Source organism: Engystomops pustulosus, chromosome 6 (assembly GCF_040894005.1).
Source record: "Engystomops pustulosus chromosome 6, aEngPut4.maternal, whole genome shotgun sequence".
Taxonomy (NCBI): domain Eukaryota; kingdom Metazoa; phylum Chordata; class Amphibia; order Anura; family Leptodactylidae; genus Engystomops; species Engystomops pustulosus.
This window is the reverse complement of record NC_092416.1, coordinates 17758748-17830836: the sequence shown is the minus strand read 5'-3', so window position 1 is coordinate 17830836 and position 72089 is coordinate 17758748. Positions and strand designations below refer to the sequence as shown.

The window sequence follows — 72089 nt, the reverse complement described above, 5'->3', positions numbered from 1 at the left end:
CCCCTTATATCTGTGTAATGTGCCGCTCTCCTCCTTATATCTGTGTAATGTGCCGCTCTCCTCCTTATATCTGTGTAATGTGCCGCTCTCCTCCTTATATCTGTGTAATGTGCCGCTCTCCTCCTTATATCTGTGTAATGTGCCGCTCTCCTCCTTATATCTGTGTAATGTGCCGCTCTCCCCCTTATATCTGTGTAATGCGCCGCTCTCCTCCTTATATCTGTGTAATGCGCCGCTCTCCTCCTTATATCTGTGTAATGTGCCGCTCTCCTCCTTATATCTGTGTAATGCGCCGCTCTCCTCCTTATATCTGTGTAATGTGCCGCTCTCCTCCTTATATCTGTGTAATGTGCCGCTCTCCCCCTTATATCTGTGTAATGTGCCGCTCTCCTCCTTATATCTGTGTAATGTGCCGCTCTCCCCCTTATATCTGTGTAATGTGCCGCTCTCCTCCTTATATCTGTGTAATGTGCCGCTCTCCCCCTTATATCTGTGTAATGTGCCGCTCTCCTCCTTATATCTGTGTAATGTGCCGCTCTCCTCCTTATATCTGTGTAATGTGCCGCTCTCCTCCTTATATCTGTGTAATGTGCCGCTCTCCTCCTTATATCTGTGTAATGTGCCGCTCTCCTCCTTATATCTGTGTAATGTGCCGCTCTCCTCCTTATATCTGTGTAATGTGCCGCTCTCCTCCTTATATCTGTGTAATGTGCCGCTCTCCCCCTTATATCTGTGTAATGTGCCGCTCTCCCCCTTATATCTGTGTAATGTGCCGCTCTCCTCCTTATATCCGTGTAATGTGCCGCTCTCCTCCTTATATCTGTGTAATGTGCCGCTCTCCCCCTTATATCTGTGTAATGTGCCGCTCTCCTCCTTATATCTGTGTAATGTGCCGCTCTCCTCCTTCTATCTGTGTAATGTGCCGCTCTCCTCCTTATATTTGTGTAATGTGCCGCTCTCCTCCTTATATCTGTGTAATGTGCCGCTCTCCTCCTTATATCTGTGTAATGTGCCGCTCTCCCCCTTATATCTGTGTAATGTGCCGCTCTCCCCCTTATATCTGTGTAATGTGCCGCTCTCCTCCTTATATCTGTGTAATGTGCCGCTCTCCTCCTTATATCTGTGTAATGTGCCGCTCTCCTCCTTATATCTGTGTAATGTGCCGCTCTCCCCCTTATATCTGTGTAATGTGCCGCTCTCCCCCTTATATCTGTGTAATGTGCCGCTCTCCTCCTTATATCTGTGTAATGTGCCGCTCTCCTCCTTATATCTGTGTAATGTGCCGCTCTCCTCCTTCTATCTGTGTAATGTGCCGCTCTCCTCCTTATATTTGTGTAATGTGCCGCTCTCCTCCTTATATCTGTGTAATGTGCCGCTCTCCTCCTTATATCTGTGTAATGTGCCGCTCTCCCCCTTATATCTGTGTAATGTGCCGCTCTCCCCCTTATATCTGTGTAATGTGCCGCTCTCCTCCTTATATCTGTGTAATGTGCCGCTCTCCTCCTTATATCTGTGTAATGTGCCGCTCTCCTCCTTATATCTGTGTAATGTGCCGCTCTCCCCCTTATATCTGTGTAATGTGCCGCTCTCCTCCTTATATCTGTGTAATGTGCCGCTCTCCCCCTTATATCTGTGTAATGTGACGCTCTCCTCCTTATATCTGTGTAATGTGCCGCTCTCCTCCTTATATCTGTGTAATGTGCCGCTCTCCTCCTTATATCTGTGTAATGTGCCGCTCTCCTCCTTATATCTGTGTAATGTGCCGCTCTCCTCCTTATATCTGTGTAATGTGCCGCTCTCCTCCTTATATCTGTGTAATGTGCCGCTCTCCCCCTTATATCTGTGTGATGTGCCGCTCTCCTCCTTATATCTGTGTAATGTGCCGCTCTCCCCCTTATATCTGTGTAATGTGCCGCTCTCCCCCTTATATCTGTGTAATGTGCCGCTCTCCCCCTTATATCTATGTAATGTGCCGCTCTCCCCCTTATATCTGTGTAATGTGCCGCTCTCCTCCTTATATCTGTGCAATGTGCCGCTCTCCTCCTTATATCTGTGTAATGTGCCGCTCTCCTCCTTATATCTGTGTAATGTGCCGCTCTCCTCCTTATATCTGTGTAATGTGCCGCTCTCCTCCTTATATCTGTGTAATGTGCCGCTCTCCCCCTTATATCTGTGTAATGTGCCGCTCTCCTCCTTATATCTGTGTAATGTGCCGCTCTCCTCCTTATATCTGTGTAATGTGCCGCTCTCCCCCTTATATCTGTGTAATGTGCCGCTCTCCTCCTTATATCTGTGTAATGTGCCGCTCTCCCCCTTATATCTGTGTAATGTGCCGCTCTCCTCCTTATATCTGTGTAATGTGCCGCTCTCCCCCTTATATCTGTGTAATGTGCCGCTCTCCCCCTTATATCTGTGTAATGTGCCGCTCTCCCCCTTATATCTGTGTAATGTGCCGCTCTCCCCCTTATATCTGTGTAATGTGCCGCTCTCCCCCTTATATCTGTGTAATGTGCCGCTCTCCCCCTTATATCTGTGTAATGTGCCGCTCTCCTCCTTATATCTGTGCAATGTGCCGCTCTCCTCCTTATATCTGTGTAATGTGCCGCTCTCCTCCTTATATCTGTGTAATGTGCCGCTCTCCTCCTTATATCTGTGTAATGTGCCGCTCTCCTCCTTATATCTGTGTAATGTGCCGCTCTCCCCCTTATATCTGTGTAATGTGCCGCTCTCCTCCTTATATCTGTGTAATGTGCCGCTCTCCTCCTTATATCTGTGTAATGTGCCGCTCTCCTCCTTATATCTGTGTAATGTGCCGCTCTCCCCCTTATATCTGTGTAATGTGCCGCTCTCCTCCTTATATCTGTGTAATGTGCCGCTCTCCTCCTTCTATCTGTGTAATGTGCCGCTCTCCTCCTTATATCTGTGTAATGTGCCGCTCTCCTCCTTATATCTGTGTAATGTGCCGCTCTCCTCCTTATATCTGTGTAATGTGCCGCTCTCCCCCTTATATCTGTGTAATGTGCCGCTCTCCCCCTTATATCTGTGTAATGCGCCGCTCTCCTCCTTATATCTGTGTAATGTGCCGCTCTCCTCCTTATATCTGTGTAATGTGCCGCTCTCCTCCTTATATCTGTGTAATGTGCCGCTCTCCTCCTTATATCTGTGTAATGTGCCGCTCTCCCCCTTATATCTGTGTAATGTGCCGCTCTCCCCCTTATATCTGTGTAATGTGCCGCTCTCCTCCTTATATCTGTGTAATGTGCCGCTCTCCTCCTTATATCTGTGTAATGTGCCGCTCTCCTCCTTATATCTGTGTAATGTGCCGCTCTCCTCCTTATATCTGTGTAATGTGCCGCTCTCCCCCTTATATCTGTGTAATGTGCCGCTCTCCTCCTTATATCTGTGTAATGTGCCGCTCTCCTTCTTATATCTGTGTAATGTGCCGCTCTCCTCCTTATATCTGTGTAATGTGCCGCTCTCCCCCTTATATCTGTGTAATGTGCCGCTCTCCTCCTTATATCTGTGTAATGTGCCGCTCTCCCCCTTATATCTGTGTAATGTGCCGCTCTCCTCCTTATATCTGTGTAATGTGCCGCTCTCCCCCTTATATCTGTGTAATGTGCCGCTCTCCCCCTTATATCTGTGTAATGTGCCGCTCTCCCCCTTATATCTGTGTAATGTGCCGCTCTCCCCCTTATATCTGTGTAATGTGCCGCTCTCCTCCTTATATCTGTGTAATGTGCCGCTCTCCTCCTTATATCTGTGTAATGTGCCGCTCTCCTCCTTATATCTGTGTAATGTGCCGCTCTCCCCCTTATATCTGTGTAATGTGCCGCTCTCCTCCTTATATCTGTGTAATGTGCCCCTCTCCTCCTTATATCTGTGTAATGTGCCGCTCTCCCCCTTATATCTGTGTAATGTGCCGCTCTCCCCCTTATATCTGTGTAATGTGCCGCTCTCCCCCTTATATCTGTGTAATGCGCCGCTCTCCTCCTTATATCTGTGTAATGTGCCGCTCTCCTCCTTATATCTGTGTAATGTGCCGCTCTCCTCCTTATATCTGTGTAATGTGCCGCTCTCCCCCTTATATCTGTGTAATGTGCCGCTCTCCTCCTTATATCTGTGTAATGTGCCGCTCTCCCCCTTATATCTGTGTAATGTGCCGCTCTCCTCCTTATATCTGTGTAATGTGCCGCTCTCCTCCTTATATCTGTGTAATGTGCCGCTCTCCTCCTTATATCTGTGTAATGTGCCGCTCTCCTCCTTATATCTGTGTAATGTGCCGCTCTCCTCCTTATATCTGTGTAATGTGCCGCTCTCCCCCTTATATCTGTGTAATGTGCCGCTCTCCCCCTTATATCTGTGTAATGTGCCCCTCTCCTCCTTATATCTGTGTAATGTGCCGCTCTCCCCCTTATATCTGTGTAATGTGCCGCTCTCCTCCTTATATCTGTGTAATGTGCCGCTCTCCTCCTTATATCTGTGTAATGTGCCGCTCTCCTCCTTATATCTGTGTAATGTGCCGCTCTTCTCCTTATATCTGTGTAATGTGCCGCTCTCCTCCTTATATCTGTGTAATGCGCCGCTTTGCTTCCCTTAGCCAAGAGTTTAATCTAGCTCCAACAGCCTTCTACAGATACCTGCAATTTCGCCATGCACTGGAGGAACTAAAGCTTGTGCATAGTCCCATTGAGGCCATTGCTAGAACCTAAGCTCTTGGGAAACCTACACTCACTTTTTATAAGCAATTGATGAATACCCAGCCCTCACCTGCTGTGAGAAGCTTCCATGCATAGCAGAGAGATATCCCTAATTTTTAGGACCATCATCTTAAGGAAATTACACAAAACTGGCGCTCAACAGTTATTAGTGCCCGAGATCAGTTGATACAAGTAAAGTGGCTGCACCAAGTGTACCTGACCCCTTTGCGTCTGCGTCAGATGTGTAAATTCCCCTCAGACTTATGTTCTAGATGCAAGGAGGGTTTGTGTACCTTCTTTCACATGATTTGTATATAGTGATTGCTGGGGCTGTATATAGTGGCTGCTGGGGGGTGTACATAGTTATTGCTTGGGGCCTGTGTATAGCGATTTCTGTTCCTTGTCTGGACTACATTCAGTGAGGGCCCCCACCAGATTTTGCACCCAGGGGCCACCACCAACCTTAATCAGACCCTGTAAACCCAGGCCACCCCCAGTCAGTGGGTACCCTCCTTAAACAGTCGGGGTCCCATTCAGATTGCAGATTTGAATGGGGTATTCTCATGAAGGCAAAATTTTTAAATATACTCAGGATAACAAAATAACACATACAGCATTTCACTGATATTATTTCAACCTGTCTCTATCAGTCCTGGTGTATACAATTTGGCTGTCCTTGGAGACCAAGCAGCATCATGCAGAGACTCACTCTACAAACTACAGACAGATAAGCAGAGCTGACTAAGTATTTTATTCATTAGATGAGGGAGCAGAGCTGAGAGTGTCATTGTGTTATATATCCATCTCATTGATCTCATCATCTCTGATCTATCTATCATCTCTCTTTTTCTATGTATCAGATACTAGTAGATTGTTCAGAAGCTAAAGTGTAGACAAACCTGTACCCTGATAATCTGAGCACATTGTCCTCACACAGCATGAAGTGTCTTCTTAGAGAGTCGCCGCTCACACTCTGGAATCTTACAATGAGCATCACTGAATGATAGGAGCTAAAACTGCAATGACATTAAGTAACATTGCAAAGTAAGGGGTTAAAATGATCTTTAAATGATCTAGGGGATTTTCTTTCATTGGAAAACCCCTTTAAGGGTAATGCTTGTTTTTGAGCAGGGCTTATTAATCTTGCCGAAAGGGATTCACTAGGGATGATTCTTAAGATTATGTTGACATTATAATTTCAGCAAAGATAACACGGAAGCTCATAAAACGATGTGACAAGGGTGGGAACATAGTCTGTATGGATAGACAGACATATAAGAAATGTGTCTATCCATACAGAGGGATGCTCAGTGCTACCAAAAACTGGAAGCAAATCCGACTATGAGATTTAAATATGATCGTAAATGTAGGGCTGCAGGAGCAGGGGGCGATAATAGGGGCGCGGCTGAGGACATTACAGCATCTTAAGTGTGATGACCGCGATCGCTCGTGGGGGAGGAGTCGAAACAAAGTGTGATAGAGACTGAATGGAATAGGTCTGTGACTTACCAGCCACTAATATCCAACTATGTAGTGTGGATGTGTACAATCACACCCACATCTTCACTATGAATTTTATTACTTTTGTTTCTTTCTGTTTTGTATCCACATCATTGTATTGCAATCCTTAGTATATAGCAATTCATAGTGAAGTGCAATATCAGTGACAGTTCATGCACTCACCAAAGGCAAAAATGAAACAAAGTAAGTAAACAATGTGTGTCTGAAATCACAGTCCTGTCTAGTATTTTACTTGTGGGAAATAAAAGCTACCTTTTTAATTTCTAATATAATACCTCCACTTACAGTCAACCTATGACAAATTAAGGAGCTATTAATCAAAAAGTACACCGAAATCAAATTCAGTGAAAATATATAAACCTTGTACCCTGATAATCTAAGCACACTGTCAGCTCACAGAACTAGATGGATCATGATTAGAGATGAGTGAGTATACTCGTCCGAGTATACTGCTCGGTCGAGTATTAGCATACTCGGACTGGCTCGTTACTCGGACGAGTATCTCGCCGGCTCGAGATCGAGCAGTAAATTAATAAAATAAATTGAATAAAAGTATTTTTATTGCTGATGTGCGTGCACATCTCCGAACCTATCGGGAGACACGCGTGCACACCTGCAATGTGAAGAATAGAATTAAAACATTAAAAACAGTGAACACAGGAGCATTTAAGTGCAGAACACATTGAAAGAACAATATTCTTCACATTCCAGATGTTCGTGCACATCTCCTAACTTAGCGGGAGACACGCGCGAACACCTGGAAAGTGAAGAATAGTGTTATTTCAATGTGTTCTTACAAGTAAAACATCTGCAAACATCTGGAATTTTTTTTTTTGCACTGTTCTTTTACTCTTCAGTTTTATTAAAAAAATGCTCGGGTCTCCCATTGACTTCAATGGGGCTCGTTATTCGAGACGAGCACTCGAGCATCTGGAAAAGTTCGTCTCGAATAACGAGTACCCGAGCATTTTAGTGCTCGCTCATCTCTAATCATGATGTGTCTGCTTAGAGAGTCTCCGCCCACACTGTGGAATCTTACACTGGCCATCACTGAGTGATAGGAGCTGAAACAGCAATAACACGGAGTAACATTGTGTATTGTGTAAACATCACTAGGGGATTGAGATTTGAGAATTTTCTTTTGTGAGAAATAGTATGGTGAGTGTCGGATGTGGGCACATCGAGAAGGCTCACGGGCTGAGTGTCTGCTGGGTATTATCCCGGCAAAGCTTTGCCAGCGGCTTCATAAAGATGCAGGTGCATGGGAGCCACCATCTTGGTGATGATCGTTGCTCCCCGTGACCTAATCGGTCACCATGACAGCCTCGGGTCTGTCGCGTTTTAACCATTTTATTACAATGTGCGATTTATATACTGCTATACTGTAGTATGGCAGTATATGGTAGGATCAATCAGACAACCTAGGGTTAAAGTACCCTAGGGGGTTTGAAAAAATAGTAAAAGTAAAAAATAAAAGTTGTTCTATAAAATCCGCGTCCGAAAATGCCCGATCTATCAAAATATAATAACGGTTTTTCACTGTGTTTAACCCCGTAACGGAAAATAGCGCCCGAATTTGAAAATGGCAAATTTTTTGAAAATTATTTTGAAAAATATAAAAATTTCTATAAAAAGTGATCAAAAGGTCGTAAAGTCTAAAAAAAAATGGCATTAAAAATTACATCAAAAGACTCAAAAAATGACACCACCCACAGCTCTGTACATCAAAGTGTTAAAAAGTTATTAGCACAAGAAGATGGCAAAATCCCGCTCCCCCCCTTCCCCACATACACACACACAAATTTTTGTACAGGAGGCTTTAATTTTTGTAAATGTATGAAAACATTATAAAACTTATACAAATTTGGTATCCCTGTGATTGTACCGACCAAAAGAATAAAGTAGACCTGTCATTTGGGGCGCTCAGTGAAAGCTGTAAAATCCAAGCCCACAAGAAAACGTCGCGAATGCGTTTTTTCACCATTTGCACTGAATTTGGATTTTTTTCCCGCTTCCCAGTACACGGCGTGGAATATTCAATACTATCTCTATGAATTGCAATTTGTTACGCAGAACAAAAAAAAAAACGTGTAAAAATAAAAAAAGTAGCTTTTTGAAGGTGGGGAGTGAAAAATGGAAATGAAAAAACAAAAAAGAGCCAGGTCTTTAAGGGGTTAAGGCACATCTACTATCAGTTTCACTGATGGTAGATGTCGAGCATTTAAGTGCACTAAGTGGAACTGTTTTTAGTGCATAAAGAATCGCCTCCATTTAATATACATAATGGGGCACATTTACTCACCCGGTCCTGTCGTGATCCCCGATCCGGATTGTTCGATGAGGATGAGGTCCGGCGCGATTCACCAAGATCGTACGCCCGATATCCTGCATGTGTCGCTTCCCCGCTCAGGTCCGTCGGAGTTCACCTTCTTCTTCCCGGGGTATGTGCATGCATTGTCTTGCGACACAATTTGACATGTTAAATCCCACACGTTGTGCCAATCCGTCGGATTGTCCGATGGCCTGCCCCCCAATTTGTGTCGCGTGAAAGCCGGAGCCAAAATGCAATTGCATAAGACAAAAAGCCCTTCTAAATGTTTTACGTAGATGTGTCCGCACAGGCTGAATAGTGTCATTTTAGGGTTATGTGAATAAAAGCTAAGTTTTTACCCTTTATTCTACTGATGTTGCAGTCAATCTTTTTTTTAGCCGGGGGTTCAAAAATGTATTTAATGCACATCTTTGTAGAAACCGGATCTATAGTTTCCTCTCCTCCCACCTCCAAATCTTCTGCAGCTTCCACTTGGGCAGGTGGTAACGGCTCCATCTTGCCCCCTTGTGGTGTGGTCAGAGCTTTTATCTGAAAACCTTGTCCAGATCTTGCTGGTTTTTCCCCAGTTTGAAGCAACCTTTGTATCTCGGGACTGGGGTTCCTACAGTTGACCACTGCCAGGCTGGTGATCGCTGTTATAGATGTGGTTTTGGGCGTTATGTGGCGGAGCAGAAGGATCAGTTTGGCTTCACTCTCCTATATTCTTCCTTCGACCTTTGCTCGTACTGATCAGTATTGAGGCAGAGACAAGGTGCACAGCCATAATTACTTGTCAGGAGGAATGAATCATTCATTGTCAAATCTTATGTAATTCATCATTACAAGACCCTGAGGCTACAGAAGTAGAGAAGACAAGAATGCGACTGCTTTGGGCAAGAAAGAAACATCATATTACAGTCACGGCCAATAGTTTTGAGAATGACACAAATATTATATCACATGATCTGTTGCCTCTGGTTTGTCAGATGTTTATCACATACAGAAATACAAGTGCAATCATATTATGGGGAACAAAAGCTTTTATTGTCAGGTAGTAGGAGTTACTGCAGCGAGTCAGTATCTGCAGTGTTTTCACTTCTTCTTCAGGACCTCTGCAATTCTCCCTGGCAGCTCTCACTCACCTCCTGCACCAAATCCTGACTGATAGCCGTCCATTCCTGTACAATCACTGCTGCATCGTGTCACAATTTGTTGGTTTTTGTTTGTCCACCCGTCTCTTGATGATTGACCACAAGTTCTCAATGGGATAAGATCTGGGGAGTTTCCAGGCCATGGACCAAAAATCTCTCTGTTTTGTTCCCTGAGCCATTTAGTTATTACCTTTGCTTTATGGCAGGTGCTCCATCATGCTGGAGAAGGCATTGCTCATCACCAAACTGCTCCTGGACGGTTGGGAGAAGTTGCTCTTGGAGGACATTCTGGTTCCATTCTTTATTCATGGATGTGTTTATAGGCCGATTCCCTTGGCTGAGAAGCCGCCCCACACATGAATGGCTGCAGGAGGCTTTACAGTTGGCATGAGACAAGACTGGTGGTATCGCTCACCTTGTCTTCCCCCAACAAGATGTTTTCCAGATGTTCCAAACAATCGGAAAGGGGATTCATCAGAGACAATGACTTTCCCCCAGTCCTCAGCCGTCCACTCCCTGTACCTTTTGCAGAATATCAGTCTGTCCCTGATGTTTTTCTGGAGAGAAGTGGCTTCTTTGCTGCCCTCCTGGACACCAGGCCTTACTCCAAGAGTCTCCGCAGTGTCACAGTGCGTGCAGATGCCTCACACCTGCCTGCTGCCATTCCTGAGCAAGCTCTGCACTGCTGGGAGCCCCTTCCCCAAGCTGAAACACTTGTAAGAGACAGTCCTGGTGCTTGCTGGTCCTTCTTGGGGGCCCTGGAGCCTTTTTGGTAACAATGGAACCTCTCTCCCTGAATTCCTTGATGATGCGATAGATTGGTGACTGAGGTGCAATCTTTCTAGCTCCGATACTCTTCCCTGTTAGGCCAGTTTTGTGCAGTGCAATGATGACTGCACATGTTTCTTTAGAGATAACCATGGTTAACAGAAGAGAAACAAAGATGCCAAGCACCAGCCTCCTTTTATAATGTGCAGTGGTGTGATTCTTACTTAATCATGACAGATTGATCTCCAGCCCTGTCCTCATCAGCACCCGCACCTGTGTTACTGGAGACGTCACTGAAACGGTGTTAGCTGCTCCTTTTAAGGCGCCTGCAATGAAGTTGAATTGTGTTTTGGGGGGGAAAAGTTCATTTTCTAGGCAAATATTGACTTTGCAATTAATTGCTGTTAAGCTGATCACTCTTTATAACATTCTGGAGTATATGCAAATTGCCCATTATCTCATATGATATAGATAGAAACGAGTTTCCAGTTTTCTTCATAGCGCATGGAGGAGGAATGTGATGTAAACTTCTTAGAGGGCACGTTGGAGATGATTTTGTCTTGGAGGTCATATCACACAGACACTACCCTGCATGGCTCCAGTATATGAAACTATGTCCATAACAAGAGTTAACTCTTTCTTGAATAACTTCAACTAAAAAATATAGTCGTATTAATAACAATGACAAACAGTTATACTGGTTCCATTGACTATTTAAAGGGGTTGTACATGTTTTATACATTTTTTTTTTTTTACTATGACTCCGGGTGATGTATCAGCGTTTATTAGAATGTATTGGGTGTGCGTCGTATCAAGGATCAGGCCAACAGAATAATGCCTAAGGCAAAGTATTTTATCCCATTTCCAGGTACCACTTAAAATACAACTTTTATTGTTGAGAATTAAAAATAAAGAAAATTATTTTCCAAGCAAATAAATTCCTTTAAAACCCCAACTTTTCTGTGGAGAGTGTCATTGTATTCAGTATTTATTGTTTAGTAACAATGACCTGTGCTCAACTATCAGTTTAAGCAATGGCTCTGTGTGAGCTCCGCTGCTGAGCTAATTATGTAGTTGTAACAATGTATCGAGGAGTATATCGTTGTTAACAGTAGTTGTCAGTATTTATTGGCATCTGGCCAAAGCACAAGTACAAGTTCTTTCTTGATTTTACCAAAAAATGGAAAATGAAATCCCTGTTTTGTGACTTAAAACTTCCGGCTTTATTATTCCATCTTCAAATTGGACAAAAACCGCCATCATACAATCGTACAAGTGCCCTTAGTCATAGCATATAAGGATGTTTTGCCAAAATGTGCCATCAACTATATAATGGCAGAAACTTGTCCCATTTTAAGATGACTTAGTTAAGATAGAAGTTTTAAGTCATGGTGCCGGGATTCTATTTGCCATATTTTTAAAGTTTCCTGCTTCAGTCATAGGCATATAGCATAGTGATTTCAATATTGGAATCCAGCTGCCACTGCAGTTCCCGGATTAGGGGTGGCCCCAATGCTATGCTGGATCCACCAGGCACCGTTAAGGGGTCACCACGTGTTGCTGCTCTACGGAAGGGATGGAAAGGTGTGGTGCACCCTAATGGAAAATAAGTCCAGAGAGTCAGAGTCTGCAGTGAACATTTTCCTTCTTGAGTGAAGAAATTCAGGTGCAGAGCAATACACATCATAGGAGTGGCTCTCCAATCTCCTCCCTCGCAGAAGAAGGGTTATGCACCCAGGAAAGGCCTGGGCTAGGTATTGCTCTTTCTTAGGAGGCTGATACCCTGGTCAAAGGCTGGAGCCCAGGGTCTATGACAGAGTATCCCCATCTCAGCTTCTTCTTCAGGTTGCTCAGGTAGACTGGCAGACTTCTCCTACAATCTCTGTTCCCTCACTACAGGACACTAGGGACTAGGACTGTTCTCTTTATATACCTTCTACTAGGGGAGCAGTGGTTACATTTTAGCACAAAAACAATGATAGTGTTTACTCGGTGTATACTCGAGTACATACAGTAATTCACTTGAAATGAATCAAACTTGAAAAGCATGCATCCTCCAGACTTCTTCTTCTTCTTTGTGACCCATTTACCCGGATGACTTTGTGAGCCCTGGCCTCAAGAGTCTAAAACTGCAATGTATTTTTTATTTGACCTCCCCCATCATGTTGCTCATATACCAGAGAGTCGGGAGAACTCAATGAGACACAATCCAATTACTCAGAATTTTAAAAATGGTATAAGACACTGGACCTTGAGGTTGAAACCCACTGTGGGACTTCTAGGACAAGAAGTCCTAGAAGAACATATTGGGATAATTTCTTCTGGTTATTTACAACCGTAACAGACAAGAACTCCCTCAAAAATTCTACAGGTGAGACGGGATTATTGCACATCCCACCCCAGGAGGGCGGCACAAGGCGACACCAGAAGTTCCATTTCTGGTTCTTCCACTACACGTCTGCTCACGAATCTCAGGTTTTTTCCATCTATAATTGGTTAATGGCCTTTTTGATATATTTATCAGCATCTGAGATCACACGCACACAGCTAAAGGCACCTGAAAATCCAGTTCCCTCACATTTCGTTATGTATGACACCCTCTCGCCTACTGGGGACACCAAATATATAAAGGGACGGTGATGTGAGACGTGAGGTCTTGGATGTGCCCATGCTTTGACTAGAGGACAGACTTACATCAGCGGAAGGTAAGTCTGTGTGTTTCATAGTATCATAGTTTATACGGTTGAAAAAAGACACTTGTCCATCAAGTTCAACCAAGGAAGGGTAGGGATTGGATGAGGAAGGGATTTAGGGTTGCCTTTTTTCTTTCAATCAATAACTAAATAAAAAGAAACTTTACCTGGTTCCCCATTGAGTCTGGGGGAACAGAATCTGCAAAGTTCGGTAAGAACCGGTACTTTGCTCTTCGGGTCTGCTCAACGCTTATCACAATATATAGGAATATTATGGGAGAATGATTTTAGGACCAATCTTGAAGTCAATAGATTGACAAGGGTAAGATGTGCTTTATATACAGGGCTTCTCCACTAAGTCCCTCCTGAAAATACAAGCCCTTTAAGAGATTGCAATTAGCATTGTTGTATACAGTAACTTAAAGTGTTATACAGGCAGTCCCCGGGTTACATACAAGATAGGGTCTGTAGGTTTGTTCTTAAGTTGAATTTGTATGTAAGTCGGAACTGTATATTTTATCATTGTAATCCCACCCAGAACTTTTTTGGTCTCTGTGACAATTGGATTTTAAAAATGTTGGGTTGTCATAACAATCAGGATTAACAATAAAGCTTAATTACAGACACCGGTGATAACTGTTACAGCTGTTTATTGTAGCCTAGGACTAAAGTACAATAAATTACCAATATCCAGAGGTCCGTTTGTAACTAGGGGTCGTATGTAAGTCGAGTGTTCTTAAGTAGGGGACTGCCTGTATTCATCTGGGCATTGACATTTAATTGAGCTTATCTTGTTTCTAAGGGACAACATGGTTACATTTATAGGAAATTACCTTGAAATAAATACATCTATTGTATAACCTGCAATTGAAGAAATGTTTGTAAATGGAAGTTTAATTAAATAAAATGTGAATGTCCAGATGGGAAGACCCCATTAATTATGAAAGTAAATGTTAATCACTATCTGTCCTCACTGCTAAGCCATTGTCGTAGGTAGAAAGTTCTCACAAAATTGGTCAAACCCTTTAAAAGATACTTACTTCAAGAGACATATTTACATGTTTACAGACCTATGGGGCTTTGTTACCTGCAGAGTAGATTGGTCCTCAGCATGCATCACATCTTGGTCAGTGGTATGGTCCTCAGCATGCATCACATCTTGGTCAGTGGTATGGTCCTCAGCATGCATTACATCTTGGTCAGTGGTATGGTCCTCAGCATGCATCACATCTTGGTCAGTGGTATGGTCCTTAGCATTCATCACATCTTGGTCAGTGGTATGGTCCTTAGCATTCATCACATCTTGGTCAGTGGTATGGTCCTCAGCATGCATTACATCTTGGTCAGTGGTATGGTCCTCAGCATGCATTACATGTTGATCAGTGGTATGGTCCTCAGCATGCATTACATGTTGGTCAGTGGTATGGTCCTCAGCATGCATTACATGTTGGTCAGTAGTATGGTCCTCAGCATGCATTACATGTTGGTCAGTGGTATGGTCCTTAGCATTCATCACATCTTGGTCAGTGGTATGGTCCTCAGCATGCATTACATGTTGGTCAGTGGTATGGTCCTCAGCATTCATCACATCTTGGTCAGTGGTATGGTCCTCAGCATGCATCACATCTTGGTCAGTGGTATGGTCCTCAGCATGCATCACATCTTGGTCAGTGGTATGGTCCTCAGCATGCATCACATCTTGGTCAGTGGTATGGTCCTCAGCATTCATCACATCTTGGTCAGTGGTATGGTCCTCAGCATGCATCACATCTTGGTCAGTGGTATGGTCCTTAGCATTCATCACATCTTGGTCAGTGGTATGGTCCTCAGCATGCATTACATCTTGGTCAGTGGTATGGTCCTCAGCATGCATTACATGTTGGTCAGTGGTATGGTCCTTAGCATGCATCACATCTTGGTCAGTGGTATGGTCCTCAGCATGCATTACATGTTGGTCAGTGGTATGGTCCTCAGCATGCATTACATCTTGGTCAGTGGTATGGTCCTCAGCATGCATCACATCTTGGTCAGTGGTATGGTCCTCAGCATGCATTACATGTTGGTCAGTGGTATGGTCCTCAGCATTCATCACATCTTGGTCAGTGGTATGGTCCTCAGCATGCATCACATCTTGGTCAGTGGTATGGTCCTCAGCATGCATCACATCTTGGTCAGTGGTATGGTCCTCAGCATGCATCACATCTTGGTCAGTGGTATGGTCCTCAGCATGCATCACATCTTGGTCAGTGGTATGCTCCTCAGCATGCATCACATCTTGGTCAGTGGTATAGTCCTCAGTATGCATCACATCTTGGTCAGTGGTATGGTCCTCAGCATGCATCACATGTTGGTCAGTGGTATGGTCCTCAGCATTCATCAAATCTTGGTCAGTGGTATGGTCCTCAGCATGCATCACATCTTGGTCAGTTGTATGGTCCTCAGCATGCATTACATGTTGGTCAGTGGCATGGTCCTCAGCATGCATTACATGTTGGTCAGTGGTATGGTCCTCAGCATGCATCACATCTTGGTCAGTGGTATGCTCCTCAGCATGCATCACATCTTGGTCAGTGGTATGCTCCTCAGCATGCATCAAATCTTGGTCAGTGGTATGGTCCTCAGCATGCATCACATCTTGGTCAGTGGTATGGTCCTCAGCATGCATCACATCTTGGTCAGTGGTATGCTCCTCAGCATGCATCACATCTTGGTCAGTGGTATGCTCCTCAGCATGCATCACATCTTGGTCAGTGGTATGCTCCTCAGCATGCATCACATCTTGGTCAGTAGTATGGTCCTCAGCATGCATCACATCTTGGTCAGTGGTATGGTCCTCAGCATGCATCACATCTTGGTCAGTGGTATGCTCCTCAGCATGCATCACATCTTGGTCAGTGGTATGCTCCTCAGCATGCATCACATCTTGGTCAGTGGTATGGTCCTCAGCATTCATCACATCTTGGTCAGTGGTATGCTCCTCAGCATGCATCACATCTTGGTCAGTGGTATGGTCCTCAGCTTCAATCAGTCATAATACAACAGTACAGAGGATATTCTGCAGAGTGTAACATAGGTTTTAAAATGGAATGTAATAACAAAGAAACCCCCCTCCCCCCCGCAACCACCACCACCAGAGTCAGCTCCCAACGGCAGGGCTTGTTCGTCCTAACTTATACCAATCTATGTATTCACTGCCTCTCTTGCCCCCCCCCCCCCCCCCCCATATTGCCTTAGGTGGCTAGAGAAAGTTGGTATTGCAGGCTCGCTCTAAGTTGTAGCGCGGGCGAGATGGCAGTCCTGGTGTATTTATCCATTTTCCCCAGATTTTTTCGAATTTATTTTTAAATATGATCCATATTCTTGTCTGATTGAATTGTTTTTTTTTTTAAATAGGTAGTTAAGTGAAATTTCTCATAAAAGAGGGAATTCTAGAAAGGATGTTTCATACCCTCCCAGAGAGGGCTAGTAGTAGGTTAGTGGGGTCAAATCTGAAAGGTTTCTTTTTAAAGAGAGGTAAATCAATTGTATGGACTCAGGCCCGGCGCCAGCACCCGGCTAACCCGGGCAAGTGCTGGGGCCCCGGGGTACTGGAGGGGCCCACCCGGACCCATGGATCTCCCCGGGTCAGCAGGACATCTGCCCCGCTGCCCGGGAGATTCCTTTCCTCTCTCATCGCGATCTGTGTCCTCCAGACACAGATCTCGATGAGAGCATTTGCACTCACTGCTTTCCCCAGAGGCTGAAGGCTGAAGGACCTTTGATGATGTCATGGTCACATGACATGCCGGGGAAAGCAGTAACAACACGGAGAGAGCTGCATCAGGTGAGGGGGAGACATGACAGGGGCCAAGGAGGGGGGCAGTGTGTATACAGGAGGAGGGGCAGTGTGTATACAGGAGGGGGGGCAGTGTGTATACAGGAGGGGGGGGCCGTGTGTATACAGGAGGAGGAGGGGCAGTGTGTATACAGGAGGGGGGGCCGTGTGTATACAGGAGAGGGGGGCTGTGTGTATACAGGAGGGGGGGCAGTGTGTATACAGGAGGAGGAGGGCAGTGTGTATACAGGAGGGGGGGGCAGTGTGTATACAGGAGGAGGGGGGCAGTGTGTATACAGGAGGAGGGGGGCAGTGTGTATACAGGAGGAGGGGGGCAGTGTGTATACAGGAGGGGGGGCAGTGTGTATACAGGAGGAGGGGGGCAGTGTGTATACAGGAGGAGGGGGGCAGTGTGTATACAGGAGGGGGGCAGTGTGTATACAGGAGGGGGGGCAGTGTGTATACAGGAGGAGGGGGCAGTGTGTATACAGGAGGAGGGGGGCAGTGTGTATACAGGAGGAGGGGGCAGTGTGTATACAGGAGGGGGGGCAGTGTGTATACAGGAGGGGGGCAGTGTGTATACAGGAGGAGGGGGGCTGTGTGTATACAGGAGGGGGGGCAGTGTGTATACAGGAGGGGGGGCAGTGTGTATACAGGAGGAGGGGGTCAGTGTGTATACAGGAGGGGGTGGCAGTGTGTATACAGGAGGAGGAGGGGGCAGTGTGTATACAGGAGGAGGGGGCAGTGTGTATAAAGGAGGAGGGGGGCAGTGTGTATACAGGAGGAGGGGGGCAGTGTGTATACAGGAGGGGGGGGCAGTGTGTATACAGGAGGAGGAGGGGCAGTGTGTATACAGGGGGAGGGGAGGAATGTGTACACGGAGATGGGGGGCAGTGTGTATACAGGAGGGGGGGCAGTGTGTATACAGGAGGAGGGGGGCAGTGTGCATACAGGAGGAGGAGGGGGGACAGTGTGTATACAGAAGGAGGGGGGGCAGTGTGTATACAGGAGGAGGGGAAGAATGTGTACACGGGGATGGGGGGCAGTGTGTAAACAGGAGGGGGCAGTGTGTATACAGGAGGAGGAGGGGCAGTGTGTATACAGGAGGAGGAGGGGCAGTGTGTATACAGGAGGAGGAGGGGCAGTGTGTATACAGGGGGAGGGGAGGAATGTGTACACGGGGATGGGGGGCAGTGTGACTACTGGAGGGCGGCCCATAAAGGGGCCCACTAGGGCTCTGTCGCCCAGGGGCCCACTAAAACCTGGAGCCGGCCCTGTATGGACTCATGAAGGTTCTTTGAAAGAATAAATCAAAAACATTTAAAGAAAACTTAAAGCATTAAAAATTCCTCCCAGGTGACATTTATGCTCTTAGTTTTACAAGCACCAATTATCCAGTCTCCTCCTCGGACCAAGTTCTGGGAGAACAATGTCAGCAAAGTCATAAGGACCAGTTTATCCGCTACAGATTAATCTTAGAGAAGCCGGAATAATCTCAAAGAAAACAATGGGGCAGAATTACTTACCCAGTTCTGTCGCGATCCAGTGGCGTGTTCTCTGTGGAGGATTCGGGTCTTCCAGCGTTTCACTAAGGTAGTGCACCCGATGTCCACCAGGTGTCACTGCTGCGCTGAATTCTGTCGGAGTTCGCTGGAGTTCACCATCCTCCGCTGGGTGAAGGTAAGCGCGTGTCAAGCGACACTTTTTTTAAAAATATACGGTGTTTTTTCCGAATCCGTCAGTTTTTTTTACGGCCATGCTCCCCCGATATCCATTGCGTGCATGCCGGCGCCGATGCGCCACAATCCAATTGCTTGCGCCAAAATCCCAGGGCAATTCAGGGAAAATTTGCGCAAATCGGAAATATTCGTGTAACGCGACAGAAAAAAAGTGATTCGGCCCCTTAGTAAATGACCCCCAATTTATCCTTATTGGTAACAAAGGTTTCCACCACCCGCATAAATGGGCATTTGTCTTCATCAAATGATGAAATTAAATTGTAAGACAAAGGCCCAGATTTATCAAAAGTGAAGCAACCTGAACTATGTGCTGTTTCACCAGTAATTTCTTGGTTCTGAACAAGCCATACTGGATAAACAAACATTACATTAAGACAAGAACAAACCCAAGTACAAAATACAAAACTAAGTGATCAGGATACAAGACCCTGCCCGTGAGGGCTCACAATCTATATGGGAGGGAAGATGGAGACACAAGGTGAGGGAGCAGAGCAGTTATTTATGTAGATCCTAAACAGGGGGGGTTTCAGGTTACGTTTGAAGGATTGGAAAGTAGGGGACAGTCTGACACGTTTTGGTAGAGAATTCCAGAGTATGGGGGAAGCACGGGAGAAGTCCTGGAAAAAATGAGAAGAGCAAACAGTAATAGAGTGAAGCTGAAGGTCCTGTGTGGTCGGAGATTATGTATGGGATGGTATTGACTGATTAGTTCAGAGACTATGTGTGGGACATTATTGGCTGATGAGGTCAGAGATATATGGAGGGGACAGGGTGTGGACGGCTTTGTAGGTCATGGTTAGTATTTTAAATTGAATTTGTTGTACAATGAGTAACCGGTGGAGAGACTGGCAGAGAGGAGAAGCAAGGAGACATATGGAATAGCCGGGCAGCAGAGGTAAGGATGAATTGGAGGGGTGTTAGAAAGGGAGCTGGAGGAATGTTGCAGTAGTCCAAGCAGGAGATGATGAGGGCATGGACTGGGAATTTTGTAGACTTTGGATTAAGGAAGGGTCGGATGGGAGAGATGTTCTTGAGATGAAGATGGCAGATTGTACTAAGGGACTGGATGTGAGGCTTGAAGGATGAGGCAGAGTCAAAGATGACTCCAAGGCAGCAGACTTCAGGGAACAGGAAGAGGGTGGAGCCACAAATTGTCAAGGTTAGATCCGGTGGAAGGGATGTGTTAGGTGGAGGAAAGGTTATGGCCACATTTATAAGGTGCTTGCGCCAGTTTTCTGTCAGACTTTGCACTTCCTTTCTAGTGCAAACTTCTGCACAGGTATATAAGAAGTGTCCGTGCCACATTTGTGTCGCACATGACCCTTTTGTGTTGTGGCTACACTATTCTTCACGTAACACGAATTTCATCCCTGAAGGGGGTATTGCTGGGCTCGGACCATGCGCCACATTCATCATGCAAAGGTCGACGGAATTGTGTTGCGCTCCCCATGTTAAAGGTACAACAAAAAAAACTGGTGCAATCCTGAATCTGGCGCCCCCTACACACTACACAGGACACTGCACATAGTACACACTGCACTGGTTTTAGTAAATGTCGGCCTACGAGTTCAGTTTTGTCCATGTTAAGTTTTAGAAAACAGGAAGAGAAGAAGGATATGGCTGATGACACTATGGCACTGTGTTCTGGCTAGAAGAGAGGAGAGTTGATTACGGGCACTCGGTCTTCAATTTACATAGAGTCAATTGATTTCCATAGAGTGTGCGACAAAATTCTATGGAGTTGCTGTAATAAATGTGGCGCATGGTCCAGCTTACTAGTAACAGCCCCTTCAGATGCAGTTATTTGCCGTCTTTTCAATTCATTGTAGTTAAGACTTAGTTATACAGACGTCCGTCATCTAAACTTACTGCAGAAGATACTCAGATTTGTGTAACATAATTTTGTAGAACTTTTGTAATTTACATTTACTCTTTCTACGTTTAGCAGGTGGGGTAAAACACTTCGGCTCACATGACATCTAGTTCACAATGTGCTTTCCCCTTCTACAGCTTATCATTCTTATTGGTGAGTTCCTAAAAGTTTTAATATCCTCATTAGTAACAAACACATCTACTAATGCTGGCGGCAGTGACTACCTGTCTACCAGGTTTATACTTTGAACCTGGATATCAAGACAGTTATATACCTGCTGAGCTTAGGAGGCCTTTCCATCTAGTGTCAGTGTAGAGTCTGGATACGTAGATAGTCATGGACATGTAGAACTTAGTAGAAATTTCCACCTTGCACCAGTGTACAACCTGGATACCAAGACAATCATGGACCCATTGAGCTTAGTAGATGTTTCTTTCCAGCACCAGTGAAGATCCAGGATACCAAGATAGCCATGGGAAGGTAGAGGGGGGTAACTACAGGGGTAGCAGCTGTTATGGGGCCCGGCCACACTGAGCTTTATTGAAGTTTTCATCCAGTATAGAGCCTCGATACCAAGATAGTCATGGGCCCATTAAGCTTAGTAGACATTTCTATCCAGCACCAGTGGAGATCCAGGATAGCGAGATAGTAATGTGCAAGTTGTCCTGCTGAGCTTAGTAGATGTTTCCATCTGGTTTTTCTGTAGAGCCTGGGACCAAGTTAATCATGGACCCATTGAGCTTAGTAGATCTTGCCATATGGTTCCAGTCGTAATTGATATGTACAGCACAGGTTTATATCAATCTGTACTTTTTGTACATAATGTATTTGATTATGACATAAAACTTTCTCTTTACATTCTCAGACCTATCAGCTGTAGCATCTCAGACTTTTTTGACCACCGCAGATTATTCCACTATTTCATCAAATATTACAACTGGAACCACATCGACACCTTCCACAGGTGAGTCCTGAACTAGGGATCTAAAATGGATGTACCTACAAGAACCCAGCTACCCAGAAACATGGTAACCAGTCATTATATCCAAATTTTCTCTTGATATCTCAACAAGGTAAGGAAGGACAGAACAGTTACAGAAGGTAAATGTAAATATTCTGAAAAAATATCTGGTTACATCTACAAGATATCTCTAAGAAGAAGCAATGAGTCCTTCTACAGGCTTAGGGTTTTCCTTGTAACAATTAAACTTCTGTAAAAACCTGAAGAAGAACATCACCAGAAACATAACATTGCTACAACACATGTGAGCTACTTCACCCGCGTTGGAATCGACTTTCACCTAATCTCCGATGTGTGTGGTCCACGAGACATCTCTGAAGTCCACGGATACACTCTCATCACCAATATGTACTCACATGGATGGCAGGAAAATCTTTACTGTATAAAAAGTTGTAAAACCAAATACAATATAATACGATCAACGGGTATCGACGTGTAGCATCTTAATCATGGCCTGTTGTTCACACACATAAGACGCTACAGTTGAAACACATTGGGGGTCATTTACTAAGGGCCCAATTCGCGTTTTCCCTACGTGTTACCCAAATATTTCCGATTTGCGCCGATTTTCCCTGAATTGCCCCGGGATTTTGCCGCACGTGATCGGTTTGAGGCGCATCGGCGCTGGCATGCATGCGACGGAAATCGGGGGGGTGGCCGAACGATAACCCGACGGATTCTGAAAAACCGCCGCATTAAAAAAAAAAAATTGGTCGCACGGGCCATACTCACATGCACCACGATGAAGACGATGAACTCCGGGGCACCCCGGCGGACTTCGGCGCAGCAGCAACACCTTGTGGACATCGGGCGCAGGACCTTCATGAATCGCCAGAAGACCCGAACACTTGTCTGAGAAGCCGCCGATGAAGCGGGAATGGACCGGGTAAGTAAATGTGCCCCATTGGGGCTGATGTACTAAGGGTAAGCTGTAAACTTTCGTCGGACTGTGCACCTTTTTGGGGGCTAAAACGGCTTGCACAGGTATTTAATTAGTGTATGCTTTGGGATTGTGGCGCACGCGAACCCTTTGTGGCGTAGCTGCGCTGGCTTCCCTGCGACACAAATTAGGGGGCTTACCGTCGGGCGGTCCGATTGATATTGGACCGAGCGCCGCATTTAACTTTCAAATTATGTCACACGCCCTATGTTGAAGGTACCTACAAAAAAGATGGTGAATTACCGATTCATGATTTCAGGCGCACAATCTTAGTTAATCGCCGCACGCAGCATTATAGACAGACTATGCACTTTCTGTGAACTCCATTGACCCTGTAAGTAAATGTGCCCAATTGATTGTATTACACCACTGCATTTGGTTTTGCAACTTTTTATTTAATAAAAACGATTTTCCGACCATCCATGTGAATGTTCATAAGCTGGACAAAAAGGAGCAAATTACTCCTTAAACCTTCATGATTTACATAATGGCTATTCAGCATCCTGAGATGAACATGGGATATCCCAAATCTCATGTCCCTAAAAAAATTCCAATTTCCATCAAAAATGCTTGGGATGTAGACCTTGACATTGACCCCCCCCCCCCCCCAGTTAATGTTTCATTGGAAATTTGTCTCCCCGTTACTTCAATAACATCATCAGTATGTTCCATAGCTCAATTTCCATATCCATGTCCGTATCCAATTTCAGTTGCCAAACCCAGATTCCCCACCAGTGACACATGCAATCGGTGATAGCTGCAGCCCTCTTCAACAAGCACCGCCACCTTTGAGAGTATCATCACTCGCAATGCTGTCATTAGGGTGTGACAATACTCTACAAAAGTGCCTACTTTAAAGGGTTAACGCCCGTGATTGGTGCCACCACCAATCACAGGTATTCATGGCGAGGGGGAAGAGGGGTTCAGGCAAACCAGGACCTACACCTCATGTTTAGGTCAAGTGAAGCCATCTGATTCTGAAATGTTTTTTACCTCATTAGCTACTATTCTGCTACTACTGGCCTCACATCGAGGGTCTTGTGATCATCTACCTTCCAGGACCTCATGATTTAGTTCATAAATACAATATTAGAGTCCTGGCATAGGGATTGGTCAAGGACTGTTAGAGGTCACATGACTCTCTAATGGCGGCCATATTATGGACAGTAATGGCTAAAAAAAATATTTCTGAACCCGGGGCCTTACTGTACATCTCAAGAAAGTGGTGCAGAACATTTATTAGACGTATATCGATAAATTACCTAATATCCTTCTGCCAAGACTTATATATTACAAAAAACATGGGGTAAAGTGGCCAACCCCTCTAAGTGATGATTCAGTCACCGGTTTAACTTCTCAGTTGAATACTTCATCATCCCTTGATCATCCATCTCCAAGCACATCTTCTTCTTCCTGCTCTGCTTCTTCCATTTAGAAAAAATTGTCATCTTCTTAAAATTTCCCACCAGGATAAGCTGGATCTTTGAATATACTTGGCACTTCCCGCGCTCTCAGGGGTGACCTGCCCTCATGGACATGATCCACTCTGTTCTCGTTCCTTAGGTCTCCTCTACCCGTACGGACAAGGACTCGATACTTTAGTTCCAAGTTCTTCAGATTCAGATGATGAAGCAACATTTATAGCACTGAATATCAGTGTCCCCCTGTTTGGGAAGGAATATTCCTCCTTATATGTAAGTAATGTACATCACACGGAAGCATGTTACCTCTGGATGCTGAAAAACAACCATCGTTTCCAATATTTGTAATAGTTTACAAACAACTGTATAAATAAAGGTAATTCAATGTTACTCTGCTTCCCTGTATTCCAAGATTGTGACTAGAGTGCCCACATACTGCATCTAGATAGCACCCACATACTGCATCTAGATAGCACCCACATACTGCATCTAGATAGCACCCGCATACCGTGACAAGAGAGTGCCCACACACCATGACTAGATAGCACCCACATATCGTTACTAGAGAGTGCCCACATACTGCATCTAGATAGCACCCACATACTGCATCTAGATAGCACCCAGATACTGCATCTAGATAGCACCCACATACTGCATCTAGATAGCACCCGCATACCGTGACAAGAGAGTGCCCACACACCATGACTAGATAGCACCCACATATCGTGACTAGAGAGTGCCCACACACCATGACTAGATAGCACCCACATATTGTGACTAGAGAGTGCCCACACACCATGACTAGAGAGTGCCCACATACTGCATCTAGATAGCACCCGCATATTGTGACAAGAGAGTGCCCACACACCATGACCAGAGAGTGTCCACATACTGCATCTAGATAGCACCTGCATACCGTGACAAGAGAGTGCCCACACACCATGACAAGAGAGTGCCCACACACCATGACTAGATAGCACCCACATATCGTGACTAGAGAGTGCCCACACACCATGACTAGATAGCACCTGCATACCGTGACAAGAGAGTGCCCACACACCATGACAAGAGAGTGCCCACATACTGCATCTAGATAGCACCCGCATATTGTGACAAGAGAGTGCCACACACCATGATTAGAGCGTGTCCACATAATGTGATTAGAATGCACCCACATACTGTCAATTATTAGTAGCTCCATGTGGTGATTGGATAATATCCCAATGATATTTTTGAACATATCTCCACGTAATCCCCCCATGTACTGCTGGATAATACTGCTCCATCCTGATATGGTGACACCCAGATACTATTGTTACATACTCCATCTCCTGACAGCTGGACAACAATGGCCTCCTGACACTGGATGAACCAATCTATGACTATGAGCCTCAGACTCTTCCTTGGGCCGATGGGATCCCAATAATGGCCCCTTTCTGGTCCGATGTGGATAACTCCCTGGCAGGAGACATCTACTACCGTCAGGTCAACGACTCAGAACCAGAACTGCTACAACGGGCAACGGCAGATCTGAAGACTTATTTCCGTCTTTACAAGTTCTCCGCTCGCTGGATGTTTATCTCTACGTGGGACAAAGTGGCTTATCATGGATCTAAAACTAAGAAGGTAGGAGACTTACTGCTATATGTGCCCCATAACCCATATTTAACCCTTTTTACTAAGTGCCCTCAACACAGGCTTTCACACAATATGACACCCACCTTTAGTAGCCCCGATATGATAAAATACACACTATCCATACACCCCCGTGGGCCATGGACCTCTTACTATGTTAGTTGTTCCTGTCAACCCCCATGTAAAATGCAGCTCACCCTCATGGTCCCTCTTACCCAGCAGCAGTGGAACCGATACTGTACAATGGCCGCCTTCCTGTTGCCCCCACTGTATTATGCCCCCTGCCTTTACTGTGCAATGCAACTATCTCATAACAACCCCCCACCCGCTGTGCAGTGCTCCCAATGTGCCCTATAAACTCATAATTACCCCTCCATTGTGGTCCACAAGGTGCTTCCTTTTTGTGGCACAACCATTTATAGCCGCCCCCCACACACATTTTATAATTGTACATAATTCCCTCACAATTGAAAAAAATCTACCCCCCATTACCCAAATAACTCTAGTTGCCCCACAGTAGTGGAGCCAACACTATAAAATGGCCACCTTTCTATTGCCCGACTGTATAATGCCCCCCAATCTTTAAATGCCTGCCTACCCTGACCCCCACTGTATATTCCTACCTTCTCATGACCCGACCCACACTGCATAATGCCCCACATTATTTACTGCCTGCCTAACAAAATGTACCAGGCCCTGGCGTCTTCTCCAGTGTCCTCTTCTATTGTGATTGTGATGCCATCACCGTGCTCCTAAATATTTACAGCCCTCTGTGTCAGGTGCAAAATCACTTGCATGTTTGTTCTATAGCAGCGCATGCGAGTGATTTCATACCAAAACTAGCTCATCACTGGTGCTCCAAGAGTGCCCATTATGATCTAGCCCTGGCCACTGTGCATCGCCCTTGGAGTCAGCTCTCTACCTCTGGAAACGTAGCACAGCATGTCTTCCCTCCTGCTGCTATTGCCGCCGGTGGGGGCCCCCTTACGTGAAAGTTGGTGGAGGCCCTGGGGTGGATGTCTCGGGATCCCTTCCCATAATCCAACCCTGATGACACTAAAACACAATACAATTGTGATACATGGATCTCACGGAAAAACATTGCAGCTATGCTTCCTGCCACCAGGTGGAGTAGTGCTACCTGTTCAGTAGGTAATAGCCTCCTATTATATAGGTACAACTGATAGTTTGTACTGTCTTTCCTGCATTATGCTCAGTTTCACATTTCTGTCATTTAAGTTCTCTGCTACTATCACATATATGATAATTTCCTTCAGACTGCACCAGGATAGAAATCTCTTGGTCCTTGTCATCCATGACATTTGACCTTTTGTGTGCCTACAGGTGAATACATTTCAGGTTGTTCTGATCTCAGATGGGAAACTCACCTTCCTGATGTATAATTACCTGGATCTTCAGTGGCCGAGCCTGAAACTCAACGTAATGGAAGGACCTTCAGCTCTAGTAAGTCAGATTACACCCCACAGGCTATACAAGGCCCAGAATCTCTTAACCTTCTTAAAGGGAGTGTCCCCTGTTTATAGTCCTATGACCTATAATAAATGAATGGAGGAGCTGAGCACTTGCTTGTCCTGCCTTCCCATTAATAAGAGGGAGTAGGACATCAGTTCTCATTCCCAATGGGTCTTCCTCCTGTCGGACCTCCATCGGCCATTCTGTGGATAGAGAATAAAATATAGGACATAGGACAACCCCATTTACAGAACTTTTTTATTCTGGTTCTGTGATATCCGTAGGGACAAATAATTAACTGGACCAGTAATATCTACCTTTTGGCACTAAACAGTATGAGAGATGGGTGAAAACATATCGACCCAAATAAGGTGTGGAAACAACATTGGCTATTCGGCCACCGATCCAGCAATATGTCTGGGTTCGGCAGATGAACTTAAACACCAAACCCGACCATTATTTCCACTTATGTGTAGTCTTGATCGCTCTCTATCTGCATTTGTGTTGCGTCTGATGAGATTTGAAAGATGAGATTCTTATCTTTAATATGACGCCTGCACCATGTTTGTGGGTTCTATGGAATCAGAGATAGGGCCGTCTGAGGTGACCCACCCCCTGCAGCCTTTTTGACTGATCTCAGGTAAAAAAAAAAAAATTGACTCTTCTCTGCTCATTGTCAGATGACTTTGGTGGAGATTTTTTATAGCTAAACAGGTGAGATTACATATAAAACAAGGATTTCTAGAAAGGACGTTTCATCTCATTACCTACTAGATTAATAGGGTAAAATCTGGAGACACGGGGCTGCAATACTTATGTAACAGGTCACACCCATCTACCATGTGACAATTACAGAGCAGGTGACATGGGAAGGGAGGGGCTTATAACTTTCTTAACAGAGACCTGGGTATAAATGCTACCAAAATCCTCCCCATAGCAACAAACATGATATTTTCTATGTTCCATGTTCTTCCCATGTCTGTAACATTTCTCTAAGTACTGATACTCTTCCGCACAGGCCGGCCTCAACAATGACAATGGCTCCACTTACTACCAGCTACCTACCTCCCTATCTACCAACATCACAAGCCTCGCGGCCACCAGTAACGTGAAGGTCAATGGCCGATGGGCCTTCAATGTGGACACATCTGTCATCCAGTTTACAGATACATTTATAGGTAAGTAACAGAATCCGAGGTCGTCCTGTATGTATCATTGTGTCTAAGGGATTCTCATTCACAAAACTTTTGGCTGGTGTTTTACCCATATTCTGGAAATATGTTTTCCGATTATTCTGATTTTATTTGTAGAAATGGTTTTTATATATAAGAATTTCACCTAATTTACATCCTCACAGTATAAAGAAAGGTAAAGGTAAGACGTAAGAGGCAATGATGTTACTGGTTGTTTATATTATATATTATCTATATTATATTTGTACTATTTATTACTTGTTTAGTCATAACTAGAAATTACTGTATATACTTGAATAAAATGTCTAGCAGTTCCCTTACTAACGAAATGCCCAGCAGCCTCCTCCACTAACGAAATGCCCAGCAGCCTCCCCCACTAATGAAATGTCCAGCAGCCTCCCCCACTGATAAAATAACAAGTGGCTTCCCCTACTAATGAAATGCCCAGCAGCCTCCCCCACTAACGAAATGCCCAGCAGCCTCTTCCACTAACGAAATGTCCAGCAGCCTCCCCCACTAATTAAATGCCCAGCAGCCTCCCCCACTAATGAAATGCCCAGCAGCCTCCCCCACTAATTAAATGCCCAGCAGCCTCCCCCACTAATGAAATGCCCAGCAGCCTCCTCCACTAATGAAATGTCCAGCAGCCTCCCCCACTAATGAAATGCCCAGCAGCCTCCCCCACTAACGAAATGCCCAGCAGCCTCTTCCACTAACGAAATGTCCAGCAGCCTCCCCCACTAATTAAATGCCCAGCAGCCTCCCCCACTAATGAAATGCCCAGCAGCCTCCCCCACTAATTAAATGCCCAGCAGCCTCCCCCACTAATGAAGTGCCCAGCAGCCTCCTCCACTAATGAAATGCCCAGCAGCCTCCCCCACTAATTAAATGCCCAGAAACCTCCTCCACTAATGAAATGTCCAGCAGCCTCCCCCACTAATGAAATGCCCATCAGCCTCCCACACTAATAAAATGTCCAGCTTCCTCCCAACTAATAAAATGTCCAGCAGCCTCCACTCGTGTCCAGCAACCTCAATTCACTTATGAAATGTGCAGCCTCCCCAGTAATGAAATGCCCAACAGCAGCCTTCTCCAGAAATGTAATGCCCATTCTACAGATATGTATATAGTGATAATTTTTTTAGTATTTTGTACAAATTATATTATTGATATAATAATAATTACCATATTATGTTAATAATCATAATAATAAAAATTCTAATTTAGTGGTTTATGTAGTTAAACATTTTTAAACTCAGTAATGATGATGTTAATATTAATAATCATATTAAATAATAAAATGATAATAATAATAAATTATAAAATAATAATCTACAATGATAAAATAATTATAATATTCATAATAATTGTTGTAATTGTTATCATTACTACTATGTTTTTTTTCTTTCGTTTTATTTTTTTTTTCCCGGTAATTTCATTTAAAACTGACAATAAATACATGTAATTAAATGAAATCTCAAATTAACAATTTTTTACACTTTTTAGCACCTATATTACAACTATCATTTACATTGCGGGTACAGTTTTATGCTTAAATGTTTTTGTAAAGTTTTTTTTTTATAATTTTCATTAGGTTATAGTCACATGTACTCATGAATCTCACAGTAGAACCACTGTAACTCATTTTACATTTACTTTTTATAACAAATGATATCTATTAAATCAATGAAGAATAGAATAAATTCACGTATCTTACATCTCATAAAACCTCAGTGGTCTAGCGGGGTCAGCGTCCAACACACAGATGGAAAGAAGGTCAACTTTGACCCAATATTGTTCCTGTCTGGAGGTCCATGGAAGTCTATGGTGAGTATCTCAGCCGCTGATGTCTAGAAGTTATTCTGTGCTGTTAGAGCGAGGAGCTGAGCTCCATCACTATTTTTCAGCAGACACGGGAAGGACCTTGCCGCGGTTCTGTTGCTCACAATCTATAGGCGTCACTGCAACCAGACGTAGTAATAGACACGGCATGTAATGCACTTATAGATATGTTATATATGTGACCATGGGGCTTATAGTAATGGATATCAATGTGGTAGCAGTCGTCACCTGTAGATTGTGCAAACGCTTCCCATAAAATTCTTGTGTCAAAAATTGGCAATATTTTCTCTGTCTCGTATGTCTATTTTGACTCCTTTGTCTTAAAGGGGTTGGCCTTTACCTCATGTATTATATAATGTGTGTATAAGTGTGGGGGGGGGGGGGGGACAGGATATGAGGTAATTTACCAATATACATCTAGTAATATTTCTGCTCTGCTTTATTCATATGTAAAGTGAAGCTTCCGGTCTTTTACCTCATCAGCCGGACATCCCTGACCATAAAATGGTCGCAGATGGAGGGTCATGTGATCTCTAACTGTCCATGAACAATCGCCCTGCCAAGACCAGGGAAACTGTTCATGGATAGATAGAGATCACATGACCCTCCATCTGTAGCCATTTAAGGTTTATGTCATTCAAGGCACCTATGGTGGCCTTCTGGAATTTTCCTCAACATTTGCTTTTAAAGGGAACCTGTCAGTAGTTTTTCAGCCTCTAGACTGCCCACGTTCCTTCATACAGCTGGGGTTTAGGGTTCCTAAAAGATCTATCCTTATCTCTGCCCGTTGCTGCATTCCCTGAAAAATGCCTTTTAAAGGGGTTTTCCTCCTATGAAGACAAGTTTCTTAAATATACCCGGGATAACAAAGTAACATTCTCTAATTCACTGCAATTAACAAAAACCAAACATTTCACAGATATAATTCCAACCTGTCACTATCAGCCCTGGTCTACACAATTTTGGTTGTCCCTGCATACAACCATAAATCTTCTTGTCTAGGATCTAGCAGACAGATTCTTCTCATGAAATTTTCCTTTCTTCTCTGTGCAAATGTCTCTGACTCCTGCCCCTCCCCCCTTTGCTTTCCAGGACAAGCTCAGACACACACACAGACTTCCTGCCTACAAGAAGCCTGATGAGACTAAATCTACAAGCTACATGCAAGATAAGATCTTTATAGCAGGGGACTGTGTGTTTTATAGCTAAGATGTAGCAGAGCTGAGTGTGTGATTGTGTGTAATAGGCATCTCATGGATCTCATCATCTCTGATTTGCCTCATCTCTCTTTCTATGTGTCAGATACTAGGACAATGTTCAGAAGCTAAATGAAAAGTGTAGATAAACCCTGTACCCTGATAATCTAAGCACATTGTCAGCACACAGCATCTCATAGCACAGAGGAATCATGGAGTGTCCGCTCACACTGACCATCACTGAGTGATAGCAGCTAAAACAGGAATAAAACTGAGTAAAAATGTAAAGTTAAAAAAGAGGTTAAAAATAATTTTTATTGTGTAAACCTCATTAGGGATTACAATTTCAGAACTTTCCTTTTATGGGAAAACCCCTTTAATGGCAGATTACATCATTACATCTCCATCATTCAGAAATATTTACACAAGAGCACTACACATCAGGGTGTGTGGAGCCCCTGTATACACCTAACCTACTGTATATAAAGTTTTTGTTACCTTTTATCATTGTATTGATGAAAATTTCATCACACACGACGGTACATGACATAGGCGCTCTGCTCCAGTGTGACACTGATGGCTTTCTTCCCCTTCTCGGAGGAATCTGGTGCTCCTGCTTCAGTCCAGAGATGCAGTGTCCCATCCAATGATGCCATGTAGCGACTGCTATGGGGCCCATGACAAAAGGGGGCCCATCCTCCAGATCCGAATAGAGTTGACTACAATGGTGAAAGAGTAATATACAATATACTGTTGAGGCCAGATGGTGCAATGTGATGACATCATGAAAGAAAAGTGGGGCCTGCCCAAATGGGGCATCATAAATGGTTACCACTCTAAGTGGGGATGTAAAGATTTTTTTTTTAAAAGAGGGACTTTTGGCCAAGAAAGACCCTGCTGATGTAGTTAGGGATAAGTTGCGTCCAGGAGGGAGGAAGGATGAGCGCACCTTATCCCTGGGCTCTACATTGAAAGTTGAATGGCTGCGCAGTAAAAATATAGGACATAACTTATATTTTGCGGCACAGTCGTCCCGCTCAGTCAGGGTGTGGTGAAACAACATGATCACCACGCCGTGACTGGGTGCCATAGACGTCTATAGGGGCCATGAGGCAGCCGGTAATTGTGCGGCTGTAGCAACAGTCCCGATATGTTCGTCTGAAAGGGGCATAACTGTGCGTCTCTTTGTGTGTTGTAGAGTAGAAGATTGGCCAATGGCTTCAGCCTCAGTCTTTACAATGTAGGACCTAAATATCTCCAAATATCCTATATCTATAGGTGTAGGCTGTCCCAGGTCATCAGCTCTCATCAGTGTGTACATTCCACTGGAAATTGCCTCCACCTCAGTGCAAAATAACATTTCAGTTCAGCCTGAAAGAGGAAAGACTTCATTATATAATCTGTGAGTAACTGGTTTAACTGGTTACAACACTGACATCCACAGGCTCTTCTTAAAGTTGATATAACAAGCATACGAATCCCATCAGGAAATACACCTCAAAGAGGCAAACACACTTCAATCAGAAAATGCTGAAAGATTTATCTTTTGCTTCATGTCTCCACACCGTGCTCCTGAAAATACCAGGATCACTTAGAGTATTGTGTTCTCTGTATAACAATTATGTCCCACACCATGCTCCTGAAAATACCAGGATCACTTAGAGTATTGTGTTCTCTGTATAACAATTATGTCCCACACCATGCTCCTGAAAATACCAGAATCACTTAGAGTATTGTGTTCTCTGGATAACTATTATGTCCCACACTGTGCTCCTGAAAATACCAGAATCACTTAGAGTATTGTGTTCTCTGGATAACAATAACATCCCACACTGTGCTCCTGAATAAACAATTGTTATATACATTACTGCAAAGTGTTTGTATGTTCTCTCCGTGTTTGCGTGGGTTTCCTCCGGGTACTCTGGTTTCCTCCCACACTCCAAAGCATACTGGTAGGTTGTTTAGATTGTGAACCCCATGGGGACAGGGACCAATTTGTCATGCTTTATGCAGCGCTGCGTAATCTTCGTGCGCTATATAAATAAAGAATTATTATTATTATTATGCGTGTGCATATATTATTATTATTATTGAAGGACCCACAAATATATAAATCTGTTTATAGTGGGCTATTAACACCTAAACGACACATGAGGTAGAGTTATGAGAAGTGACTCTTACTTTTTTACTGTGTGCAGACCCTCCATACTTCTTTCTTTACATCTCTGGGCTCTGATGAATAGGAGGAGCTGCAGTAGCACAGCATGGTGCATCCTCACCCACCCTCCTCTCTGTCTGTCAGTATGGGCAGTCTGTGATAAGAGGGAGAGAGACAGTGTAATGTCATGAGGATGTCCTGGAGCAGAGACAAGGGAGAATGGGGAAAGGCTGAAGCTATTAAAGGAGGCAAAGACACAAGTACATATACATGGAGTTTTTTAATGGAAGACAAGGGGTCAAACTGTTGTATTTGTATTAATTAATTTATTACTTATAAAGAAAGGCTGGACCTTTTATTGAAACACTTTTACCTCCTGCCTCATCCCTTTTTCACTATAGATTGTAAGCTCTTGCGAGCAGGGCCCTCATTCCTATTGTTTCATCTGTTTTATTTCATTCCCTAATGTCTTGTAAATGTAACCTTAGTTGTATGTGTATCCTCCTGACTTTTAAAGCACCGGGGAATACGATAGCGCAATATAAATAAAGCTTTATTGCTAATATCAAATGAGCATCAGATAAAAGTGCAATAGGTTGAAAAAAAAAAATGTCACTAGCATTTGTTTATCCACATAAATATATATATATGTACCTTATATACTCGAGTATAAGCCTAGTTTTTCAACACAAAATTTGTGCTCAAAACCCCTAACTCGGCTTATACTCGAGTCAACTAAAAAAATAAAGTCAAAACTCATCTTTCTGACATCACCTGTAGGTCCTCTTCTGTCTGGGACAGTCTGAGACAGAAGAGGACCTATGGGGGACGTCGGAAAGATGGGTACAGTGTTATTTTTTTTTCTACTTCAGGGGTTGGGCAGGCTGTATGCTACAGGGGCTGGGCAGGCTGTATGCTACAGGGGCTGGGCAGGCTGTATGCTACAGGGGCTGGCAGACTATATACTGGGAGGCTGTAACCAATGCATATACTGGAGTCAATAGGTTTTTCCAGTTTTTTGTGTTGAAATTAGGGGTTTCGGCTTATACTCGAGTATATATGGTACATCCAAAGAAAATGAATTGAGGCAGCACTCCAGTGAGTATAAAGGTGATCTTTATTCACCCATGGCAATATAAGGTGCAACGTTTCAGCTCATCCATAGAGCCATTATCAAGCATACAAACATGTGTTACAAGGTGGATATTTATGTCCACAGGAAATTACATCAAGAGTGACATCATTACATTGGATATACATTAAATCTTAAGTAAAACATTAAAATTATGCAAATGATCTAAAAGGGCTCCAAGGGGGGGGGGGTTTCCTGTGCCAAGCCGTGCTGTAGTTTCACATTCCTCAGCACTTTCCCCCTCCATTTGCATGATGTAATCTTACACAGTGGGAGGGGGAAAGTGTGCTCCTGCACAGTGTAACAGGCTGTGAAGCTACAGCACGGAGGGGGACAGAGAACCACCCTAGTAGAATTTTCACCTACTTGGACTTTAGAAGGAAGGAGGCCATGTATAACAAATATAAGAAGATTACCACAGTCCCGGTGCCTGGATCTATGAGTAGTGTCCCTGGTTTATCAGGATGGAGTTTGTTGGTAGATTTACTTCATGTAATAACCTGAGTCACAAGGAGTCAATCACTGAGCGTGCCTTTACTTATGCCCCGAGGCTACTGAACACTTACCTTACAAAGCCTGTCAATTAGTTGTTTTTTTATATTGTACAAAATGACAGTCACTTATGGTCCCCTGGAAAATATTATAATAAAATATCCATAATAATAGTCATTTCTAAAACGCAAAAAATGTGAAGAATGTCCTACAAGGGGTCAACAACAACAAAAATTCTAACGTAAGTAAAAGAAAAACATCATTAACAGAGTAGAAGCCTTTGACCCTGAAACGAGGTGAGCGCTCAGACAACTACGAGCTTATGGAATTACCTCCCCAGTACCTGCCACAGACACACCTGTAACCAGGTGACAGAGTAAGAAGTAAGAAGGTCACTCCGACTAGTAACATTGTTATCCTGGAGAGAGAGAGGAAGAGCCGGAGCCTCCGTGGATCATGTAAGACTCCATGTAATATTCTAGCCATAGGGATTTCTCTTCCGCTGGGATTTTGAAATATTATTATTAGGGATATTTTACTTTTACTGAGAAATTAAATTTGACTTAGATTTTACTGTATAAGCAATGTAGGGTCTGAGATCTAAGTGTAAGAAAATCACAATTACTATTACCATATACAGTATACTCGAGTATAAGCCTAGTTTTTCAGCACAAAATAATGTGCTGAAAAACCCAAACTCGGCTTATACTCGAGTAAAAAAAATACTCGAGTTTTACCAGTTTTTTTTGGTAAAATTAGGGATCTCGGCTTATACCTGGGTCGGCTTATACTCGAGTATATATGGTATTTATTTATTTATTTATTATGAGTTCATATGAAATCATAAAAATTATTCATATTACTATTAGGACCCGCATTTTATGAAAAATGTTTTTGAAAAAAGTGAAAAACAATTGATAATAATGTGAATTATTGAAAGGAGAAAGTTTTTAAAGGTGAAGGATTTTGATCGTCGTTAATTTTTTTTTCTTTATTTTCGTGAATGACGTTGACAACGTTTGTTATCTGTATTTGCCATATAAACCAGAAGGAATTTGCATCTTTGATGATTATGAGTAGTCTAGGGTCCAGGACCAATCACAGGTGTTAACGGTTACAGCAGCAGGGCGGAGCCATTTTAGGGAGGGTCATTGCTCCCTGATTACGTCATCAGTGGCACCTTGTGATGCCGGCACGCTAATGGCGGTGAGTGGTACTGCAGTGGTCCATGCCAAACATTGCAGGTTCAGGTTCCCGAATCCAGCTTAAGGTTTGGCTGACCCCATCCTGCCCAAGTAACACCCAGCACAGATTGGGGGTGTTAACTCTGTAAATACTGACAGTAAGGCTCATTTACTTACCCGGTCCTGTCGCGATCCAGCGGCGCGTTCTCCGACGAGGATTCAGGTCTTCCGGCAATCCACTAAGGTCGTGCGCCCGATATCCACCAGGTGTCGTTGCTGCGCCGAGGTCCGCCGGAGTTCACCAACCTATTCCCTGTGCATGTAAGTACGTGTCAAGCGACACTTTTTTTTTTTTTTAAATAGCGCGATTTTTCCGAATCCGTCGGGTTTTCTGACGGCCACGCCCCCCGTTTTTCATCGCACGCAAACCGGTGCCGATGCGACACAATCCGATCGCATGCGCCAAAAACTCTGGGCAATTCGGCACAACGGGAAAATTCGGAAAGCCCGGCAGAAAAACGCGGTTCGGACCCTTAGTAAATGTGCCCCAGTGTGTATGCGCTGCCATCTTAATGCCGACAATTATGTCACGGGGAGCCACAATCCTTGAGCAAATGGTGGCAAAACATGCACCTGTAGACTTGCTAAAATTAGAGAAGGAAAAAAGTGCCGTTCTAAGTAGCGCTCAACACAATGGGTGTCAATACTGATACATCTCCACAGTTATATTTTCATGGACACTTTGGATATTGGATATAAAAAAATATTGTTCTTTACTGAATTTGGAGATAATTATTCTTTTTCTTTGGAGATACAAACTTTTGTTGATAAGATTTGAAAGCTCATAAAATATCTAAGATCTTAAATCTTCTAAGTGCCTCCGTTCACCAAACAATGGGCAATAACGTTCTCAGACGGCGTTGTCCACCTTCGTCAAGGGTAACCTGAAATTCTAGATCTCTTACCTTTTCGTTTGAAGAAAAATTCAAAGGTCTTTAAAGGTCAAAAGTAAAATCTAAGTGGCGTTAACGTTCAATAGTAATAATGATGATGACTTTTTTTTCTACAAAAGCTGAATGTGTTTACATGAGGTTCATGCTATCTAAGTTTTTGGGGGGATACATTCCCTACTTCAGATCTATTAGGGGAATCTATTAAGACTTTTGTTTTGTGGTTCCTGCCTCTTAGTAGAACCAGACGTAGTCACCCCCAGGTCGGAGCAGTTTAAACCAGGTCTGACCTGGTGGTGAATTTCAGCTAAAGTCTCCCCCAGGTTACACCTGAGATACCTACCCCCCCCCCCTGTCTGCCCCACTGCTAAATATGAGGTGGAGATTGGGGTTGTCACATGTCTTGTCCACCAGAAAACGGGTGGACAATGTACAGTAGATCCACCATTTCTACAGATAACATTATCCTCACCAACACGAGTATAACATCGCACACATGGATCACGTCTCTACTCATCACACAAGTCTCCATTCCAAGAATTGTCTCTGTAAACAATAGAAAGTCATTATCTTTAGTAATCGCCCACAGAGAAATACCAAATGCAGCCGAGAAAATTCTTCAAATTATTTCATCTAATTCCACATAGTTTAGAACTGGTTTGAGTTAAAACCAAAGGACAAAACACACAAATCCAAGGGCCCTCAACCTCTCAATGATTTACCTCAGTACACACTGGGGCTCATTTACTAAGGGTCCACACTATTGTCGGAACACCCAACGATTTTCGTGGTGCGCTGCATTTAGAAAGGGTTTTTGGAGCACGCGATCGGATTTTGGCGGAACGGCGACGACTTTTATGCAACGCAATTCGGGGGACATGGCTGTCGGACAACCCGACAGATTTGGACTATGCGGGGGATTTAAAATTAAAATTGTGTCGCAAGACACACAATTACATGCACCGGGAGGAAGAAGGTGAACTCCGCGGGGACCTGAGCGGGAAAGCGACACATGCAGGAACTCGGGTGCACGATCTTCATGAATCGCGGCAGATGTGGATTACAGTGAACAACGCACCTCAGGGATCACGCAGGAACCAGGTAAGTAAATCTGTCCCATTGTATTGTACCATCAGTGGTGGTATTGAGGGGAATTTCTTATTCTTATTTCTTAGGGATTTCATATTCTACTTTATATTTAATTTTTTTATATATATTTTCTCAAAAATATCAACTCGTTCTAATCCAAAGATTTGCCTCAACAAATTCCATATTCGGAACCAGAAAAAAAATTAGTTTTATTTTGTTTCTTTTTGTAGTAAAGGATAAAACATGATCATCTGAAGTAGATTTCCTTGTCTCAATCCTATTGAATGATGAAGGCCCTTGTCATAACACTTATTCTTCTTCTGGGTAAGTCATTTGCTTTCACCATTTTTGCCGGTGCAATAAAGAGATATTTTTTATTTATTTATTTTTTTTTACCTGTATTTTATTTTTATTATTCTATATACAAAATGACAATAACAAGTAGTGACAAAGCATAATAGTGATACATCACACTTGCAAAATTCCTATGAAGTGACTCCCTTTTTTAGTATAAACACCTTATATAGAACACAATTAAACCAACTACTTATCCCAATCTTCGCCCCCACCACCACCCAACCTTGGCCGAGTACTCTAAAAAAGACCCCTGTAGAAGGGACCCAGCCGCCCTCGAGAACTCCGTCTCTTAGACCTTCCTTTCCGTCCATTCTAATACTAGATTCGTACCTTCTAACTTTCCCCACTAGATTCCGCCATTTATTGACCTCTGGTTTTTCCGCCCCATTCCAATCTTTAATGATAATCAAACGACCCAGAAATAGCAAATTTGATACTAAAATTTTCCGATGTTTTTTGTCGTGGCTATATCTGAGGTATATCCCAGAATTCCCAGAAAGGGACTGAAGGGCAGGGCAAGGTCCAAACCTCCATGAATCTCTGAAAAATTTCCTGCCACAGCTCCGTTATAAAAGAGCAAGGCCGTGCACGGGGACGCTGCCCTCTCTGTGGGCACACGGGTTGTCTCCCAGGCACAGAGTTTGCCTGACATGGCACCTTCCTGCAGTCTCAGGCAGTCCAATTCTAGTGATCTGCTATTTTAAAGTGACCCATCCTGTGCTGCATGGTCCTGTCCAAAGAGTAAGAAGGTGTGGACAGGGTGGAATTGGAGCTCAAACATTCTGGTAGCAATAAGTTTGTTACTGCCTAAATTGCCGTGTTGGCACCTTGGGAAAAGCTAGTGTGTCTTGGGTCTCATTTTGGACACTCGATCTCTAAAAGGTTCTCCATCACTGCCATAGGGGGTCAATTCAATTATATCGTACACTCCTAACAAAGTCTTATATTTGTGCCATACTCGGTACTACATAACTGCTGTGGGGACACGCTGCATTATCTTCTTGTTCAACTCGTCAGATTCTAATCCGGAGAAAATATTCTCGTATGCTACCCCCAATTCCTCTAGTATCCTTTTGAAGAAGAGTGAGTTCCTACATTCCCCAACAAACTGAACCTGCGCGGCAATAAAATAGTGGAAGAAGGATGGTAGCGCTACTCCACCCTTTCTAATACTTTTCCATAAGAAATTTTGCTTAATCCGGACACTTGATCTTCCCCATAACAGTTTATGCACAATTGCTCTCAACGTTCTAAACCATTTAGCCTCAATCCAGCAGGGGCAGTTGGTAATAATGTAGACAACTTGTGGAAGAACCACCATTTTGATCAATCCCACTCTATCTCCTTTGCTCAGTGGCATTTTAATCCATATTAGAGTCCTCTCTTCTAGTTTCTGCACTAACGGGGCTATATTTAGTCTAGGAAAATCAGAGATTTTTGTATTAATTTTTATTCCTAGGTATTCAAAACCATCATTCTTGTCTACTGGGCTTAGTTCTGCGATAACATTCCCCGAAAAATCGCCAATTTTACATATGGTGGACTTCTTCCAATTTATTTGCAACCCTACATTTTCGAGAATTGATCTATCAAATGCATAGCTTTAGGGACTGTTGAGGGGGAGTCACTGAAGGTTAACAAAATATCATCTGCATAAAGCAGAATTTTGTCACCTGGACCCCCGCATCCACAACCCACAATCTCATTGTTTCCTCTAAAGGCTGATGCCAATGGTTCTATGAACAATGTATATAGAAAGGGTGACAGGGGACATCCCTACCAGGATGATCTGGTCAGGGGAAATTCTTGCGACAGCCTCCCATTAATTTTTAGTCTGGCCTTGGGATTTGCATAAAAAAGCTTAATGCTCTCAATGAGCTTGTTAACCATTTGGAATCTCTCCAGTACTTTCCAGAAGAAGAGCCACTCTACCCTGTCCAACGCCTTTGTAGCGTCCAGAGACAGGATGGAGCGGGTCTCTCCCTGTCCAAGCTGGATAGTACCATATACTCTACGCAGATTGGTTTTAATGCATCGCCCAGGGATAAACCCTGTTTGATCCTCATGCACGATATCGGTTATTACCTTTTTTAATCGATTTGCCAACAGTTCAGCAAACAACTTCACGTCTGTATTCAGAAGTGAAATTGGGCGATATGATTCTTTAATGGCTGAGTCTTTATTTTTTTTTGCATATCAAGGTGATGCAAGCCTCATACATTGAGGCTGGAAGCGCCCCATTTCTCAAACTTGCCTCCCACACTTGTGTCAAGACCGGAAATAAGATATCACCCAATTTTCTATAAACCTCCATCAGGAATCCATCAGGGCCTGGGGATGAATTTCCAGTTCAGGTGCTAAGTGTCGCTTCTAATTTGGGGACTGATAGCACATTGTAATGAATGGGTTAACCAGAATGGGTTAAACCCGTGAGACCCCAAGCTACCATGGCGACGGATCGCAGCTCCCCGATGACGTCACAGGGAGCGGCGATCCTCGGAAAGATGGCGGGACACATGCGCCGCCATCTGTTTGAAGCCGCCGGCAGCTTTACCGGCGGCGTTCTGCAAGAAAACACCTGCGATCAGTGTCGGCACCGATCGCGGGTGTTACCGGTAAGCCTTTGCTGCAATATGCAGCAGAGACTCACCGGCTATGGAGAGGGCTCGGCCTGCGAGCCCTCTCCATGCATCGGAACGCGACCGCTGCCGTGAATACATGGCGGACGGTCACGAACCGGTTAAAATCCCCCATAATGAGCAAGGGAACATCAGGCCATTCTGTCAACTTTACCAGGTGTCTTTTCAGGGGTATACTAGAATATGGAGGCGGGATATACACCTCTACTATTATACACTCCCACCTATAGATTTGATAGTGTATACCCACATACCGACCCTCTGGATCAGACACACAAGTAAAAGGCAGCGATCTATGAACTAACAAACTTACTCCCCTAGAATAAGGGGTATGAGTAACCAGTATCAAGCTCACCCCTATTAAGCATTTGTACTGTGTCCCGTGTAAGGTGTGTTTCCTGTAGTCCAAGTAATTTGGCCGCTTGACCCTTAACACATTCAAATACAGCCTTTTGTTTCCTTGGTGACCCCAACCCCTGGACATTCCAGGACATACTGTACATTTGACTATTTCAGCCATCATAAGTAATATATTCTCCCTCCTTCCTTCCCTCCTTCGCTCCTGAGATATACAGCATATTGACCTGCCTAAAAACTTAAAGGGGTATTCCAGGAATCAGCATAATTCATATACAAATGGGCACTCAAAATATAAGCTAATGTGTAATTAGTTGTTATTTAAAATTTTGCTCCCCTTAGCAGAAAATGCTGGTGACATAGACTGTAATGAAGAATTAAAATGCTACCGGCCCTTTAATCAGTCCGTTAATTTCCTCCACGCGGTCCGTCGCAGAAAAGAAGATGGCCGCTGGTCACATGTCCACATCACATGTCCAGTACCTGCCTGGGCAGGGTCATGTGATCACCACTATGTTTGGCTGTAGTCGGTTGGTTGCAGTGCATCCAGTATGGTCAGTGTTGTGGTGATGGCAGTTACACATCATTACTATGGTAACAGAGCAAAAAAACCTGTTAGATCATCACTGTTAGCAGAGCATAAGTGGCAGGAGGAGTTACTGAGAACTAAAGGATCATGGAACTTGTAGTTTCCAGTGGCGGCCATCTTAGTGATAACTCCACCTACTTTAGAGAGGCCATAAATTTTGTAAATCATAAAATCAAATTATTTAAGTTCCGTTTTGTGACTAATGACATTGAGTATTGTTGTATTCATTTATTTATATCATCATGGGTTTTTGTGTCAGACATTCATATTCCCGGAATACCCCTTTAACCAGTAAACATAACTTATACAACCTGAGCTTTGACCTGAAGGCACAGTTAACTTTGTCTCACATTAATTCTCGTCTACAGCAAAAATATTACTAGCATATGCAATCTCTATAATCCCACATGCCAGTCCAGACAGGAATCAGTTCTCTCCTGGATCCCTCGCCGGTTCTCAGAGACAAGCCTCATTGGCGTCCAGCCATTGCAGAGCAGCTCTTGGCATATGGAAGAATTGTGTGGATCCGAAGGCTACTACCCCTAGTCATGCAGGATACAGCATTGAATAAGGTACCTGAAGTCCCCTTAACCTCCTTTTATGTCCATAAATTGCATCTGTTTTCTCTGCACTTCGGCAGAAAAATCTTGAAAGAAGGCTACCTTTACTCCATTCACTGTAATTTCATTTCGGTCACGAGCCAGCCGCAGTATCCGGTCGTGGTCTTTTTAATGCAACAGTTTAATTAACACAGGTCTTGGTGGTCTCCCTGGTGGTCCTGGTCTGGTAGGGATCCGGTGAGCCCTCTCCACAGCAAACAGAGGAGTAAGGTTATCTTTCCCAAAAGTCTCCAGTAGCTATTTCTCAAAATATTCGTCAGGATTTGCCCCTTCCACTTTCTCCGGCATCCCGACTATCCGGACATTATTTCGGCGCAGCCGGTTCTCTAAGTCGTCAGCTTTTGCTTGCAATGCCATCACCATCTGTGACTGCTCCCGCATCTCCTGTCTCATGGGGGTCAATACTCCTTCCACCTCCTGTAATCTATTTTCAACTTCCTTAGTCCTATCAGCTAATCTATGAAAGTCAAGGTGCATTGATAAAATATCTCCTTCAGACTGTCTACACAACCTGTAATCTTCAGCAGAGTTGATGTATTATGTTGTACATCTGCCAGTGTAGGTTCTGCGGCCTCCTCCTCCTCTTCATTGCTTTCCACATGATCCTCATCTTTGTCTCCCTCCTCATCAACCATATCCTCCTCTCCTAACAGGGTTTCTCCCAGCACAGCAAATCTGGAGCCCGAGAACTTACTTGGCGGTGCTTTATGTGCTACATGGGCTTCCACCTCTTGTCTCTCTGCTATGGCCGACAATCTCGCAAATCCACTGAGCCACGCTGCAGTCTCTGCTCTCACCATTTTAGGCGCGCGTCCTCTAGTCAACTCCGCTCACTCGGCTTCTCCACCGTCTTTTGCCTCCTGTTCTCGGTCATCTCGTCTTGGAAACAGGTCGGTAAACGTCCAGGAGTATTCCCCCGCAAATTGTGCCCCTTCACTTCCACTCAGCACAGGTATGGCAGGAGTTATCAGGATTATGCTTACGGAGCTATGGCACTTCACTTCCTACTCCATCGGCTGCTAGGCCACGCCCCCAGGGTTTCCTCTTCTAAAAGAGATTCGGTGTGCTCTTTGTACACAAAAATGGGGAGATAGTTTTTCCTTTCCTACGTTCTCCATCAACCAGTTACTCACAATACGAACCATTTCCTCCCCCTCTGCCTTTTCTGGTACTCCTACAATGCGGAGGTTGTTACGTCTGGAGCGATCCTCCAGATCTTGCACTTTCTCCTTTAATCCCCTGTTGTCCGACATTAACTTTTGATAGGAACTTCTAAGATTTGAATGATCTTTTTCTAATTTGCTAACCCTGTCGTCTGTGATGTTTTGGTGCTCCCTGATTTTGTTCAAGTCCTCTCTTAGCAGAGAGATATCACCTCTCACTGCCCCCACTTGATCAACCAGGTCAAGGTTGCACTTCTTTATGGAGTCTAGAATTTCCTTGAGAATCTCATTCCCTTCTCCTGACTACTGGTCCAACTAAATGCAAATCGGATGGAATAGCATGCCTCTGCAAGATGCTGTGGTAACCATGCTGGTTCAGTATAAATCCAGGGGGAACCAGCCATGTAGGGTCCATCCCTTCACTTTTTCTGCATTGCACAAAGACACGGATTTCCACTGGTCTAATGACCATTCCTTGTGTCTCTTGTGCTTGTTTCCTGTCTTTAGCAGTGGTTTCCTAGCAATGAAGGCTACTGCACGCAGTCTCCTCTTACCATGTGTCTGCTGCTAGACCCCTGTGCGGCAGTGACCTGCTCTCTAATCGGAACTGCTGTTACCTGCGATTTATGAGGCTGGTGACTCGGATGAACTTATCCTCCGCAGCAGAGGTGACTCTTGGTCTTCCTTTCCTTGGGCGCTCCTCATGTGAGGGTTTTTCTTTGTAGCGCTTGATGGTTGTTGCATCTGCACTTGGGGACACTTTCAAAGTTTTCCCAATTTCCCAATTTTTTGGACTGACTGACCTTCATTTCTTAAGTAATGATGGGCACTCGTTTTCCTTTAGTTAGCTGTTTCTTTAGTTAACAGTCTATGCGGTAGGACTATTAGCTGTGTATCCACCTGACTTCTGCACAACACAACTGATGGCCCCAAACCCATTTATAAGGCAAGAAATCCCAGTTATTAAACCTGACAGGGCACATGTGATGTGAAAACCTTTTCAGGTGACTACCTCTTGAATCTCATCAAGAGAAGCAAAGAGTGTGCAAAGCAGTGATCAAAGCAAAATGACTTAGAATCTAAGACATATTTTCAGTTGTTTCACACTTTTGTTAAGTATATAATTCCACATGTGTCAATTCATAGTTTTGATGCCTTCAGTGTGAATCTACAATTTTTATAGTCATGAAAATACAGAAAACTCTTTGAATGAGAAGGAGTGTCCAAACTTTTGGTCTGTACTTTATATATATATCATTATTCTAAGATTTATAGTCATTCAAATATGTTTTTAATATTAATTTGCTTCTTTTTCACAGATACAACCACCCAATATTTGACCACTGTAGGAAGTACAACTACAGTTGATGCTGAGCAAACTATTACACTTCAAACAAGTAAAACATCTCAGGATACACCTTACTCTCTTTTACCCAATGTCATACCCACTTCACTTCCTGCATCGACACAAATAGGAAATGCTGGCAGTAGCCAAACCAAACCACAAGTCGACCTATCAATTGGTAGTGTTGTGATCTCATCATCAAGCAGTACAGAAATGTCTCCCGATACTACTCATTCCTCAATGGAAAACATGTTTTTAATAACTAGCTCTCCTTCACAAAGTCCAAATGACTTTAGGGATGGAAAAGAAACATCAGACATCTCTCCTAATCTACAAGATGTCTTGTTATCTCCAAGTAGTGCTCCTATAGTAGAAAACCTCCCTACAGAAACAGGCTACACTTCCACAACTTTCACTTTGTTTCCAGATAGCACTTTGTCAGCCAACCCATCCGAAGAAAAAACTTCTACAGATGATACTACATATCCAGAGATCCTCAGCACATCTCTTGATGATACAACTTTTATAGACGGATATGGGACTTCTCAAGCAGATAATTCGTCTCCGTACCCTTCTTCTTTAGATTCTTCTAATCTACAAGATGTCTTGTCATCTCCAAGTAGTGCACCTACAGTAGAAAACCTCTTTACAGAAACCGGCTACACTTCCACAACTTTCACTTTGGTTCCAGAGAGCACTTTGTCATCCAACCCATCCCAACCAAAGACAATAAGCATATTGACAGTAGATACCTCCCTCTTGGATACCTCAACCTCTATGTCAGGCGATATTACTTTTTCAGATAGCAATGAAACTCCTCAACCAATCACTTATTCAGCTAATATTCACTCTACAGATCTGGATACAGCAAAAATGTCACCACTTAAGATTTCTCCTTCCGAAAACCCTTCCACTTCAGGATCCACTATTATGTCTGATATTGACACCTTATCTGCAGAAAATCCAAGAGACATGAATAACACTCCACTATTCCCCCCTTTAGATATCTACAACACCTCTCCATCTGAAATTGAAGGCACTTCACCATATGCATCATCTACTAATATTCCAACAACCTACATTGCCCCATCAGTGACCCCAGCTAATCGTTCTTCTACAGAGAAAACTGGTGTATCTCTAGTGGATACAACATATTTAGACAAAAGTTCTACAGATGATAATACATATACAGAGATCCTCAGCACATCTCCTGGTGATACAACCTTTATAGATGGAAATGGGACTTCTCGAACAGACAATCTGTCTCCTTATCCTTCTTCTTTTTATGCTTCTAATCCTTCGAGCAACGTAGACATGGTGGATTCAGAAGAAACATCGACAGCTAGCAGAACATCTGTCACATCTTCATTTGAAGCACAAACTCACACAACTTTTACACCAGATAATTTGTCCAGTTCAGAAAAAACTCCTACCACTTATACATCTTTCACCACCTCTATTACAGACAATAATAGCCCCGCAGACAAATCCAGCGGTGTAATATTAGATACTGTACCTTCAGAAAGCTCAGTCTCAGATTCAACCTTCACAGAAATACCAGAAACTATAACTGTAGACACTTCCTATTCAGTGGAATCGCAGACTTCTTACAGCGTTTCTCAAGTAGATTTTTCATCTCAAGACATTTCAGGTACTTTAAGAATTGATGTTTCTTCTCAGGGGGAATCATTTAGTTCTTCTTCCATCACATATCCAGAAGATTCTACATCTACAGATATTCTTATAGTCAATATATCTTCCCCAGTGGAGTCACAAGCTACTAAGATGGACTTTACATCTTCAGACACTCAAAGCAGCCTCACAAATGGCATATCTTCACAGATGGAATCAAAGACTTCTCACATGATATCCCCAAAAAACATTATAACTTCAGATATACCTGTTACCTCCAAAGTTGATATTTCCTCACCGGTGGAATCACAGACTTCCCTTACCACATCTCCGTCGTCAGACACTGCAGGTATTTTCCCAGCCAAAACCATTTCTCCCGAAAAATCCCAGACTTCCCACATCACTGCTGCAGCTCCAGACACTCCAGTAGACATTACTTCTCCAGTTGATGTTTTTTTTACAGATACTTTAGATACATCTACTTTAGTAGACAATTCTTCTCCAGAGATACTAAGTGCCATTAGTGCTTTAATTGTACCTTCACCTTCTGGAGGAACTTGGCCTACATCAGAAGGTTCAGGGTCAACATTTTCTGAAACTTATCCATCATCTTCCAATGATTTGTTACGTAGCAAAACCAACATTTATACATCTACTGCACCTGCATCTCTAGAATCCACACATCAAGTATCTACATCTGATACAACTTCCAGCACAACCTCTAGTGAAAACTTTAATACTACTTCCAGCACAGGTTCTAGTGAAAACCTTAGTGCAACTTCAAGCACAACCAGCAGTGAAAACCTTAGTATGACTTCCAGCACAACCTCTAGTGAAAACTTTAATACAACTTTCAGCACAACTTCTAGTGAAAACCTCAGAACAACTTCAAGCACAACCAGTAGTATAACTTCCAGCATAACCTCTAGTGAAACCCTGAGCACAACCTCCAGCACAACCTCCAGCACAACCTATAGTAAAAACTTTGATACAACTTCTAGTACTACCTCTAGTGAAAACTTTGGTACAACCTCTAGTGAAAATCTTAGTACAATTTCCAGTACAACCAATAGTGAAAACTTTGGTACAACTTCTAGTACAACCCCTTCAGTGACTGTACCCTCACCTTCTGGAAGTACTTGGCCTACAACTGAAAGTTCCCGGTCAATACTTTCTTCACCAGTCAAAATATCATCTGCTGAAACTGTGACATCTTATCCATCATCTTCCAATGATTTGTTACGTAGCACCACCAACATTCATACATCTACTGCACCTGCATCTCTAGAATCCACACATCAAGTATCTACATCTGATACAACTTCAAGCACCACCTCTGGAGAAATTTTTGGTAAAACTTCCAGCACAACTAGAAGTGAAAACTTTAGTACAACTTCCAGCACAATCTCTAGTGAAAAATTTGATACAACTTCTAGTACTACTTCTAGTGAAAACTTTGGTACAACCTCTAGTGAAAGCCTTAGTGCAACTTCAAGTACAACCTCTAGTGAAAAATTTGATACAACTTCTAGTACTATTTCTAGTGAAAACGTTGGCCCAACTTCTACCATGATCTATAGCGAAAACCTTGATACAGCTTCTAGTACAACCTCTTCAGTACCCTCACCTTCTGGAACTACTTGGCCTTCAACTGAAAGTCCCTGGTCAATATTTTCTTCACCAGTCGTAATATCATCTGCTGAAACTGTGACATCTTATCCATCAACAACTTCTAGTACAACCTCTAGTGATAACTTTGGTACAACTTCTACTACAACCCCTTCAGTGACTGTACCCTCACCTTCTGGAAGTACTTGGCCTACAACTGAAAGTCCCTGGTCAATATATTCTTCACCAGTCAGAATATCATCTCCTGAAACGGTGACATCTTATCCATCATCTTCCAATGATATGTTACGTAGCACCACCAACATTCATACATCTACTGCACTGGCCTCTCTAGAATCCACACATCAAGTATCTACATCTGACACAACTTCCAGCACCACCTCCAGTGAAATCGCTGCTACAACTTCTAGTACAACCCCTGCGGTGCCTTCGACTACACTTCCTCATTTATTTAATGGAACTGGTAAGTAAATTAAGGAAATTTATGAAATGTATATTACTACTTTTTGAGATTTTAAATTTAATGGATTCTGGTCATGAAAATTAATATTTCAAGAGAGAATATTATATTCAATGATTTTTATAAAACATTTCTTGTAGTTGATGTCATCATGATACATGGTTACATCATTGCATTAGTTGTGGTCCATTAATTATAAAACTATTCAAGTTTTTTTATGGTTTTGAAAAACGAATCTGTCTCTATGAGAGAACATTCACTGATCTCAGGTGAGAGCCCCTTCATCATTCACCTGGCTTGTCTGTGTAAAATCTACTGCCCCCTGCTGGTAGAAGGAAGTGCCGGCTAAGTCAAAGGCTTCTCCTCGCCTCATGGATTGTGCGACACTGACCCTACTGATTATACAATCTGACATTACAATTTTCCACTTGGTCAGTAGACTTCTTATGTCAGCACTTATATTATTTTTGTCTCACAGATCTCCTCTATCCTTTCGGACCAACCCTTGATAGTATAAGCCTGAAAATAGATGATGGCGGAACTGGTGTTATTTATCTTCCTATTAATATTCCACTTTTTGGGAATGTTTACAATATCCTTTATGTGAGTATGCAATTTTTGTTTATTACTTAATTTTTTGGTTGGCTTTGGAGTAGAGTGTAACAAAATTTTTTGGACAACCTATGGCAAAATTACGAGTATTCTGGGTAGAATACTGTACGTAACGCATTGTGGGGACAAGAGGCAAAAAAACTTGTGTCTCAAACGCCAAGGGGCCTAAGCCAGACCCCGGAGCACTGGATGATTTGGACAACACTTTATGAACCTGTGTTACACGATACAGAAGACAATCGGCATCAGGGACTCTGCATATGGCGGCTTAGGTCCTAGAGACACCATCCATGGACATGATAAGTGCAGTTACAATAAAGTATCCATAATTTGCCAATTCCCAACAATCCTTTGCCTGCAAAAAAAAACCCTTTCAGCATTGATGAGATATTTTATTTTTCCTTAGGTGAATAACAACGGTTTGTTATCGTTCTACTTGCCAATTGTCCAATGGTATCCACAAAAATTACCGGTGGCTTCTAATAACCCCTTCTTGGCCGTATTTTGGAGTGATGTGGACAATACAGTGGCTGGGGATATATATTATCGTAGCAGCACAGAACCTGAATTATTGGCCCGAGCATCATCTGATATAAGAACTTACTTCTACTCCACAAATTTTACAGGAAGTTGGGTCATTGTAGCCACATGGGACAGAGTGGCATATTATGGCTCGTCTGGTAGTAAGGTAAATGGTTGATTTCTTAATGGGGAAATGGGCCTACAACTCATTTCACACGTTTTATGTTTTTTTACATTTTTGGCATCAAATGCCAACTATTCATGGGAAATTTAGACAAGTGACTATTTAGATATAAGGGATAGTGCACGATCGTAGGAGACTCCATACAATCTGCAACTCTCAAAACCCAGGACTTCGAGGTTTTGGTCATCCTGGGAGTCTCATAGAAGTTAAAGTTAGCTCCGTTCTGATCTCTACTGGCTTCCATGGGACTTTGTATTTCCCACTTACATGGAGCAGGTCAGGGAATAACCTTTTATTTTTGTCTATACTGTAGGGGCAGTAACTTTGGCAAACCTGACAACAACAACATATTGGGTCAGATTTACTTACCCAGTCCGTTCGCGATCCAGCGGCGCGTTCTCTGCGGTGGATTCGGGTCCGGCCGGGATTCACTAAGGTAGTTCCTCCACCGTCCACCAGGTGGCGCTGCTGCGCTGAAGAGCATCGGAATGCACTCAAGTACACAAGCCTATTCCTAGGGAAGGTAAGTGCAAGGTCCGCGACACTTTTTTCTTTTTTAAATGCGGCGGTTTTTCCGAATCCGTCGGGTTTTCATTCAGCCACGCCCCCCGATTTCCGTCGCGTGCATGCCAGCGCCGATGCGCCACAATCCGATCGCGTGCACCAAAATCCCGGGGCAATTCAGGGAAAATCGCCGCAAATCGGAAATATTCGGGTAACACGTCGGGAAAACGCGAATCGGGCCCTTAGTAAATGACCCCCATTGTTTTGTCAGTGTTATTTTTTTTCTCAGAAACTTAAAGAAAACCTTTCACCAGAGTGCTACTTATATCAGGGGACAGGTAGTTATTAACAAGTACTGTATATGGCAAATATGTTTTTAAAAAATGTCTGTGTTATATGGTGTTTGAAATAAAGTATGTTAAACTTTACCTGGCTCCCTGCCAGATGTTTCAGTGAGAAATTTCAAAATAAAACTTCCATCTGCTCTGTAATATATTCACTGCACTGCTGGCTCACTCTTGATGATGTGTCAGCTGACTGCAGACAATGGGGCAGATTTACTTACCCGGCCCATTCGCGATCCAGCGGCGCGTTCTGTTCGGTGGATTCGGGTCTTCCGGCGATTCACTAAGGCAGTTCCTCCAATGTCCACCAGTTGTTGCTGCTGCGCTGAGGTCCGCCGAGGCCCGCCGGAGTTCACGATGCTATACTTGGTGAAGGTAAGTGCGTGTCCCGCGACACTTTTTTTTTTTTAAATGCGGAGGTTTCTCCGAATCCGTCGGGTTTTCGTTCAGCCACGCCCCCCAATTTCCGTCGCGTGTATGCCAGCACCGATGCGCCACAATCCGATCGCGTGCGCCAAAATCCCGGGGCAATACAGGGAAAATCGTCGCAAATCGGAAATATTCGGGTAACACGTTGGGAAAACGCGAAAATGACCCCCAATATCTCCCTCCGGCATCTCAGTGCAGGATGTAAGAGGGGGAGGGAGAGTCAGGAGCCATCAGTGCAGTAAATATATTATAGAGTAGTCATTTGAAATTTTCCTGGGACTCACTGAGGCATCTGGTAGGGAGCCAGGTAAAGTTTCACATACTTTATTTCAAACATTATATAACGCAGACATTTTTTTAAAACATATTTGGCATATACAGTACCTGATAAAAATTGTACTCTGTTGACAGGTTCACTTTAAGATAAAAATAAGATAATATGGCTGCATTTTCTGTCATCACATTACAAAAAGGACAAATAATAAATATAAATGATATACTTTCCAGTCTTTGATCTCATTTCTCAAAACAATTTTCTCAATGTTTTGAGTCGAAAACTAATGACAGGCAGAATAAAGGGAGTGGTCACTTTTTAATAAATCTCTTCCAATAGACGTGTCTCTTCATATATATGTACCTGTGTCTTTGCCTTTTTTTGGGAGCTTCAGCCTTTCCCTGTCCTCACCATTCTGCCCTCTACATATACACATGCCTTCTGCCTTCTCTTCCTTTGGTCCAGGACAACGTGACCCTCCATGTGAAGTCACTCTCTCTATCTCACAGTCTGTCCACACTGACAGAGACGGGGAAAGAGGAAGGGGAGGGAGCAGTCATACTGTACTGCTACAGCTCCTCCTATTCAGCATAGCTCAGGGATATAATCAAAGAAGCAAAGAGGGTCTGCACACAGTACAAAAGTAAGTATCAGGACTGATATTTGAATCACTTGAGGAACATTCAAGGATTATTATTGAGGCAGTAATGTCATATGGGCAGTTTATGTTTAAGAGAGGCCAACCCCCATTTACAGTGAAACAGGAAAAATTTCTTGGGGGCAACAGTAAGGTAAAGGTAAAACAAATTGCTAGCACCCTCTAGTACATCATTTCAGAAGACCCCTACACCTCAATATCCAGGCTAGTTATACACTCCTGGAAAGTGTAAGTACAATTCTATTTTGTTATTTTCACATTTTTCTTTTTTTTTCTGTTTCACTTTAGAATCTCTTTTAGACACATTACAATATGTTGGTTCTATTGGGAGTTGGCCCCAATTAACCTCAGTATTTTTTGTAGGTGAACACTTTTCAGTGCGTTCTTGTCACGGACGGGAAGTCCACCTATGTCCTCTTCCATTATGAAGACATGCAATGGCCGACGGTGAATTGGGGTCCCACATCGCTGGTGAGTACGGTGGCATTCAGAATGCTCCATATATATATATACACTTTTCATGTGATGTCATGTCACACAGGCAGGACTAGACAGCGGCTACAACACGAGCTCCTACATGATCCCCGATTCCCTGTCACCAGCTATAGGAAATATATCATCTACAAGCAATGTGGGAATCCCGGGGAGGTGGGCTTTCAGGGTAGACCGCCTATATATTCAAGAACCGTCTGTAGGTAAGGACCTCTTCTATTCTGCTTTTTTTTGCTTATTTCTTTTACAAATCAGAAATTGTTTCTGTGTTTCTTATTGTATTGTTCAATTATTTATTATGACTATTATTTCTATGATGTGCAATGATAATTTTAAGAATTGGTTTCTATTTGTGCTCCTTAATCTAAGGGAATGTGTTCAAACAATTCTTTTGGCTGGTGTTTTAATAATTATCAAGAAATGATCATGTGACCCATGTAAAGAAAGGTTATGCAATATTTACCTATCTCTCTATCCATCTATCCATCTATTATATCTATCTATACACCTCTCGATCTATTTATTCATCTATCTAGCTATATCTACCCTAATGGTAAAGATATGCATGTTTTTTTTTTTTTAATTTCAAAACTTAAAAAAAAATTCAAACAAAATTAAAACCACAAAATAAACTCAAGAAAATATAAATAAAAAAATTGTAAATAACTTAATTAAATTTTTTAAGAATTTGCAAAATTACTCTTTATCCTTGTAAATAAATATTTCTCATACTTACAACAATATTTAATAATTTGACACTGCAGTCTTGCTATCTGTATTATTGTATTACTGTTTATTTCTATTACTGTTATTTGTAATTGTTGCTGATGTTTTTGTCCCCTTTTAGTGTTATATTTATCATCCGTTGATGCATCGATAGAAATTTTGTTCTTTTCATGTATAGAAATAATTTATTTTATATGTTCTCTTGTTTTCTTGTTTTGTGTTTTTTGTTCTGTATTACGTGCCCTTTATTATATTTAGCTCACAGTTTTAGCAAAAACATTTTAAAAAGTGCTATGTGGATGCCTTATTGTCTTTGCCTTCTGAATCGGTAAGTTTTTTAAATATTCTTTTTTCTTTTATTCAATATAACTGCAACTGAACAATAAATTCATTGGGAATAACTCCCTTTTATTAAAGTATATACAGGCAGTCCCCGGGTTACATACAAGATAGGGTCTGTAGGTTTGTTCTTAAGTTGAGTTTGTATGTAAGTCGGATCTGTATACTTTATTATTGTAACCCCAGTCAAAATATTTTTGGTCTCTGTGACAATTGGATTTTAAAAATGTTGGATTGTCATAAGAATCAATAATAACACTAAATCTTCATTACAGACGCCTGTGATAACTGTTACAGCTGATTATTGTAGCCTAGGGCTAAAGTACAATAAATTACCAATATCCAGAGGTCCGTCTGTAACTAGGGGTCGTATGTAAGTCAGGTGTTCTTAAGTAGGGGACTACCTGTACTTGTATTTTTGAGGGATCAGCCTTCGGTCTTGAAGATTTTTGTCTTAGGTTGGTTTTAGGTGATGGCGACATCTACCGAAAGGAGTTAAATTATATCCTACAGTGAAGACCTGAAAAACAAATGCCTCAATTTAGACAAATTCAGGTAAATAAAGGTAAATTTACAAATCCTAAAACCCTAAGATTTTTAATAAAAGGGATTAATCGTGTGTTTTGACATTCTGGGAATGGATCCGGATACTCTCATCATGGGCTTTGCATAGGGGAGTGGAGTAATGTCGCCCTCTGTTGGGGATAACTCATTTTTGATATATATGAAAATATCAAATATCACAGACACTATTTTGTTAATAATGACATAGCTTCATAGGCGCAATTCATAGTCCCCATCCCCCATCCACCTAACCATGAACACCATTACTGCAACAAAAAGACAAAAGTACCCAAATTAAATAGGGCTGTGTGCTAGATGTAGAAATCAATGGATAGCACATGTCCCAAAACAACATTCGAGTCCAGGAGGGCCTTAGATTGTGTCCCCACTTCAAGTGAACCTGTCACCAGGAATGTCATCTTTAGCTGGTGACAGGTTCCAATGGTATTAAAAATGCCTTTGTCAGCATTCTCAATCATTTCAGCACTTTATAAAAGTTTAATTCAAACTACCTGGCTCCCTGCCAGCAGCTCGTGGTGAGTCCCGGGAAGGGGGCAGTTGCAGCCTGTGTGTGCCTTTGTCAGTCTCCTTTCCTCCACACTATTCCAGCTCCCTCCCCACTTTCTGTCATGTGCATTGAGAAGGAAGCAGAGGGAGGGGTATGATGTGGAGGAGAGGAAGAATGCATGAGGAGACTGGGACACAGACAACACAGGCTGCAGCTGACCCTCCCCCAGGACTCAACACATGCTGCTAGCAGGGAGCCAGGTAATGTTATTTAACTTTATGTAAGTTACTAAAATGATTCAGACCCGTTTGTCTTCTTTTGAGGTACAAATTAATTAAGGCAGCCAGGAGTGGAAGGGGAGTCCTTGCATCATTTTTCTGTATGTTCCTTTGCAAGTTGTGCAGTCCACAAGATCAGGCCAACGTAGTGGCCTATTTCCACCGCTTCACCATGTTTCTATGAAGTTCAGACTTTTGCAGCATAGAGAGCATACTAACTACAACATACAGTCAACATACAAGGGCAGAGGATGATGCTGAAGCCCAAATGAGCACAAATGATACAGCTAATGCACCAGCCTAAATTTTGGAACAATAACACATTATACCCACATACTGTATACATCTCCATGTTCATATTCAGGCAAAAATATGTATTTAATAATTAACACACAGAACACAGAATATACACATATACAGTACATCATATAGACATAGACACATACAGTACACACATATATGTGAACATACACATGAACACAAGCAGCATACACATTATACAAATGAACAAATACAGTACATAAAATAGACATAGACACATACAGTACACACATATATGTGAACATACACAAACAGCATACACATTATACAAATGAACACATACAGTGCAGTACATTTTGACCAACTTATACAGGGGCGTAATGTTCATGGTCGCTGCGGCTGCAACCATGACTGGGCTTTCATGGACAGGAGGGCCCACTGCTGTTTATGGTTAATATCTACATCATTTATGTGTATATTGTGTGTATATATGTTTACGATATAGATATTAAATGTTGACAACAATGGGCCCTTCTCTCCCTGTGGGCCCAGTCACGGTAGCAACATCTGTGACCATGATCATTAAGCCTCTGTATGATCACAATTCCTGACCAGCACAAAAAAAGTTACCAAATACTACCTGGAGGGACCATAAAATGGATGTTACATATTATAATGACTTTCTATTTTGGAAGAAGACCATTTATAGAGCTCACTATGTCAATTAATTATATGCTTATCTGTCATAATGAAATCTATGAGCTCCTTATTATAACTGATTATAAACTGGAATTAATGTATTGAACAGATTGGGGCAGATTTACTTACCCGGTCCATTCGCGATCCAGCATTGGATTCGGGTCTTCCGGTGATTCACTAAGGCAGTTCCTCCGATGTCCACCAGATGTCGCTGCTGCGCTGAAGTCCGCCGAAGTGCATGATCCATTGCCGGTTGAAGGTAAGTGCCTGTCCAGCGACACTTTTTTTTTTCTCCAAATCCGTAGGGTTTTCGTATGGCCACGCCCCCGATCTCCGTCGCGTGCATGCTGGCGCCAATGCGCCACAATCCGATCACGTGAAAAATTTGGGTAACCCATCACAAAAACATGGATCGGGCCCTTAGTAAATGACCCCCATTGTGCTAATTCTGGATTATCTAGAAAGAGTAAGGAGCTACAAGAAGATCTCCTTAAATTGGTTTGTGATGCTAAAATGAAAATGAAACAAAAAAGAAAAGCAGCACATTTCAGAACAGGTGCCCAGGTGCAAGGCCCAGGAGGTAGACAAAATCCCTCCAGATATAAAGCCCAATATCATAAGGTGAGTCCATGACATCCGATCCATAAGAGAAGAGGTATATCAGGTCTTCTTCAAGTGACCTCATGTACATATTTGCATACATGGGTGTGATTACTACTCTCCTTTTTAGAGGTCATATTGATGTGTTACTATTTTTTTTATTTGGTCAACGTTTTTATATTGAACTCCAGGGGACCGCGATGGGGTCTAACACTGCGCCCATATACTCAAATATGTACATGGGATCCCTTGAAGATTTTATGTAGGTATACATATTTCTGGTCAAAAAAAGAAATGCAGTTCCTTTATGTGCACGTGTCCATTTCTGAAAGATTGATTTTGAGAGGAAGTCTGTACTGCCCTACATTACATCAGCAAGGGCGTGCTTTCTCTGTTTATATTGTATAATTTGCTAACTAATAACCTAAAGCCATAGGTGCAATCATCCAGTAACCGGCATGGAAATTTAGATTAGGAAATTCTTGACATTTGATTCTTTCGATGTCATATGTCTATTATAGTCTCCCCCAAGCTATGGTACATAGGAGAAACTATGTGTGAACTAAGATAAATGATCGTAGACAATCCATTCAGAATACAAGTGTCAGCTTTTATTATTACCCCATGTAAGTGAGAATAACAGTCTAAAGTAATAGGTTTGTTGATGTAATCCTTAACTCACGACTATTTGTTAAGCAAGACAAGTTTGTATTGTACAAATAGATTCAGCAGAGTAGATGCCTGCGTGCATCAAGATCTTTTTACTGCATAACTTGTAACCTTGCAATTTCTCAATAAAAATGTTAAAAATTAAAAAAAAAAAAAGAATACAAGTGTCAGCACCTGTCTTGGTGCTAGCTGTCAGACTAGGTAAGCAGTGGCAAACTCACCCTGCAACGTCCCTGCGGGCTAAAGCTGATAAACCGCCCTAACAAGGGCAAACCCACTATCAGGAACCTAACTGACGGTCCCTGAGCAATCCTGTAAGATGACAGGAAGACTTACTTCGTCTGGCAGCTGCTGGATGGTGGAGCGGAGAGGTAACCGGAATACAGGAATAGACCAGTGTTCACACTGGTGCACACAATACTAACACAGGTCTGAGACAGGGAAAGCGGGAGAACACTAGGAGGTAAATGATACTGAGGGACAAACAACAGATACAGGAAGAAAGGTGGGATATACACAGGTCAGGTCAAGATCAAGTGGGTTACACACAGGTCAGGTCAAGATCAAACAAATTATATACAGGTCAGGTACAGATACAGACATGCGGAGACAGGTCAAGATCAAGCAGGTTTCAAAACCAAGATGGCTGCAAAGGTACGGAACCGGATACAAAACACAGAATACCAAACAAGATAGCAAGAGCTCTAGATACACAGGTAAGACTGAAATAACCAGCTAGGTATGATGGGATTGGGCAGGTATATAAGGCAGTTCCCGGACACGCCTCCAGCAGGACACTGGGGGAACTGTCCATCAGGCTAGTAACCCTTGCTGGGCAGGGCTGAAATACAAGGAGCAGGGTGTGGCTCAGTTAATCCAAACACAAGCAGTAAGCCCCAGTTCACACACAAATAAACGCCATCTATTCCGCCAACTGTGGATAGTGCGAAGTTTAGGCACAACCATTGCAACAAGACTAGAATTACTGGTTTGAAAATATTTGCAGAGGCTAAATATAAGGGTTAGCAGTTATAGGTTGAGTGGACCCAATGTTCAGGTTAGATTTTTGGGTGCGGCCATCTGACCCTCATATATTGCCGGATAGGCAGCCAAACAGCCAATCTGGAAAATTGATGACCCAAGCATCTAGCCATTCATTCCCACACCCAGTCGCTAGGGGCGTCATTTTGCCAGATTGACTATACGGCTGCCAATCCAGCAATATAGGCGGGTCCGGCAACCCAACCCGAACACCCAACTCAACCATCTCTAGTTACCAGGTTAGAATTATTGACCAAGAGACCAGGGGAGAACGAGTCCCAACTGTTACATACAAGGGAATTATTATGGATAAGCTAAAGCTATATGGACTCATCGGGGGATATGTATCTTTTATTTAACTTTTTCTTTTTGTACTTATTTTGATCTTTTATCGCCTTTTTGGAAGTATTTGCGCATCTTTTTTCGCCTACACTAGGTTGGTAAGAAGTTTGCTGATGTGTGCCTGTTGTAGTGCTCCTAATGTATCTCTGCAAGACAGAATTTTGAGCAAAGTAAAGACTTTTTAGGTGCAAATTGAATTACAACTGACCCTACCTTACTTTCATGAATGCACCTAAAAGTTGCAAAAAATAAAAAAATGTGCAAACTCATACTACCCAAACACACATAAATACATACATGTGAACCTACAGCAGACAACATTGAAATACTATAATACATGTGCCCCAAGGCGTCCCATAGGATCAGACATAAGAATTGGGACGGTGTGTACTGACCCCCTCAGTGTGATTTGTTATTTATTACCTAAATAATTATATAAAAAATTACTCAGGTCATGTTTGGTTTTTTTTTACAGAATTTTATTCAGCCCGGACACACGATTTCACTGTACAAAGAGGCCTCAGAAAACTAGAATCCAGCTGGACTTTATCATATACTTTTTTTGTAGAATTTTATGTTTATTTTTATTTCTTATAAAGAATTATTCCATTATCTAATTTTCTTATGACTTTTTGTCATTTTGTGTATTTCCTGCTTGTCGGAAGCTGATTATGATAATGTGGAATCTCTGATTGGGTGTTAAACCCATACAGATACAGTATGTACATATGTGTACAGCATAGGTGATCCGGCTTCGGTGTCTGGACTTCTTCTGTTCTGGTGCCGTGGATTCCCAAGTATGATATCATTCTGATACACCTCATGTATATGGTTACTTGCTTATATAAACCTACTTATGTTCATTATTATGGTCACTATGATCTCCTGTCTCTGATGGGTTGATATTGGAGATGAACGGACCTGAACTTTAGGTTCGGTGTCCCCTTTCCACACTTTCGGACATGTTGCTTGATGGGATGCAGAGCAGCCAATCAGGCAGCTTTACAGCCCTAACAACTACGCATGGCTGTGATTGGCCAGGAGTGTCCACCAGGTGATCACCTGGCCAATAACAGCCATGGAGAGCTGCAAAACGGAGGATGCCGGATCTAAAGTTTGGGTCCACTTATCTCTAGTTGCTATTCATACATATATATACAAGCAGTAGATCCCAGCGTTGCTCTGGATAGTAAATAACTGCTCTCAGATACAACAAAATAGAATGGGATGACAAAAATATCTCTATTTATCTCTATCAATCAATCTATCCTGTATCTATCTATCTGTATCTATCTATATCTATCTATCTGTATCTACCTATATCTATCTATCTGTATCTACCTATATCTATCTATCTATCTATCTATCTATCTATCTATCTATATATCTGTATCTACCTATATCTATCTATCTATCTGTATCTATCTATCTGTATCTACCTATATCTATCTATCTATCTATCTATCTATCTATCTATCTATATCTATCTATCTGTATCTACCTATATCTATCTATCTGTATCTACCTACATCTATCTATCTGTATCTACCTATATCTATCTATTTCTCTCAAATTCAAAGTTATTGGCAGCACCAAATACACGTTAGCATTGCCAAAGCATCTACAAAATATGGGATTGTGGGGTCGGGTTTGGGTGCAGGGTCATGGGGATTTATCATATCACCTCACATATTGGGGCTCATTTACTAAGGGTCCGAACGCCGCACTTTCGTCGGGTTTCCCGAATATTTCCGTTTTGAGCCGAATTGCCCCGGGATTTGACAGAAATCGGGGGTTTGGCCATAGGACAACCTGACGGATTCGGACAAACCGCGGAATTTAAAAAAAGGATTTGTGTCGCAAGATCAGCACTCACATGCACCGGGAAGAAGCAGGTGAGCTCCGAGGGACCTCGGTGCAGAAGCAACGGATGCAGGAACGCGGGCGCACGAGCTTAGTGAAACGTGGCAGACCTGAATCCTCGTCGGACAACGCACCCATTATCGCAAACATAAGCTTAAAGGGGTTGTCCACTTTCAGCAAATAATTGATATGGTTTGTGTAAGGAAAAGTTATACAATTTTCCAATATACTTTTTGTATCAATTCCTCAGGGTTTTCTAGATCTCTGCTTGCTGTCCTTCAGAGATCTGTCCATGATCATGTGATGGACATGTAGGTCTCATTACTCTCTGTGGTAATACCGGCTCTTTCACCTGCGTTTCCTTCACCTGACAATGGACAGATTTCTATCCGCTGAAGGTAAACATAGAAGGACAGCAAGCAGAGTTCAAGAAAACTATGATGAATTGTTGCAGAAAGTATATTGGAAAATTGTATCACTTTTCATTACAAAAAATAATATCAATTATTTACTGAAAGTGGACATCCCCTTTAATCTTATGTTCAATGCACCTACTAACCAATCAAAACTCAGAGCTCATACTGATGACCTGCACTAAAATTGAAACTGAGCTGTGATTGGTTGCCGGAAGCTGAGCCGTGATTGGTTCCTAACTGCCAGCAGAGAATGATGGGTAATAAGTGGATTTTGGGAAGCGCAGGGTGAAAATTTTCACTCAAAACCGAGTCTATGACGTTCCCTGAGTCACAGAGAGCGGCTGTGCAAAATTTGGTGAGTGTAAACGAGAACATACATACACTCAGATTTATATAATATACTAGATATAGCTCTCGGTTTTGCCCTGAATAGTAAATAACTGCTCTTACCTACAACAAAATAGTTGTTGCCGTCAGTCTCAGAGCTCAAATTTCATTTTCAAACAACAGTTAATAAAATTACAGCTGATCTCTGATTGGTTTCCATGGGCAACTGGAACAGTTTTACCTCAGACATTTCTGATAATCTCCTCCTATTTCTGTATTCTGAATATAACTACTATAATACTGCCCCCTATGTACAAGAATATAACTACTATAATACTGCCCCCTATGTACAGGAATATAACTACTATAATACTGCCCCCTATGTACAGGAATATAACTACTATAATACTGCCCCCTATGTACAAGAATATAACTACTATAATACTGCCCCCTATGTACAAGAATATAACTACTATAATACTGCCCCCTATGTACAAGAATATAACTACTATAATACTGCCCCCTATGTACAAGAATATAACTACTATAATACTGCCCCCTATGTACAAGAATATAACTACTATAATACTGCCCACTATGTACAAGAATATAACTACTATAATACTGCCCCCTATGTACAGGAATATAACTACTATAATGAAAGGAAAACGGAGGAAAAAAGGGTCGGGAATCCGGCAGCCATACAAGAATGTCCAAGGGTAAAACGACTTCTTAAAAAAGTATTCCAAAAAGGTTTATTTCAACAAAGTTAAAAACATCACTAGCCCACATGCTAGGATATGGACACAGAGGCAGGCAGACAAAAGAAACACAGCACAGTGTGGTGGAGGTAACGCGTTTCGGACTTTGTAAGCGTCTTAGTCCTTAATCATACCTGTGGTATACCAGGTATGATTAAGGACTAAGACGCTTACAAAGTCCGAAACGCGTTACCTCCACCACACTGTGCTGTGTTTCTTTTGTCTGCCTGCCTCTGTGTCCATATCCTAGCATGTGGGCTAGTGATGTTTTTAACTTTGTTGAAATAAACCTTTTTGGAATACTTTTTTAAGAAGTCGTTTTACCCTTGGACATTCTTGTATGGCTGCCGGATTCCCGACCCTTTTTTCCTCCGTTTTCCTTTCATTATGAAGCATATCACTGTGGACCGCCGGACCAGTGAGTGGGAACATTCCGTGCACCTGGCCTGATCTCTCGTCGAACACAAGCTGCTGCTACATTGGGGTGAGCCGATACCATTACTTTTCTTTTCTTTTTTCCCTTCAATAACTACTATAATACTGCCCCCTATGTACAAGAATATAACTACTATAATACTGCCCCTATGTACAGGAGTATAACTACTATAATACTGCCCCCTATGTACAGGAGTATAACTACTATAATACTTCCCCTATGTACAGGAATATAACTACTATAATACTGCTCCCCCTATGTACAAGAATATAACTAGTATAATACTGCCCCCTATGTACAGGAATATAACTACTATAATACTGTCCCCTATGTACAGGAATATAAGTACTATAATACTGCCCCCTATGTACAGGAATATAAGTACTATAATACTGCTTCCTACCGTGTTTCCCCGATAGTAAGACACCCCCGATAGTAAGACATAGTGGGTGTTTTAGGGGGGGTAGGCTAATTTTAGGGGGGGTAGACGTACCCCGAAAGTAAGACATAGTTAGAGCTGTCACATGGCAGAGGAGACAGGGGAGGCAGCGCTGCACAGTGTGGAGTCTGCAGCATGGAGCCAGGGAGAAGCTTCCTGCTGTGTGCTGCTGCCGTCTGTGTTACTGGAGCAGCTCCTCCCCCTCCTGTGTAGCTGCTACAGCAGTCGGACCTGGAGGGGGAGGGGAGCGCATGTCCGCCTGGACCAGCCTCTACTCAGCCCTGCAGTCAGTGACACTGAAAAGTATGTATGTTATGTGTAGTGTGTATGTAGGCGTGATGTCTGATCTATATGTGAACATTGTGTGCATGTTTATTTACATGTATAATGTGTGCATGTAGTGTGTGTCAGTGTGTTTGCTTGCACAGTTCTATGGTTTGTGTTAAAACACCCATCCCCCCTGCACTGTATAATGCCCCTACTCACAATGTTTAACCTCCCACACTGTATGATGCCCCCCTTACACTGTATAATGCCCCCCTTACACTGTATAATGCCCCCCTTACACTGTATAACCTCCCACACTGTATAATGCCCCCCTACACTGTATAATGCCCCCCCTACACTGTATAATGCCTCCCTTACACTGTATAATGCCCCCCTTACACTGTATAATGCCCCCCTTACACTGTATAATGCCCCCCCTTACACTGTATAACCTCCCACACTGTATGATGCCCCCCTTACACTGTATAATGCCCCCCTTACACTGTATAATGCCCCCCTTACACTGTATAACCTCCCACACTGTATAATGCCCCCCTACACTGTATAATGCCCCCCCCCTACACTGTATAATGCCTCCCTTACACTGTATAATGCCCCCCTTACACTGTATAATGCCCCCCTTACACTGTATAATGCCCCCCCTTACACTGTATAACCTCCCACACTGTATAATGCCCTTACACTGTATAATTCTTGGTACTTGCTTTTATAAAACTGTTTTGTGGTGAATACCATACTGTTCAGGTTGTTAATAAATGTTAATTTTATGGTTAAAACAAAAATCGTAATTTTTCCGCCAATATAAGACATACCCCGAAAGTAAGACATAGTGGGACTTTTGGGGGTAAAAAGAATGTAAGACACTGTCTTACTTTCGGGGAAACACGGTATGTACAGGAATATAACTACTATAATACTGCCCCCTATGTACAAGAATATAACTACTATAATACTGCCCCCTATGTACAGGAATATAACTACTATAATACTGCCCCCTATGTACAAGAATATAACTACTATAATACTGCCCCCTATGTACAAGAATATAACTACTATAATACTGCCCCCTATGTACAAGAATATAACTACTATAATACTGCCCCCTATGTACAGGAATATAACTACTATAATACTGCCCCCTATGTACAAGAATATAACTACTATAATACTGCCCCCTATGTACAAGAATATAACTACTATAATACTGCCCCCTATGTACAGGAATATAACTACTATAATACTGCCCCCTATGTACAAGAATATAACTACTATAATACTGCCCCCTATGTACAGGAATATAACTACTATAATACTGCCCCCTATGTACAAGAATATAACTACTATAATACTGCCCCCTATGTACAGGAATATAACTACTATAATACTGCCCCCTATGTACAGGAATATAACTACTATAATACTGCCCCCTATGTACAGGAATATAACTACTATAATACTGCCCCCTATGTACAAGAATATAACTACTATAATACTGCCTCCTATGTACAGGAATATAACTACTATAATACTGCCCCCTATGTACAGGAATATAACTGCTATAATACTGCCCCCTATGTACAGGAATATAACTGCTATAATACTGCCCCCTATGTACAAGAATATAACTACTATAATACTGCCCCTATGTACAGGAATATAACTACTATAATACTGCCCCCTATGTACAAGAATATAACTACTATAATACTGCCCCCTATGTACAGGAATATAACTACTATAATACTGCCCCCTATGTACAAGAATATAACTACTATAATACTGTCCTCTATGTACAAGAATATAACTACTATAATACTGCCCCCTATGTACTAGAATATAACTACTATAATACTGCCCCCTATGTACAGGAGTATAACTACTATAATACTTCCCCTATGTACAGGAATATAACTACTATAATACTGCTCCCCCTATGTACAAGAATATAACTAGTATAATACTGCCCCCTATGTACAGGAATATAACTACTATAATACTGTCCCCTATGTACAGGAATATAAGTACTATAATACTGCCCCCTATGTACAGGAATATAAGTACTATAATACTGCTTCCTACCGTGTTTCCCCGATAGTAAGACACCCCCGATAGTAAGACATAGTGGGTGTTTTAGGGGGGGTAGGCTAATTTTAGGGGGGGTAGACGTACCCCGAAAGTAAGACATAGTTAGAGCTGTCACATGGCAGAGGAGACAGGGGAGGCAGCGCTGCACAGTGTGGAGTCTGCAGCATGGAGCCAGGGAGAAGCTTCCTGCTGTGTGCTGCTGCCGTCTGTGTTACTGGAGCAGCTCCTCCCCCTCCTGTGTAGCTGCTACAGCAGTCGGACCTGGAGGGGGAGGGGAGCGCATGTCCGCCTGGACCAGCCTCTACTCAGCCCTGCAGTCAGTGACACTGAAAAGTATGTATGTTATGTGTAGTGTGTATGTAGGCGTGATGTCTGATCTATATGTGAACATTGTGTGCATGTTTATTTACATGTATAATGTGTGCATGTAGTGTGTGTCAGTGTGTTTGCTTGCACAGTTCTATGGTTTGTGTTAAAACACCCATCCCCCCTGCACTGTATAATGCCCCTACTCACAATGTTTAACCTCCCACACTGTATGATGCCCCCCTTACACTGTATAATGCCCCCCTTACACTGTATAATGCCCCCCTTACACTGTATAACCTCCCACACTGTATAATGCCCCCCTACACTGTATAATGCCCCCCCTACACTGTATAATGCCTCCCTTACACTGTATAATGCCCCCCTTACACTGTATAATGCCCCCCTTACACTGTATAATGCCCCCCCTTACACTGTATAACCTCCCACACTGTATGATGCCCCCCTTACACTGTATAATGCCCCCCTTACACTGTATAATGCCCCCCTTACACTGTATAACCTCCCACACTGTATAATGCCCCCCTACACTGTATAATGCCCCCCCCCTACACTGTATAATGCCTCCCTTACACTGTATAATGCCCCCCTTACACTGTATAATGCCCCCCTTACACTGTATAATGCCCCCCCTTACACTGTATAACCTCCCACACTGTATAATGCCCTTACACTGTATAATTCTTGGTACTTGCTTTTATAAAACTGTTTTGTGGTGAATACCATACTGTTCAGGTTGTTAATAAATGTTAATTTTATGGTTAAAACAAAAATCGTAATTTTTCCGCCAATATAAGACATACCCCGAAAGTAAGACATAGTGGGACTTTTGGGGGTAAAAAGAATGTAAGACACTGTCTTACTTTCGGGGAAACACGGTATGTACAGGAATATAACTACTATAATACTGCCCCCTATGTACAAGAATATAACTACTATAATACTGCCCCCTATGTACAGGAATATAACTACTATAATACTGCCCCCTATGTACAAGAATATAACTACTATAATACTGCCCCCTATGTACAAGAATATAACTACTATAATACTGCCCCCTATGTACAAGAATATAACTACTATAATACTGCCCCCTATGTACAGGAATATAACTACTATAATACTGCCCCCTATGTACAAGAATATAACTACTATAATACTGCCCCCTATGTACAAGAATATAACTACTATAATACTGCCCCCTATGTACAGGAATATAACTACTATAATACTGCCCCCTATGTACAAGAATATAACTACTATAATACTGCCCCCTATGTACAGGAATATAACTACTATAATACTGCCCCCTATGTACAAGAATATAACTACTATAATACTGCCCCCTATGTACAGGAATATAACTACTATAATACTGCCCCCTATGTACAGGAATATAACTACTATAATACTGCCCCCTATGTACAGGAATATAACTACTATAATACTGCCCCCTATGTACAAGAATATAACTACTATAATACTGCCTCCTATGTACAGGAATATAACTACTATAATACTGCCCCCTATGTACAGGAATATAACTGCTATAATACTGCCCCCTATGTACAGGAATATAACTGCTATAATACTGCCCCCTATGTACAAGAATATAACTACTATAATACTGCCCCTATGTACAGGAATATAACTACTATAATACTGCCCCCTATGTACAAGAATATAACTACTATAATACTGCCCCCTATGTACAGGAATATAACTACCATAATACTGCCCCCTATGTACAAGAATATAACTACTATAATACTGCCCCCTATGTACAAGAATATAACTACTATAATACTGCCCCCTATGTACAGGAATATAACTACTATAATACTGCCCCCTATGTACAAGAATATAACTACTATAATACTGCCCCCTATGTACAAGAATATAACTACTATAATACTGCCCCCTATGTACAAGAATATAACTACTATAATACTGCCCCCTATGTACAAGAATATAACTACTATAATACTGCCCCCTATGTACAAGAATATAATTACTATAATACTGCCCCCTATGTACAAGAATATAACTACTATAATACTGCCCCCTATGTACAAGAATATAACTACTATAATACTGCCCCCTGTGTACAAGAATATAACTACTATAATTCTGCCCCTATGTACAAGAATATAACTTATATAATACTGCTCCCTATATACAAGAATATAACTACTATAATACTGCCCCCTATGTACAGGAATATAACTACTATAATACTGCCCCCTATGTACAGGAATATAACTACTATAATACTGCCCCCTATGTACAAGAATATAACTACTATAATACTGCCCCCTATGTACAAGAATATAACTACTATAATACTACCCCCTATGTACAAGAATATAACTACTATAATACTGCCCCCTATGTACAAGAATATAACTACTATAATACTGACCCCTATGTACAAGAATATAACTGCTATAATATTGCCCCCCATATACAAGAATATAACTACTTTAATACTGACCCCTATGTACAAGAAAATAACTACTATAATACTGCCCCCTATGTACAAGAATATAACTACTATAATACTGACCCCTATGTACAAGAATATAACTACTATAATACTGACCCCTATGTACAAGAATATAACTACTATAATACTGACCCCTATTTACAAGAATATAACTACTATAATACTGCCCCCTATGTACAAGAATATAACTACTATAATACTGCCCCCTATGTACAAGAATATAACTACTATAATACTGCCCCCTATGTACAAGAATATAACTACTATAATACTGCCCCCTACGTACAGGGATATAACTACTATTATACTGCCCCCTATGTACAAGAAAATAACTACTATAATACTGCCCCCTATGTACAAGAATATAACTACTATAATACTGCCCCCTATGTACAAGAATATAACTACTATAATACTGCCCCCTATGTACAAGAATATAACTACTATAATACTGCCCCCTACGTACAGGGATATAACTACTATAATACTGCCCCCTACGTACAGGGATATAACTACTATGATACTGCCCCCTATGTACAGGAATATAACTACTATAATACTGCCCCCTATGTACAAGAATATAACTACTATAATACTGTCCCCTATGTACAGGAATATAACTACTATAATACTGCTCCCTATGTACAAGAATATAACTACTATAATACTGCCCCCTATGTACAAGAATATAACTACTATAATACTGCCCCCTATGTACAAGAATATAACTACTATAATACTGCCCCCTATGTACAAGAATATAACTACTATAATACTGCCCCCCTATGTACAAGAATATAACTACTATAATACTGCCCCCCATGTACAAGAATATAACTACTATAATACTGCCCCCTATGTACAAGAATATAACTACTATAATACTGCCCCCTATGTACAAGAATATAACTACTATAATACTGCCCCCTATGTACAAGAATATAACTACTATAATACTGCCCCCTATGTACAGGAATATAACTACTATAATACTGCCCCCTATGTACAGGAATATAACTACTATAATACTGCCCCCTATGTACAAGAATATAACTACTATAATACTGCCCCCTATGTACAAGAATATAACTACTATAATACTGCTCCCTATGTACAAGAATATAACTACTATAATACTGCCCCCTATGTACACATATATAACTACTATAATACTGCCCCCTATGTACAAGAATATAACAACTATAATACTGCTCCTAGGTACAAGAATACAACTAATATAATACTGCCCCCTATGTACAGGAATATAACTACTATAATACTGCCCCCTATGTACAGGAATATAACTACTATAATACTGCCCCCTATGTACAGGAATAAAACTACTATAATACTGCCCCCTATGTACAGGAATATAACTACTATAATACTGCCCCCTATGTACAGGAATAAAACTACTATAATACTGCCCTCTATGTACAAGAATATAACTACTATAATACTGCCCCTATGTACAAGAATATAACTACTATAATGGGAAAAAGAAAAAAGAAAAAAAAAAAAAAAAAAAAGCCGGGACGCTGGCACACATGTGGAAAAATCCAAGGGTAAGCGGCCAGATAAAATAAAGTAGGAATTTATTAGAAAAACATATTAAAAGACATGTGCTTCATGGCATATAGAAGCATGGACACAGCATAGGCAGTATAACATGGAGAGAAAAAAAAAAAGGGGGGGGAAAGGGGGGGGGGGGTAGCAAGGGTAACGCGTTTCGGACTATTAGGGGAAATCTCAGTCCTTAGTCATACCTAGTTTTGCTTAGACGTCCTCACCTAGGTTAAGTAGTGTTTGCTCATGTGTGCGTGAGTAGATTTCCGGCATGAAGAATACACGCCTACACAAAGGTGGGGGGGAAAAGAGGAGTAAAACCATGGGGACCGGCTAGAGAAAGGAAAAAACATATTTTGAATAATAGGACAGGATATTATTTATGCGACTTTTAACAGTAAAGAAACATTTCTTCACCCCTGATGAAAACAGCACAAGAACCGTTGTTCACCATTCGTTTTCACCTACAAACACTAAGGGTAAAGAAAAGTTTAATCCTAAAAATACCTTCCAGGACAATACTACCCTGATGAATTTACTCGAATTGGACACGGCCACGGATAATCCTGTACCTATCCTTGACACTTCACATCTTGTCAACTCCACCAACACCTCCTTTTATCCAATTAAAAGCAGAACCACAGAAATGGATTTGTTTCAGGAGGTCGTAGAAGAGGAACTGAAAAACTTATCTGTCAAATCTTCATCAACTTCGTTACCCTCCAACCTCACTACACAGGAACGCAAAGCTTTACAACAATTAAGTAACAATCCACACATTTATATACGTCCCTCCGATAAAGGAGGTTCTGTAGTAGTTCTGGATAGGAATCTGTATCTTCAGGAGGTCGAAAAGCTGCTAAATGACACTGATGTGTATCAAAAATTAACTCAAGATCCTACTCCAACCATTACAAAGAATTTACAATCTCTATTACAAGAAGGCTTTTCCTTAAAAATCTTTGATGAGAAAACAAGTGAATTTTTACTTCCGAGGGATCCTATTATTCCCTCATTCTATGCCCTACCTAAGACGCACAAGCCTGATTTTCCACCCCCACTCAGACCCATTGTATCCAGTATGGGGTCACTAACCGAAAAATTGGGTGCCTGGCTCGACAGACTTTTACAGCCGCTGGTTTTTCGTCTCCCAGGATTCTTACAAGACTCTAAAACAGTCCTGTCAATCATGAATGACTTTGATTGGTCCCCTTCTTCAAACTGGCTGTCATGTGACGTTTCCGCCCTCTATACCTCTATCCCACATTATCTTGCCAACCAAGCCCTTGAATACCATTTGAGAAAATATAGTAATTATGATCTCACTCTACAGAATTATATGATTTCTGTCTTATCTTTCTTACTATCCAATAATTACTTTATGTTTAACACCAGGTTCTACCTTCAAAAGTTGGGTTGCCCAATGGGTGCCAGTTTTTCACCTTCGCTTGCCAACCTCTACATGGCCCATTGGGAGGAACACCACCTATTTTCTTCACACAATCCCTTCTCGGACTGTATCTCTTGGTATGGCAGATATATTGATGACTGTCTCCTGGTCTGGACCTCGGACCAGGAGACAGTCATCAACTTTATCCAGTACATCAATAATAACCCCTACAATCTTAAATTTACCCATGAGTTTGGAGGCAACCAAATTTCTTTTTTGGATGTTTCTCTAGTGGGAGACAATTCAACAGGTAAAGTGCAAACTGCACTTTTCCGCAAAAAGACGTCAGGCAACACTCTCCTGCATTCTAAAAGCTGCCATGCTCCGCACACAATTAAAAACTTGCCCATAGGTGAATATGTCCGGGCCAAAAGAGCCTGCTCCACCGTGTCCCAATATAGAACAGAATGTCACACCATAACCCAAAGACTCCTACATAGGGGTTACTCTAAAAAATTGTGCAAACGGGCCATGTACATAGTGAATAGGAAA

General features: G+C 42.4%; 2 protein-coding genes across 2 annotated transcripts; both read left to right on the top strand.

Annotated features, from left to right (window-relative positions):
* Window positions 1-25438: 25438 nt before the first annotated feature.
* Window positions 25439-29809, top strand: LOC140065864 (sushi, nidogen and EGF-like domain-containing protein 1). Its single transcript, XM_072113423.1, has 4 exons — window positions 25439-25578; window positions 26932-27051; window positions 28079-28238; window positions 29760-29809. The coding sequence occupies exons 1-4, from the start codon at window positions 25525-25527 to the stop codon at window positions 29807-29809; spliced, it is 384 nt and encodes a 127-aa protein (XP_071969524.1). The 5' UTR covers window positions 25439-25524.
* A 5642-nt stretch (window positions 29810-35451) lies between these two features.
* On the top strand, window positions 35452-52914 carry LOC140065863 (uncharacterized). Its single transcript, XM_072113422.1, has 6 exons — window positions 35452-35531; window positions 38527-38620; window positions 45341-49090; window positions 49566-49690; window positions 50106-50387; window positions 52903-52914. The coding sequence occupies exons 2-6, from the start codon at window positions 38581-38583 to the stop codon at window positions 52912-52914; spliced, it is 4209 nt and encodes a 1402-aa protein (XP_071969523.1). The 5' UTR covers window positions 35452-35531; window positions 38527-38580.
* The last annotated feature ends 19175 nt before the right edge of the window (window positions 52915-72089 follow it).

Coding starts and splice junctions, on each gene's coding strand:
- LOC140065863 (XM_072113422.1), top strand. CDS start 38,581: ATGATGAAGGCCCTTGTCATAACACTTATTCTTCTTCTGG. Junction 38,621..45,340: donor AACACTTATTCTTCTTCTGG/GTAAGTCATTTG, acceptor TCTTTTTCACAG/ATACAACCACCCAATATTTG. Junction 49,091..49,565: donor TCATTTATTTAATGGAACTG/GTAAGTAAATTA, acceptor TTTGTCTCACAG/ATCTCCTCTATCCTTTCGGA.
- LOC140065864 (XM_072113423.1), top strand. CDS start 25,525: ATGTTTATCTCTACGTGGGACAAAGTGGCTTATCATGGATCTAAAACT. Junction 25,579..26,931: donor ATGGATCTAAAACTAAGAAG/GTAGGAGACTTA, acceptor GTGTGCCTACAG/GTGAATACATTTCAGGTTGT. Junction 27,052..28,078: donor TGGAAGGACCTTCAGCTCTA/GTAAGTCAGATT, acceptor TCTTCCGCACAG/GCCGGCCTCAACAATGACAA.